At 47.0% G+C, this 71,191-nt stretch overlaps 1 protein-coding gene and 2 long non-coding RNA genes across 14 annotated transcripts; 1 reads left to right on the top strand and 2 right to left on the bottom strand.

Annotated features, from left to right (window-relative positions):
* Positions 1-24,460: 24,460 nt before the first annotated feature.
* On the bottom strand, positions 24,461-26,671 carry LOC118676965. The gene is made up of 2 exons (XR_004974272.1): positions 26,408-26,671; positions 24,461-24,935 (listed from the first exon to the last, which is right to left on the bottom strand). It is a non-coding gene; the product is annotated as an uncharacterized LOC118676965 (long non-coding RNA).
* Positions 26,672-40,421: 13,750 nt separating this feature from the next.
* On the bottom strand, positions 40,422-62,720 carry TFAP2A (transcription factor AP-2 alpha). Of its 12 annotated transcripts, none has more exons than XM_036347680.1 (8): positions 62,573-62,720; positions 53,670-53,727; positions 53,194-53,530; positions 50,161-50,212; positions 47,870-48,101; positions 45,906-46,024; positions 43,826-43,967; positions 40,422-42,131 (listed from the first exon to the last, which is right to left on the bottom strand). In XM_036347680.1, exons 1-8 carry the CDS (start codon positions 62,643-62,645, stop codon positions 41,843-41,845), a joined length of 1,302 nt encoding a protein of 433 aa, XP_036203573.1. In that variant the 5' UTR covers positions 62,646-62,720; the 3' UTR covers positions 40,422-41,842. The 12 variants fall into 12 exon arrangements, with proteins under 12 accessions (XP_036203573.1, XP_036203565.1, XP_036203563.1 ...); XM_036347672.1 differs by lacking the exon at positions 62,573-62,720 and adding an exon at positions 55,937-56,284; XM_036347670.1 differs by lacking the exon at positions 62,573-62,720 and adding an exon at positions 55,956-56,284 and having other exon boundaries at positions 40,422-41,748; positions 41,847-42,131; positions 53,194-53,727.
* Positions 56,383-59,172, top strand: LOC118675260. Its single transcript, XR_004973846.1, has 2 exons — positions 56,383-58,382; positions 58,572-59,172. It is a non-coding gene; the product is annotated as an uncharacterized LOC118675260 (long non-coding RNA).
* Positions 62,721-71,191: the final 8,471 nt, after the last annotated feature.

Raw genomic sequence — 71,191 nt, 5'->3', positions numbered from 1 at the left:
ACACTGAAGCAAATAAACATGGAATAAGTTACTGGAACAAGCAGCTAAAGCAAAGGACTTAAATGAGTTCAACAGCTATCTGCGTTGTTTCCTTAAAGAGGAAAAGGAAGAAACACACACACACACACACACACACACACACACACACACACACACACACACACACACAAAGAGAAGCTGAATGAGAAAGGAGCAAATAGGAGTGCTTCTCCTTCCTATGCTTCCTTAATTCAATAAAAATTTTGTTGAGCACCTACTAGAAACCAGACACTATGCTAGCTCCGTGCTCTTAAATTTATCACAGACTAGCGTTTTAATTGCCTGAAGTTTTCCTGGTTTTAGAGTCCTAATAAAGTTTCATCAGAATGAGTGTTTTGAGCATCTCAAAACAGATAATACTTTTGTAATAAAACTAATTTTCATCTCTTCATGCTTTGATACACTATTTCCAGACCAAGACTACTTCCACTCTAGGATGGAAGAGACCCAAAAAGCTAATAGTAATGGGAGTTCCATAGTCAGTCAAATGTAGTGGGAGTTAGCCCAAGCTTTGCAGCCAGGAAGAATCCACATTCAGCCATTTACTGACCATGAGACCTTCATCAAAGTATAATTTTTCAAATTTAAAAATTTGACTAGTAGGAAACAATTTTCTACATATCTTACAAGCAAAACACAAGCTGTCCTTCATCCCAGACTGTGATGCAAGGGCAATTCCACAGCAAACAGCCTTGGAAGATAGAGATAGTGTCTCCCTTTGGAGAAAAAGGAGGGCGGACTTACTGACATTATAAAAGGTTCAGGTTCCCCATGTTTAGTATAATGCATGCCATTTCTGTGGAACTTGGGGGCACTGGTAACTACTGGCACAAATATACTGATGCATGCCACTTTCTATAGCATAATCATAAAGTACATTTTTTTTCTGACCCAGGAATCTTGTATCTTCTGCTAGCACCCGTGAAACTGTGGCAAGCTAAGTTGTTTAGTTTGCAAGACAGGTGAAATCTTAGGCCTTTCATAGGTTCTACATTGACTCTCATGTAAACATACAGTGAGCACATTATCAAAGACTGATTTAACTCACTAATGAAGGAACCAATAAGATGTTAAAGGTAATTCTGAGAGCATCTAAAAATGGGCATTTATTTACTCCTTCAGGAAAGAAATGCTGCAAAAATTAGTTAAATTAGATACAAAATTGACCTACTGGTCAATAAAACCACAACCTTTGAGATTATCTTTTATAATAGAAAGAATTAATTTGTATCTCTACTGGACAAAAATTAGTTGTAATGATTTTACTTATATATGGAATCTTATAAATGAAACAAACAAAACAAAACAGAAACGACTCAAAGATCCAGAGAACAAACTGATGGGGGAAGGAGCTGGTGAAGGAACTAGGTAAAGGGGATTAAGAGGTACAAATTGCCAGCTATACAATAAATAAGCCATAAGGATGTAATATACAACATGGGGAGTATAGTTGATAATACTGTAATACCTTTGTATAGTGACAGATGGTAATTAGACTTATAATGGGGATTACTTTGTAATGTATGATTCACTATGATGTACATCTGAAACTAATAAGACATTGTAGTCAACTATACATCAACTAAAAAAAGTTGTAATTTAGCAATCTACAAATTAACAAATCAGACTCCGTAACTTTACCGAGTTGGGCCCTAATCCTATAAAATAGTCAATCAAAGTAAATCAAAGATACCTTTCTCTAAGAATTAAATAATCTTTAGGTGGGCTTGTTAGACAATGCTTCCAATGAAACTGAAAACACACAGGGATTCATTCTTTTGCTTATTTCTGAGTTTCAGATTATTTTTTCTTCCCACCTTGAAGAAGTTATCTGAGTGCTCTAGAGTGCAGTGTCTTCATCTGTAAAATCCTATATAATAAAGAGGTAATATGCAAATTGACCATCACACCCTCACACAAGATGGCCACCCCCATCTGATCACAAGATGGCCACCCCCATGTCATCACAATAAGGCCACCACAAGATGGCTGGCAGGGGATGGCAGTTGTGGGCAATCAGGGCAGCAGGGGAGGGCAGTTGGGGGCAACTGGACCTGCAGGGGAGGGAGGGAAGTTTGGGGTGACCTGGCCAGCAGGGGAGGGCAGTTAGGGGTGACCAGGCTGGCAGGCAGAAGCGGTTAGGGACAATCAGGCAGGCAGGCAGGCGAGCGGTTGGGAGCCAGCAGTCCCGGATTGTGAGAGGGATGTCCGACTGCCAGTTTAGGGCAGTCGGACATCCCCCGAGGGGTCCCAGATTGGAGAGGGTGCAGGCTGGGCTGAGGGATACCTCCCCCGATACACGAATTTCATGCACTGGGCCTCTAGTGGAAATAATAATACCCATAAGGGCAGTGATATGAGGAGAAATGGTACATTCAAAGTACCTGGCACAGAGTGGGTATGAAATTATAAGTAATCATTAGAAATAATAATCATAAATACTAGATTTTCCTAAATCTTTCTTCCCCAGCCTGCCACAAACAATTTATTACTTATGTTCTGAAGGGAGGTGGGGGGGGGAGGGAAGCATATGTGTCATAACTTTGAAAAGTTGACTGGCAATAAGGGGTTGGTGAGAAGTAGCAGATTCATTTATATAAAGACTAGAGGCCCATTGCATGAAGAGATTCGTGCAATAGGCCTTCCCTTCCCCTGGCTGCCGGCACTGGTCTTTCTCTGGCACCCGGGACCCAGGCCTTTGCTCCAGCTGGAGCCTTCAGTCTTCACTCCACCGCTTCGCCCCTACATATGCAAATTAACCGCCATCTTTGTTGGGTTAATTTGCATACTCTCCTGATTGGCTGGTGAGTGTAGCAGAGGGGTGGTTAATTTACATGTTTGTCTATTATTAGGTAAGATGTCATCTTTGCCCCGACCAGCGTGGCTCAATTGGTTGGAGCAACTTCCTGTACACCAAGAAGTGGCAATTTGATTCCTGGTCAGGGCACGAACCCTCACTGGGACATGTGTTGGAGGCAAACAATTGATGTTACTCGCTCACATTGAGTTTCTTTCTCTCTCTTTCTCTCCCTACCTCTCTCTAAAAAAACAATTTTAAAATGTTATTTTTAAAAAAAAAATGATGTCATCTTTAACCTCCAGGTTTCCTTTTCCTCATTCCACCACCCAGCAGCCTGCCATGATCCAGGTGGTAGCAAAAGAAGACCTCATAACTCCCAGTTCCCAGCAGAAAGTCCCCACCCACACAGGGAAAGCCAACCCCTAGTAGTAACCTAGTATTATTCCTTGCCTGGTGAGAAATGTTTGTTTTTCCATTACAGTTACATGCATAGTTCCCATGGGTACTAATGGGACTTCCCCACAGACACATAAAAGAGAATAGCACCTTGCATGTCGACAGATAGAACCTTCTACTGAATCAGACATTATCTCATTAACAGCCTTTACATTGCTTTGAGGTGATTAGAGGCCAACATTATTATGTTTAGTATCCAGATAAAGAAATTGAGAAGCTTGTCATTATGTGTGACATAAAACTCACCATTTTACAAAGGAAACTGAGTTAAAATCTCCTACTCTCCAAAAATTTGCAACTGTGCTGTCAACCTGGTTGTCACTGATCAAGTATGGTTATCACACACTGGACATGTGGTTTGTCCAAGTGAGATGTGCTGTAAGTGCAAAATACACATCAGATTTTGAAGACTTAGTATGAAAAAGGAAAGTATCTTCATTAATTATTTTATATTGATTACATGTTGAAATTTTGTATATACTGGTTTAAATAAAATAGATTATTAATTTTACCTTTTATAACTATTTTATATAGCCACTAAAAATAGCACATCTGTAGCTTGTCAGAGCTGACTTAGAATCCAGTGGACCCCTTTTTGACCTTTATAAATAATCCTTATTACATAAGAAAAATGTAATCAAGGGCCCCTCTACCACTAACTAGCAAGCTATGTGGCCTTGGTTAAACCACTCTCCTCATTTCTATGAGTTTTGATCTCCTTTTTGATAAAATTAAACTTTTGGGTGATTGATTTCCAATAATCCCTTCTAGATCTAAAAACTAATAAATTTAAAATTACTCTGGCTTCTGGATCCTGACCAAATTCCAGGCAAGTTCTCAGATTTTTACTTCTAAAACAAGATGAGGAGGTCTGCTCTTGTTTGGGGATCAGTATCTATTCTATTCTGCATAGACGAGAGGACAGCTGGATGTTTTTGGAGTGTGTTAGATTAGCTTTAAGGGATGCTGATCTAACAGGGGTAATGCAAGAAAGTTTGGTTGCATAACATTCTATGATTGTCATAGGTCATTGATCTATCCTTCAATCACTCACTGTGATCAGGCTTCTGTATCAATCAGGAGAGATTGGGTTATGCTGCATAACAAACAACTACAAAATCTTTATAAATGACTAAAAAAATGTAGTCCTTAATCATGGCATATGTCCATTTCTGGTCAGCAGGAGGGCTCTTTTTGTTGTGATCATTGGTTAATTCAGGCAAATAGTGCCAGTTGCTATTCCAGAGGAAACGCAAACACTGGAGGACATCACACGGATGATTATATGGTCCAGCTCACAAGTGGCTCAGGTCATTTTCACTCCATCTCATTGGCCAGAATTGGTCACATGGCCCCATCCAACTTAAAGGAGGCCAAGAGGTACAATCCTACTATGTGTCTAGAAGGTGAAGACCCAGAACTGTTTGACGCACAGACCTATTATCATCACTTGTCGCAAGATTGATCCTAACTGTACTAAGTCTCCATAAGTATGACCCAGGGTAATATGTGGCCACCAGGGCCATACAGACTGGAAGGAACCCCTTAAACCACAATCAGATACTTGAGTAGTGTCAGGCCAGCCTCTGGGCTATAAGGAGGTGGGAAACTGGAATATAAAGCAAACATCTAGTTGATTTATTTCCCCTTTTTCCATCAAAAAAGGATTTCCCACTAATTATCATTCAGTTTTTTTATTTACTGGGCATATATGCTTTTTAAGACATTTGGGAAAGAGAGCAAATAATTTGTATCTACACTTCTCATTTTTGCCAGGTTAATTTCTATTATGTAAAACCATCCTCCAAAAACTGTTGCCCCATCCATTCCCTTCCCAGGGATCAACAGCCTCACTGATTCTATACTCAGGCAACCTTAAACAAACATCACCACCATCAAAAACTACTACAAGCCCTTCCAGGGTTATGCTAATCACCCAGCACATACTCAGGGGCAGCACTGAGCTGCTTCCTTAGATGTCCCCCCTGAGGAAGGTTCTATTCCAACAAAATCTCTGACTCTGCACACATGCACACCTGGGGCCTGCCCAGAGGAGCGCCTCCCCCAGGAATGGCACAGCACTGCATATTATAGGCTGGACACTGGGCTTTTTCATTCAGCTAATTTACACCATACAGAACTTTCTGTGCACTCCAGACATATACACAAACAAATGCAGTAAGACTGCCAACTAAAAATGCTAAATGGCTCAACACAGCACATAATATAGATGGGTACCTCTGTAAAGCAGTTCATTTTTGCCAAGGAACCATTATTGGTGAGTGACCTTAATGTATTCTGAGCCTGGTGCTGTTCAGAGCACCACATCTTGCTTCCTGGGGTAGAATGTTTGTTTGTTTTTAATGTTTGGGACATACTTATGCTTCATTATAAGAATGTTTAGTCCCTTTTACTTTTTTAATATTATTGATTTCAGAGAAGAAGGGAGAGAGAGAGATAGAAACATTAATGATGAGAGAGAGTCATTGACTAGCTGCCTCCTGCACACTCCCTACTGGGGGTTGAGCCTGCAACCCAGGCATGTGTCTTGGCTAAGACTCGAACTGTGACCTCCTCATTCATAGGTCGATGCTCAACCACTGAGTTACATCCATTGGGTCCCTTTTTCTTTTTTTAATATATATTTTTATTGATTTGAGAGAGAGAGGAAAGGAAAGGGAGAGAGAAAAAAAATCTATCGACTACTTCCTGCATGCCCCCTACTGAGGGATCAAGCCCAAAACCCAGGCATGTGCATGACTGGGAATCAAACCGGTGACCTCTTGGTGTACGGGACGAAGCTCAACCAACTGAGCCACACTGATCAGGGCATGAGGTACAGTATTTTGATTCAAACAGAACCCAGTGTGTATCCTGAGTCCTGAATCACTGCAGTGATCTATCTGGGGTTACTGCTCCCCAGTGACTAGTGCAGTGATGGCGAACCTATGGCACGTGTGTCAGAGGTGACACGCGAACTCATTTTTTTGGTTGATTTTTCTTTGTTAAATGGCATTTAAGTATATAAAATAAATATAAAAATATAAGTCTTTGTTTTACTATGATTGCAAATATCAAAAAATTTCTATATGTGACATGGCACCAGAGTTAAGTTAGGGTTTTTCAAAATGCTGACACTTCAAGCTCAAAACGTTCGCCATCACTGGACTAGTGTCATGTCCAGACTCTGCTTCCCAGAATTATTTCCTTAGCCTATTTGGGGGTGACCCACTTTGCTGTTTAAGTAGCAGCTTCAGAACAATCCTCTGCCTGTTCATATGGAGGATAGAAAGCGCTGGGTCACACATACTTCTTTAAAAGCAAGCATGATGCTTTTCCCCCAGAAAATCTCAAACAAATTAACTTGAAGCAAAAAAAAAAAAAGTTTAAGACTAGAATGGGAAAATAAAAGACTGAGCCTTTAATTTATGCTAGGCACTTTGCTTTAGATCTATTCACTCATTTAATCCTCTCAACAACCCTATGAAGGAATTACTATCATTATCTCTTTGCATGTGTAGAGACTAATATGTTGGCAAGTCAAGTAATTTGTCTAAAGCCATACAGCTACAAAGTATGGGAGTTATAATTCAAACATAGGCTTCAACCCTGGTGTATCAGCCAGGGTTCTCCAGAGAAACGGGACCAATAAGATTAGATAGATGATGATAGGTAGGTAAGGAGATAGGTAGGTTATGATAGATAGATGATAGATAGATGATAGATAGATAGATAGATAGATAGATAGATAGATAGATAGATAGATGATAGATAGATTTTAAGGAATGGTGGGGGCTGACAAGTCTGAAATCTGGCTGGCAGGCTAGAAAGTCAGGCACCAGTTGATGCTACAGACTAGAGGCAGAATTTCTTCTTCCCTGGGAAACCCCAGTTTAAACCCCACCCACATTGCCCAGGGTAATCTCTTTTACTTCAAGTCAACCGATTATAGATGTTAACCACATCAGCAAAACACCTTCACAGCAGCACCCAGATTACTGTTTGATTACATAACTGGGCACCGTGGCCTAGCCAAGTTGACACATAAAACTAATCATCACAGTTGGTCATTAGACTAATAAACTGCATTCTTAACTCCTGTCCTATGCTGCCTAGTAATGGTACTGGTCTGCAAGATGGTGAAATTTACTATCTTTTCTGCATCTGGAAAAAAAATGCAAAAGATTGGTTGCTTCACACAAGTTGAATAATTTAATGTCTTCTATCACTGGCAAGCTACATTTAAACTTTCAAAACCCAATTCATTTCCTCCTTTTCTAGCCCCAGCAATAAGATAGGTTCAAAAAGAGAATCCAGAAATTAAATTAAGATGGATGTCCAATAAGGAAGAATGTTTTATCTTAAGCCATGGCAGTACTTGACTAGTGTTCCTATTGAAGCATTACAATGACACCCCTCCCAAACCATGATCTTGTCTCCCCACCATCCTTGTCTCTCATGTTTCTTGTCTCTCCATGATCCAGAAAAATGCTTAAAGTAGCATGTAATCATAAATGTATGCCAAGTCATTAAAAGGATGAATAAAAGCTCTAAAGTAGCAGGATTTCTGGCACAAAGTAAATGACAGACTTCCCAAATCAGAAATTTTTAGCCTTTGGTCCCTCTCTCTAATACAACTGGGCCCCTGGATTGGCTTTAGGGGGTCTCCATGAAACCTAAAACTTACATGCACAATATTGACAGTATGTGCATGTACCAGTATGAATTGCTATTTAGAGAAAGTTCAGAACTTTCAAATTTCATACTTTCTGGGACAGTCCCAGTTTGCTCCTATTGTAGTTCAATACATTTTTAAAAATTGTTTTTACCAGCTCCTTTCACTCTCAAAAGGATTCTGGTTTGTACAAGATTAAAAACCATTGTATAAAGCTTTATTCACCTGTGTACTTTCATGGCCAGGTGAATTCAAGACTTGTGAGGCAAGTAGAAAAGCTTTCCTGGCCTGTTCCTGCATTGTCATGTGCAGCCAGCATCTCTGCTTTGCACAGAGGCTGCTGCAAATTAGGTCAAAGTTACAGCTGGGTAGTAAAGACCTCACTTAGTTTCTCACCCAAAGCTTCAGACCCCACTCTTGGGCTGTACCCTTGATAATCGTGGGCCATTGATCATAAATGAAACCAGATCAGCAAAAGAACCAGCAACATTCCTGGGAACAACTGAAAATACATGTCTTGCTGACAGGGCATCAGTAAAAACCAATGCGGTATCACATTCTTTTAAGGGAGGTGACCTCAGGCTTTTCTTGATGGAAACTTACCTTGATAGATGATGATGATAATGCAATCTGCTGACTAGGAGAGGAGGGACCAGCATAACCATTGTGTATGCTTCTCCCATGGGAGCAGGTTATTAGCTATTACAACTGACTTGGAAATTGCTCAGTGATCAACCCCTTGATAAAGATTGATATATTGGAGAAATTACTATAATGAGGTACCATGCTCATATTTCCTGAATCAAAAACTAGGATTCATGTTCTAAGAAGCACTCATGGAAGGAAGCTGGGACTGATTCAGATCAACAAGAACCTAGAATTTCCAGGGATGCCACATAGAAAAATCAAACATCTATTTTCCATTCATTCATAATTTGTGAAAGGCACTAAAAGGAAAACAAAACAAGCAAAAATAAATTAAAACATAATCCCTACTACTAGATACTACTGGTGAACTGGCTAGGGGAGATAAGGCATAGAGAGAGACAAACTAAACAAATAGTGAAGGTAGAGAGTATTACAAGAATTAGTTTTAAAGACCAAATTATGGGAAGAGCAATGGATATTAAAATATTCAGAAAAGAAAGGATGCAATCGGGGGTACTTTAGAAATAAGCACAATTTGCACAAAGAGGGGCAAAAGGCACACCAGGCAGTGGCACTGTGGAGTTCCACCTTGGTGTACTTCGTATATAACAGCCATATCACAGCCCCCCATGTTATACAAGCAGCTAAAGATGCTATACGTGCACCTAAGTATCAGTGAAATGAGGAGGCGAGACATTTTCCCCATTGTCAGAACAAGCTGAAACAGCCCAACTGCCCCCTGCCTGAGGCGGGGAAATTGGGCTCATCGTCTATCTATGTTTCCCAAGGCTCTGAGTAGTTCATCCATCAAGATCCTAAACTCCTCCAACAGGTCTTGGGGCATGTGATTCATGTCATTTCTGATTCACCCAGGGATGACGTCTATCGTTTCCATTGCTCCTGTGGTATTGAGCCCCATACAACACATTGAAAAGCTTTCTTCTTTAGAGCCCAGAAGAGAGTGACACATCCCACCAATGAAGATTTAAGTTCAGCATAAATGTCTTTGTTGATTGCTGTGACCTGGCAATACTCTCAAGGCTTGTTGTTCAGAAATTCAGTGTTTTATTTTACTCTTCTGCATGTTAAAGACTTGATGTCTTTTACAACATAAGGGCATGATGCCAGAAAATGTCTGCTATTTCAGTAGCTCATATCCACACTAAAGAAAATTTGGTCCATTTTACTGGTTCCTCCATCCCATCTTTTTAGAGATTTTTAGGTCAAGGCTGTAGACTCTAAAGATAATGGTTTCTTGGAAGACCTTGAAACCTTCTTATCTGATGGTTTTCCAAAGTAGTTACTGCTGTCATACCCTAGAGAGTGACCTTTGTGATCAAAAGTGTTCTTTATATGAAAACATGGAGATCTGTTTTGTGTTAAAAAACAACAACAACAACAAAGAAATTCAACTTTGAGGATTGAAACAGTAATACAACAAATTTCCATGAGAAGATCAGTGGTGGCCTTTGAAGAGTGTTGAAATCAGATGAGACTCTGAAAATTCAGATCAAACATAGTTTAGGCTTTTACAAAAAAAAAAATGATGTTCTGCAAATTTTAGATCAGTGAATCCAATATGTTTTACTGGTAAACTCCAGAAAAGTATTCACAAGGAGAAGAAACTTGTGAACACAGGAAAAAGAAGGTAAGACCACAGCAAATCAGAAAGGGATCAGTAAGAACATCCAACAGAGTTCATTTCCTTTTCCTTATAAGATTAGCAATCTGGAGAATATTTTCAATAGTAATACTTCAACTTTTTAAAAGTTTTAGATAAAATGTCTTTTACCCCTGTGTTGTTGATGGAGAAATGTAAGCTAGATGCTAATATAGTTCTACTCAGTTGAACAACATTAGCCAAGAATACTTGCTTCCTGTGAGTGGATTGTCCTTAGATGCACTTGAAGCTGGGGGCTGCTGCCCAGACTCAATTTCTTCTGGGCTCAATATTATTGTCCGAGAGGAAGCTTCTTGGCTCAAGTCTTGTGCAGATTGTCTCTACTATCCCATTTATGGATGCTCTCACCTCATGAGATAAACTTGACATAAAAATTCCTCTATTACTATAAGGCTTAAGACTTAAGGTGTTGACTATGACCCTGTAATGGGACAGAAGCATATTATACTGAGACCATAAAATATTGATTAGCATAAAAGTATGCTTATTTTAATAATATATTATATAAATACATTATATTTATCAGAGATGTCAGTAGCTTTTCTCATATAGCTATCATTCTTGAGAGGTCTAGCACTGGTTGAATGAACAAACAAACGATGTTGCTCATTCTGCTATAGTTCTTTCCTTGAGTTGATTTTTCCAAATATGTGAAGTAAGCGGGCTCTTATCCTAAAAGACATTCAAGGAGAAGTTGTATAAGGATTTTTGAGGGTTTGAACTCCAATTACACTTAACTTTAATGGGGATTGTGCATTGAAACTCAAAGTGATGCTTTTGAAAATCTCTAAGGATACACATTGTGAATTCAATAGCTGCCAGTCACTTGGCTGGTGTGAGGTTAAAAGGCAGCATTTTTTTAAGCTTTGTTTTGTTTATTTGTTTAAAAAATATATATTTTTATTGATATCAGAGAGGAAGGGAGAGGGAGAGAGATAGAAACATCAATGATGAGAGAGAATCATTGATTGGCTGCCTCCTGTAATTCCCCCCACGGGGGATCGAGCCCACAACCCAGTATGTGCCCTGCAGGCTGACGCCCCATCCACTGAGCCAAACCAGCTAGGGCAACATTTTTATGAACCTATGAAATGCTACATTACCAGTTCTAGATAATAAGGAAGTTTGCAAAGATATGATCAAAGAATAAAATAAAGATAATCACTGCAATTGACAAAGCTATCAGTGGATGGTGGGTACAAAATGGATTGGAGGTGATGGGACATCAAAGATCAAGTGACCCAGCATAATGTAGATGCCATGGTTATAAAAGTGACAACAATCATGACAGAAAATAATTGGTACTTACTTGCATATGATTTCGTACATGTTTTATAAGTTAACTGAGGTCAAAATGAACACAAATTCCCTTTAGCCAATGTATTTTCACCTTATACATCCCCAGTTCCCTCCTGCCTCTGCTGACGGAAGTGAGGCTAACCCATTCAGATTTGAAAAAATAAAACCCTCTCATTGGTCCAACATAAGCCAGTGGCTCTCTCAGTTTTCATCCTGCAGCATTGTTAATATCTTGCTCCACCAGCTCTGGCCTCACTGTCATCTCCTCATCACCATTTTGACATTAAAGTATCAGGCAGAGTACTAACACTCAAGCCAATGAACACCTTTACTCCTCATAATAATATTCATTTTACAGATGATGAATCTGAAATAGATTTTAGTAATTAAGCCAAGTCACTCAGCTGGTAACAGAAATTCTAATGTAAGCATCTGATTCCAAAGTAAATGTTTTTAACTAACCCCCATACTTTATTGTCCTCTTCCTCCTCAAACCAAAAATCTGAAACCCACCATAATTGTATGGCAGAGATGTAGATGTCTGACTCCCTCTGAATATCCTACCTGACCATGAAGATTCCCAGGAGACAATAGAGACACAGAAGGCCAATTCATGCACCTGGAAGCTTGGGTCTCAAGCTACACTGATTTCCCTAAACCTAAAACTTGCAGTGTGAGGAGCAGTGCTCTAGGCATTCCAACTTTGACTGACATATCTCTTCTACAACTTAGGAGCCCAGAAGTGCAGACACTAGAAAGTCAGCCCAGTTTGGATGTTGAAATGGAAGGTGACCTTAATGAAGTCCATGCTTTCCCTCTCTCCTTAACCATGAAACAGTAACAATAATACCAGGGAAGGTTGGAGCAACTAAGATGGCGGCATAGGTAAACACCGGGAATTCGCCGCCTCTCACAACAATTGAAAATTACCGCGAAGGACTGAGCAAACATCACCCAGAACAACAGAAAGGCTGGCTGAGTGTAAATTCCACAACTAGAAGGAAAGAAAAGCACGCTGAGAGCCAGAGGCGCTGCGGAGGTGAAGTGCAGAGGTACGGCGGCTCGCGCACGCGGAAAGGGGGTGGCGCCTGAGGACGCGGCGGACTTTTTGAATCACCAACTCCCGACTGCTCTGAACTCCGGTTCCGGGAAGTCTCTGGGGACCCAGGTCTCATACGGGGAGAAGCTGGTCTGTCCGGCAGCGAGCGAACTTGAGGGAGGCTTTCACTCAGAGGTGCTTGCAGCCGTTACCGGAACACTGAGACGCGCGTCTCCGGGCGGAGAATCGGCCATGGCTGCTTTCTCCGCCCTCTGACTCCCTGAGACCCCGCCCCACCCAGGCTGCGGCAGAGGCTTTTGCATGTGAATGTACCTAACGGCAGCCGAACCAGGCAGACCAGGAACTTCCAAGAGAAGGCCCAAGGCCCTGCAGCGGCTTGCATTGCTTCACAGCTGAGCCTCTTCGTGGCTCCTGCTGTGTGGCCTCAGGCAGAGGCTGAATTAGCACCTCCTTAGAACCAGGAGCCACTGTACCCAGTGGTCAGAGGGGGACCATCCAGATTGCAATTCCTCAGATCCATAAGGGGCGCACTCAGGGAGCAGACTCAGTGAGCACCAAAGCCCCACTGAAGCAAGTCTTGCCCCAGAAGGGTGTCTTCAGCACAGAAGTTCCCCCACTTTAGACACAGCTGATTCTCACAGCCAATTGGCCTGGAGGTCAATTCCTCCCAGTGATTCTACAACAACCAAGGCACCAAGAGTGCACCAAGAGTGTCCACCCCAGGTAACTGGGGAGGCTAAGCTACTGGGCCCTACAGGACACCTGGCGCACAGGGCCACTCTATCAACACAGGGAAGCTGCCAAAATGCGGAGACAAAGAAACAGGTCACAAATGGCAGAAATGGAGGAAAGCAAACGATTGGATATAGAGTTTAAGGCCACGGTTATAAGGTTTTTCAAGAATTTTATGGAAACCGCCGATAAATTTAATGAATCCCTCAATAAGTATAGGGAGACCATGGAGGACATGAAAAAGGACCAACTAGAAATTAAGCATACACTGACTGAAATAAAGAATAATTTACAGAGATCCAGCAGCAGAAAAGAGGATCCCAAGAATCAAGTCAAAGATTTGAAATACAAAGAAACAAAAAATACCCAACCGAAAAAGAAAAAAGAAAAGAGATTCCAAAAATATGAAGATAGTGTAAGGAACCTCTGGGACAACTTCAAGCGTACCAACATCAGAATTATAGGGGTACCAGAAGGAGAGAGAGGGCAAGATATTGAAAACCTTTTTGAAGAAATAATGACAGAAAACTTCCCCCACCTGGTGAAAGAAATGGACTTACAAGTCCAGGAAGCGCAGAGAACCCCAAACAAAAGGAATCCAAGGAGGACCACACCAAGACACATCATAATTAAAATGCCAAGAGCAAAAGATAAAGAGAGAATCTTAAAAGCAGCAAGAGAAAGACAGTCAGTTACCTACAAGGGAGTACCCATACGACTGTCAGCTGATTTCTCAACAGAAACCATGCAGGCCAGAAGAGACTGGCAAGAAATATTCAAAGTGATGAATAGCAAGAACCTGCAACCAAGATTACTTTATCCAGCAAAGCTATCATTCAGAATAGAAGGTCAGATAAAGAGCTTCACGGATAAGAAAAAGCTAAAGGAGTTCATCACCACCAAACCAGCATTATATGAAATGCTGAAAGGTATTCTTTAAGAAGAGGAAGAAGAAAAAGGAACTCTTACCATTTGCCACAGCAGGGATGGAACTTGAGAGCGGATAAATACCACAGGATCTCACTCATTTGTGGAATATAATGAACAACATAAGCTGATGAACAAGGACTGATCCAGAGACGGAGAGGCATTGATTGGACTGTCGGGACTTGGAGGGAAGGTAGGGGAGGGTGGGGGGTAAGGGGGAAAGATCAACCAAAGGACTTATATGCAAGCATATAGGCCTAATCAATGGACATGGACAACGGGGGGGTGAGGGCATGAGCGGGGGTGGGGGGGTGGGGGGGTAGAGGGCAACGTGGGGACAAGGACACATATGTAATATCTTAATCAATAAAAAAAAAAAAAAAAAAAAAAAAATAATACCAGGGAAATTTTAATTGAAAAATGATTGGAAAGTACTTTTCTTTTTTTCTTTTCTTTTCTTTTTTTCTTTTTTAAATATTTTATTGATATTTTACAGAGAGGAAGGGAGAGAGATAGAGAGTTAGAAACATCGATGAGAGAGAAACATCGATCAGCCGCCTCCTGCACATCTCCTACTGGGGATGTGCCCGCAACCCAGGTACATGCCCTCGACCGGAATCGAACCTGGGACCCTTCAGTCCGCAGGCCGACGCTCTATCCACTGAGCCAAACCGGTTTCGGCGGAAAGTACTTTTCTTATCAGAAAAAAAGACAAAGTGAAGAACAATGGCATAATAGATTCCCATTATCTAAGGGGAAAATAAAAATCTATAATAGGTATGTGTATAAATTAACTAATAACATGAATGTGCATGGTGGATAGACAGGGTAAGCATGATGGGAAATGAGTAGATGAAGAATAGAATAAGAGAGAGACTTTCTTCACTTTATAACTTTCTGTGTATTTTTTGACCCAAGTGAATGTACTATCTATTCAAAAATCAAACACATTGATTTTTTTAATATCTTTATTGATTTCAGAGAAGAAGGGAGAGGGAAAGAGAGATAGAAACATCAATGATGAGAATCATTGATTGGCTGCCTCCTGCACGGCCCCCACTGGGGATCAAGCCCGCTGTAATCGAACCTGGGACCCTTCAGTCCACAGGCTGATGCTCTATCTACTGAGCCAAACCAGTTAGGGCCAAACACATTGATTTTTAAATTTAAATTAAACATTACCATCAGAAGTGTTAATATTGATCGCCTCTGGACAGAGAAACTAAAAGGCAGGAAAGTGGCATGTTGGTTTCCTAAGACTGCCATAACAAAGTATCACAAATTGAATGACTTAAAAACAACAAATTTATTCTCTTACAGTTCTGGAGGCCAGAGGTCAAAACCCAAGGTGTCAGCAGGTCCTTGCTCCCTCTAGAACTCAGGGTAGGTCCTTCCTTGCTTCTTCCTAGCTTCTAGTGGTAGCTGCCAATCATTGGTGTTCCTTGGTCTGCAGCTACATCACTCCAATCTCTGCCTCTGTCGTCACATGGCACTCCCCCTCCCTTTCTGCGTCCAAATTTTATTTCTTCTGTAAGGGCACCAATCAAATTGCATTGAGGTCCCACCCTACTCCAGTATCACCTCAGTTTAATCACATTTGCAATGACATTTCCAAATAAGAACATTGAGTACTGGGATTAAGACTTCAACATATCTTTTGGGGGACACCATATCACCCATAAAAACATAGGATGAAGAGAAATTTTCATAATGTTTCTTTTCTAATCCTCACTGGAGGATGTTTTTATTTATTGATTTTTAGAGAGTGAGGAAGGGGGAGAGAGAGAGAAAAAACATCAGTGTGAGAGAGAAACATCTATTGGCTGCCTCCTGCTCTGGCCCCAACCAGGGATGGAACCCACAACCTAGGCATACACTCCAACCTGTAATTGAACCCTCAACCTTTTTTGGTGTAGGGAATGATGCTCCAAGCAACTTAGCCACCCAGCCAGGGCTCATAGTGTCTCTTTTCACATTATTTTATTTTTTCATGTGCAAAAGAGAAATGTACAGCATTAAAAAAATTAAAAGAATAGTGTCCTACTGCTGGAAAAAAGGTGTTCTCCATTTGGGCTACATTCTGAAACCTCACTGTATGAGTTTTCCCTGCACTTGTGCTTGCTTGGGGGTTGGTTTGTTTTGAGGTGTTTTCCCTCAGTATGCTAAAAAAAATAAAGTTATTTTTTTTTAAAAAAAATACATACTAGGAAAGTGTGTGTGTGTGTGTGTGTGTGTGTGTGTGTGTGTGTTTATACAAAAGCCCTCCAAAGCCCCAATCTCTTCATTACCTTGGTGCAGTGTGTGTGTTTATACAAGCCCTCCAAAACCCCACTCTCTTCATTACCACTGGCCCAGACTCACTTTAGTGTAGTTGGCCCAAAGCATCCTTCTTTTTTGGTTTATGTTCCTCTCCTATAAATACAGAAAGAAGTGAATATGTATCACCAGTTTTCATATGCAAAAATAAAATCTGATTTTGTCCTGCCAGTGTTGCTCAGTGGTTGAGTGTTGACCTATGAACCAGGAGGTCATGATTTGATTCCTGGTCAGGGCACAGGCCCGGGTTTTGGCTCAATCCCCAGTAGGGAGCAAGCAGGAGGCAGCCTATGGATGACTCTCTCTCATCATTGATGTTTCTATTTCTCTCTCCCTCTCCCTTCCTCCCTGAAATCAATAAACGTATATAGTTTTCAAAAATCCAATTTAGTATTTTCAAAAACATGTCTTCTCTCAAAGTATACTCACTCATTTCTAAATCAGGTTTGATTTTTGCCCTTTGTTTAACATTTTTCACAGCAAAAGATCTAAACCTTCATAAACCTAACATTTTCTGTTACTAATACATGCAAGGCTCTTTGCCAACCACTATAAAGAACACAGTTATCAATAAATCGTAAGGCCTGCCCTCAATATACTTGTCATCTGGTGAAGAAAATAGACATAAAGACCTAACCAGGCCCTAACTGGTTTGGCTCAGTGGATAGAGCGTTGGTCTGCAGACTGAAGGGTCCCAGGTTCAATTCCAGTCAAGGGCATGTACCTTGGTTGCAGGCACATCTCCAGTACAGGGTGTGCAGGAGGCAGCTGATCAATATTTCCCTCTCATTGATGTTTCTAACTCTCTATCCCTCTCCCTTCTTCTCTGTAGAAAAATCAATAAAATATATTGAGAAAATAAAAGAACTAACCAGCCTGGCCAGCATAGCTCAGTGGTTGAGTGTCGACCTATGAACCGGTCGGGGCACATGCTCAGGTTGCAGGCTCAATCCCCAGCCAATCAATGATTCTCTCTCATCATTGATGTTTCTATCTCTCTCTCCCTCTTCCTTCCTCTCTGAAATCAATAAAAATATTTTTAAAAAAGAACTAACCAAACACAAAGTAGAGTGATTGTATTCCCATGCTTTACCAAAAGGGCCTCACTGCACCTGAAGCATGCACAGCATTACATTATAGACTTTACTGTAAAGATATAAGTGCTCAATAAGTAATGATGATCATAGATTCACAGCAAGGGGGTTTAAACAGAATTAAAACAGGGTCAAGTAAAGTTATAAGAATTATGCTATAAGAAATCAGGAGAAGAGACAATTGTTTCTGACTAGGGAGATTAAAGAAGCTTTATGAGGTGAATTTGTAATCTGGGATTTAAAGGATAAGATTGCTTCTTTTCTTTTTTTTCCTTTCTTTTTTTTTTTTTTTTTTTTTTTTTTTTTTTTTTTTTTTTTTTTTTTCTGAGTGAAAGGAATGACATTCTAGGCTGAGCAAAGGCCAGGAGGAGTCCTGTTAGTCCCTTGTGTAACCATGGCAAGGCAAGAAGATTGGAACAGAGTCACTTTAGTATAGTTCATGTTAGCAGGGGTGTTCACTTAGTGAACAAACGTCTGGAAAAGTAGTTTGGGGTTGGATCAAGGAAGACCTTACCTTCCAGGCTAAGAGTTTTAGAAGTTAATCTGTATGAAAAGGAAGCTGCTGCATTTTTGTGGAGAGGAGATTGATATCATTAGACCTAAATTTAGGAACATAAATCTAGGCTACAATAAGATACTCAACATTAATCCAGTGTGGCAGATGAACCAGGTTGGGGGGGGGGGGGGGGCGGCGGGGGAGCGCTGTATATGAGGATCTTGGGGAGAAAGTCTTGGGTCTAGCTCATTCCAAGAATTATAAAGCCACTTTACATTTTCAAAACACTATCATTTTTATAGTATCCATTATTTTATCTAATTCACCCAATATTCCTATGAGATATATATTATTGTGTCCATTCTGCAGATGAGGAAATGAAAATGCATCCATATTAAGTTATTTGCTCAGAGCTGAAAACTCTCCTTCCAATAAACCAAATTTGTCCATCTTTATTTTACAGTGAAGATTATTTTCTCAAATGTACTTATGTTGTATATAAAAAATGGGCATATTTGGGAATTTAAAAACTAGTTTTCTTCTTCGGTCATCCTTGTGTCTGAACACTATACACACACACACACACACTCCCCAAAACTTTAACACAAAGATTTAAAATGAAACAAATGTTAGCAGTCAACTTTTAAACTTTTGAAAATGGTGTCATTAAAGGAATAACAGCCACAATAACAGAGCTACAATAAAACAGTCAATACTAATATGGTGTGAATGAGAAGAATTGTTTGCTGCATTCCCTTAGGAATGTGGGTCAACCTTCTCATGCCTCCCCTTCAGCCTCGTCTGAAACATTAACAAGTGGCTTTTGTGTCCCTGTCTGTGTGACTATGGTATGTGACTGGACAAGCAGCTACTTCATACAAGAAGGGTTTATATATAAAGGTTTATATCTACAGTGGCCCCTCTGACCCACATGGATTGAAATGCTATTTGAGAGGCACTGTGCAGTCCCACCCCCCTCCCTGCTTGGCCTTGTTTAGGGAAGTCTCTAACTCCAGCTGATTGCTCCGTCCTTTGTGGACAATGAGTCCTAAGCCAGGTTTTCCACTGCATCCCCTCGTGTGCGCATTGACTCTAGGACTACCCAGAATGTTTGTAGGTGGTTAGGGCTTTTTATTTTTTAAACTTTGGTGGAAGGGGGAAGGGAAAGTTATTTTATTCTTTTTAAATGAGGTCACTTCAGGTAAAGCTATTTTGGTTACTGGTTTCATCCCTCTTTCCTCCTGCAAGCCATCATTTTTCCTCCCCTTTTACTAAAGTTGCTCAATGATTATCATCATTTCTCCTTTCTTGATTGTCCAGCTATTAGTACACTTCCCAACTTGTCTTATGTTCTACAACTTAAATGTCTTTATATAGTGGAAATTTTCTTCCAAAACTGTCTCCCAAAATCTCAGATACTGGGTTCAGCAAATTCTTAGGTTAAACTTTGGACAAGATATAAGAGAGGTAATTACAGTTAGTAAAAACTGCAAACCAAAAGAATAAATTATTTACAACCTTGCAAAGGGATTTTATTGCTTTCTCTATGTATTAAAAGTAGATATCTTAACCTCTGCATGAACAAGAGGAAACATGTCTACAAATTCAACAACCATCTTTATGTAATTAATGATATGGAATATCATCTTTCCAAACCCTCTTTCTTCTAGAGTGGTCAATATATTATCTAGGCAACTTCATTTTGCAGCAGGAGAATGGAGGCCAAAAGTTTGTTTTCTGTGCTTCTCCATAATTAACTAATTTTTGAGGTAACGAGGTATATTTGAGAATTCACTTTCTTATTTTATGGGAGGGGGGGTCCTCTCTATATCAAGCCATAAATCAGGAGTATTTTTATCAGTAAAATAATGACAATTTTTTGGACAAGTTAATCATATTAATGTTTGTTTATTAACTAACTGCACAAGGCCGCCACAAAAGCCAACCTGGTAGTCTTGCTATCAGTGGGAAGCTCTCCCTGTCCCCCACCTGTTGGGTTTCTTGCAATGTCAAGAGAAAAGGAATTTTCTAAGACTAGCATCAGAAAATTAGTGGTATTTATTTGAGTGAAATTAAATCCCAGAGTTTCCAAGGTCCCCTCTTCCTCTGTTCACCAAGGAAGAAGTCCAGCTGTGTCTTCAGTCGAGCTAGGATTAAAGCCGTTGCCCAGCCGAAACCGGTTTGGCTGAGTGGATAGAGCATCGGCCTGCAGACTGAAAGGTCCCAGGTTCGATTCCGGTCAAGGGCATGTACCTGGGTTGCGGGCACATCCCCAGTGGGAGATGTGCGGGAGGCAGCTGATCGATGTTTCTCTCTCATCGATGTTTCTAACTCTCTATCTCTCTCCCTTCCTCTCTGTAAAAAATCAATAAAATATATATTTTTAAAAAAAAAAAAAAGCCGTTGCCCAGAGTTTCCACTCCATGTTAGAGCACAGTGCAGCCCAGCATCAGGCCAGCTTAACTTATGTTCCAAGCTGTAGTTCATTCTGTGTTGGGTCAGCACGGCCATGGGCCACGCGACTTCTAGGACCACATAACTATGAGGGCATACAGGCAAGTGCAAGGAAGCAGGAGCAAAGCCAGAGGAACAGAGAGCAACCAGAGAGAGAGAAAATATTCCTTTGTTTGTGTATTCCCAAATTTTGCAGGCTTGCATTGGCTCCACCTCTCTAGCAAATATTAATCTTTGTTCTCAGATTTGATTGACAGGCAAGTGCCTTCCCAATTTTACTGCACATACATGCTCCATCTTCCCCTTCCCCCAGTGATCTGCAGAGAATGGACTGGTGGTTCCCTGGGGAGTGTAAAGTTGCAGCTTCCTGCCCAGCCTGTGTGGCTCAATGGTTAAACGTCTACCTATGAACCAGGAGGTCAAGGTTCAATTCCTGGTCATAGCACATGCCTGGATTGTGGGCTCAATCCCCAGTAGGCGGTGTGCAGGAAGCAGCTGAACAATTTTTCTCTCTCATTATTGATGTTTCTATCTCTCTCTCCCTCTCCCTTCCTCTCTGAAATCAATAAAAATATATATTATTAATAACTAGCTAATTAGAACAGTAACAGTCTGAGACCAACAGTCTGACTTACTAAGGCAAATTTATCTATCTAGCCTAGTGGTTATCAGCCTTTTTTTCATTATTACTCCCTCTAAGGAGAAAACTTAATTTAATTTAATGACTATCTAACCAGAAAAATTAAATACCAAGGAATAAGATTTTGTCAAATAGGGTTGAGCTTGGAGGGCCACAGACCATTGTCATGTCTAAGATAGGTTTGCCCTCCAAGAACCAATATTTGCCCCTTTCAGGGCAATATCACTCCAGGTAGACTACATGCTCTGACATGCCTGATTTCATATATCCAAATGATTAACTGATCCAACCTCAATGTATGCATAAATTTATATTAGAACTTACCTCCCTGTTCTGTAATTACATTTTTACTCATCTGCCTCCCCATCAGCTTGGAAGCTTCTCAAGAAAATTTTTGAAGTCCAAAAAAAAGAACTTAAAAGTGTTGACTAAATTAATGAACATCTGAATGAATGAATGAAATATAAAGCTGATTACTAAAACAATTATGGAGCCAGTGTTTCCTTAATAGCTCTGCCTTTTTATTACTTGACTCACTGACCCGAGTTTCAAACATGAAAGATATCTCCAGGTGCTACCCCAGACAAGGGACTAGTGTGAAAAAGTACTCAGGATTTTCAGATACACACAAGGTTTTGCCCACTTTTTTTGGAGGAGGACAGGTGCAGTAGGTGGTGACAGAGACTTGATGCTTGTTTGATGTCTTTGTGACCACTTCTCCACCAGACACAATATGGTATGGGAAGTAGTAATTATGTTGTCTCAAAGTGGCATTGCAAATTTACTTACAAAAATTAACACTTTAACCTTTCTCACTGTTGTGCCAGGCAGGACTTGTTGCTAATAGTGATGGCCAAAAGCAGGGCTAATGGCCCAGGCAAGGCAGAGCAAAGCTCTGTGCAATTAGAAGGGAGGATATCCCTAAGGAAACTGGGGGAAGGGGAGGAGAGGGGAGGCAGGAGGGCAGGGCGGGGGGGGGGGGGGGGGACTTCAGAAGGCCACTCCTGGCAGACCCTGAAATCCCACAGGATGCAGGGAGACTCAGCAGGAAGAACCCAATCATCTCCAATGATTCAACCATCACAGTCCCTCTACCTCATGCTCACCAGATCCATCACTACCCACATCCCAAAACAACCACTCAGCTAAACTTCAATCAATTTTAGTGATTACTGCTAGAGAGTTATTTAGTTATAGGAGGTACTAGTATGAATAAGAAACAGCATATTACAACAAAAACTGCCATATTCTTGCAGCATTTTAACATTCACGTGTTTTCATAAGTGGATCAAATTTTATCTTCACCACACTGTGAACAATATAGACTAGGCAGTTATTAGCTGCATTTTATAGATAAGAAAGCTGAGGGCAATGGCTTGCCCTTGATCACAATGGCTGAAAGTCCTAAGGCAGAGCATTCTCCATTCTAGTGTCCCATGTCCCAGATCAGGCATTGCCAGTTACTCACCAGTGACCTAACATATGTTAATTACCCTCTCTCAGCCTTGGTTCCTTTATTTAATAAATAAAGATACCAACAATGGCACCTGTCTCAAAGGATTGTTGTGAGTTTAAAGGGAGTAAAGTCCATAAGGCACTGAACATAGTAATTGACAAAAGATAAGAGCTAAAAAACGATAATTATTAGTATTAGGACCCAAATTTGGATATGAAATATTAAGCATTGTATGCAAAGCCAAAATGACATTACTTTAACAATTCTCAAGGGAACAGGACAATATTCTCCTTAGAGATAAAGTCATAAGACAAAATAATCCCATTAAAGAAATATAAAATATCTTCCTTTGAAACATTCTAATGGACTATTATTCAGCCTTAAAAAAAAAAAAAAGGTGGGGGGAATTTTGCCATTTGCAACAACATGGATGAACTGGAGAACATTATGCTAAGTGAAATAAGCTAGAGACAGAAAAACAAATGCTGCATGAGCTCACTCATATGTGCAATCTAATATAGTTGATTCACAGAAGCAAAAGGCAGAATGGTAGGTTGCCAGGGGCTGGAAGGAGGAGAAAATGGGGAAGTATTAGTCAAAAGCTACAAAGTTTCAGTTACACAAGATGAATTCGTTCTTGAGATCTAATGCACAGCATGGTGACTACAGTTAGCAATACTTTATTGCAGGGGTCCTCAAACTTCGGCCCACGGGCCACATGCGGCCCCCGAAGACATTTATCCAGACCGCCGTGTGTTTTTGCCGCCACTATGTGCATAGGAATTTGTTCATAGTTTTTTTTTAAGCTATAGTCCGGCCCTCCAATGGTCTGAGGGACAGTGAACTGGCCCCCTGTTTAAAAAGTTTGAGGACCCCTGCTGTATTGTATACTTGAAATTTGCTAAGAGGGTAGATCTTACCTATTGCCACAAAAAAAAAAAAAAAATCAAGGTGCCTGGCCAGCATGGCTCAGTGGTAAAGCATCAACCTATGAATCAGGAGGTCACAGTTTGATTCTCTGTCAGGTTACATGCCTGAGTTGCAGACTCAATCCCCAGTATGGGGTGTGCAGGAGGCAGCTGATCGGTGATTCTCTCTCATCGTTGATGTTTCTAGCTCTCTTTCCATCTCATTTACTCTCTGAAATCAATAAAAATATTTTTTTAAAATTAAGGTAACTATGTGAGGTGATGGATATGTTAATTAGCTTGAGTGTGCTAATTATTGCACTATATACATATATCTCAAAACATCAAGTCATACAACTTGAATATATGCAATTCCTATTTGTCAATTATCTCTCTATATAAAAGCCAAGCAACCGGAATGACCAGAACTACCGGTCACTATGAGGCACACTGCAGCCAGCCAACTGGCCCTATGGGGACAGGACCAGCCGGCCAACCTCCCACAACCCCTTGCCCCCTCCCCCTGCCCCAGCGGGCTGGACCCTACCCATGCACAAATTTGTGCTGGAAGAAGAAAAAAGCATATTCTTTATACAATGACTTTCACCAGTAGACCTCGCATCTCTTCTCCTAAACTCCATTAATAATGAAGAATCTGGAAGGTGAAAAATTAAAACATTTTCCAAAATTTGATAGGAAGCCATTTGCCCAGCCATGTAAAACAAGACATTTACACACATACACACACACACACACACACACACACACACACACACACATCAAGATGTAAGCTTCATTTTATCTGTTTTGTTTGTTTGCTTTGTCCCCATTGCCGAGAACAGTTACTGTACATAGCAAGTTCCCAAACAATATTTGTTGGATATTGAAAGTATGGAGGACATGGGCATCTCAGTCCATTTCCAGATGTGTTCAAGTAGATGGTCCATTGAGTTATTTAACTTTGTGTTATTGGCCATTTAATCGTTCACTTATTCAACACACACACCTATTAAGCACCTACTATGTGCCAGGCGCTAGGCTGGGTGCTGAGCATAGAAATGATGCTTGAAATAGAATACGCTCTCTTGCTTTAAGAGTTCACAGTCTGACGCATGGAGAGGAAGGAAAAAGCAATCACATCCTCCAGGTTGTGAAGGACAATGAACTTGCTGTCTCCCTTGTTCTTCTAGGCACTTTCATTGGGTTCCTTTCTCTGTATGAATTCTGAGGACATTGAAGTCAGTAACAAGCATTCTGTTGTGAAAGAAAAGAAGCAAGGGGGCATTTCGTTTTTATTTTCACTCTGATACACCCGTTTCTACACCTGTACGTTTTCTGGTTGGGCTGTTGCTGCTGTGGCTGAACTGTAGTTGTTCTGTCCGGTGAAACAGCCAGTAGCCAACCCGGATCGGACATAATGGTGCCACGCTGGACTGGGCCTCCAACCACATTAGCCATAGGCCGCATTGTTGCTGCCGCTGCTGTTATTTTAATTATGATTGTACCTTAACCACCACCTTCCTTCCTCTGCCTCCCTTCAGCTGCAGTGATGTATGTTACTTTTTGGTAACTGGATTTCATTAACATTTATGAACTCTCATAAAGTAGTAGAAAAAGCAATTTGTGTGGAAGAATTTTCCACCTCATTAAACAGTGTTCTTTTGGGGGTCAAGCTGATATTTTTTTGTTGGATTTTTTTATAGGTCCTTTGTCCTTCTCTGAGCCCTGGGGGATGAAAGGAGAGCGGTCCGCACTTGGCGGGGCTCGTGAGCCCTGTAGAGGGCGCTAGACCGAGCGCGGGCCTCTTGCTAGCTTCCCCCAGGCTTTATCCGCCAACTTTCAGACTCCCCAAGTCCCGGGTATCCGCTCTGAGTTGCTCGGGCCTTCTCCCTCCTTGACCAAGTCTGCCTTAGCACCTGCGGACAGTGTCTCCTGGCTAAGGAGAGGTGCGGCCGGTCCCCGGGTCTGCATGCAGCTCACACCTGGGGCCTACGCGGGTGCTCCGGGCCTTCTCCTAGGCGAGGGCACCCCCGCGCCTGGGGAGAGCGGTCCCTGGGTCGCCCTTCCACGCCCCCGTGGCGCGAGCGCACTGGCGCCCCCCACGAGCCTCGGCCTCTGAGGCAGACAGGCTCCAGCCCAGGGCGAAAGGCCTGGGGGAGGTGAGAGGAGAGACCTGAATGGCGAGGCCCGGCTCGGTCTTTTGAAGCTTAGTTGCATCTTCCAGCCACGTCTCCGGGCCCCAGCAGATAGGGATCGTTTTCACTTCGGGACTCAGCCACGGAGGCCTCCGTCTCGCTGAGGGCGACGCCTCTCCTCCTCCCCAGCCGCCTCCCAGATCCCGCATCCACCCTCCACCCTCCAGGCTTGGGCCCGGGACGAACCCGAGGACGCGCTGGAGCCCCTGACGGGGCCGAGGGGGAGCGACGCCGCAGAGCAGCCTCCCGGCTGTCCTAGGGCACTGGGGGGTGGGGGGGGAGGAGAAGGGGGCCGCGAGGGCGCTGGGCCCCGGTTAGAGACGCGCTCCGTCCCCAGCTGCCCAGCACTCCCTCCGGCTCCTGGGGAAGAAGGGAACGGGCCTGGGGGACTTGACACTTGGGGGAGTAAAGCGGAAACCCGAAGAGGCCACAGAAACCAGGTGGCAGGTGCTGGGGAACTAACATTAAGGACCGCCTTTCTCCATTCTGCATGTAAACCTGCAAAGCTAGAGCTCAGCCCCGAGAACCTACCTTGGTTAGAAAACTAAACTCGACTCTCCAAGAAACCGGTCATTCGGTCCCTGGGATACGTTTTTCTGCCAGACAACTCCCACGTCAGCAGCGTGTAAGGCAGGGACGCTAAGGCCTGCTAGCAGGTGGCCCGGCAGGAGCCGCGCCGTCCGGCCGCGGAGAGGCGGTTCCCCGCGGGTGCGCACGGTCCCGGGCGCTTCCGATGTGCTGAGTCAGCGCGGCTGCCGCGGGCTCGGCGGTTCCCGACACACTGCGCTTCGCTGGCTGGTGTGTCGACTGGGTGGTGTAATTATTGTTTTGTTTTCTAATATGTAATTACTCTTTGTCGTCGCTACTATGAATCCGCCGAGCCTGACTGGAGCAGCAAGACGGATGCAAGTTTGGGGTTAGGATTCCGCGCGTGGGAAACAGTCGCCCCGCGCGCAGGACAGCAGCCCGCGTGTCTGTCTCCTCGCGGCCTCGCCAGGAAGAGGGCCTGCGGCTCCCTCGCTGGCCAGAGGCCCTTGAGCCTGTTCCTTGCGGCAGACCCACCCTCAGCCATTGCTGGGGCTCGCTCTCCTCCTTAGCATATTTGTAAAGAGGGTGGACGACGGAGGGGGAGGGATAGAGTGGGGGAGAGATCCCCTCTTGTTTTCAAATGCTCCTTCTAGTATTTAAAAAGAGATACTGGAAGTTCCCTCCATTTCCCACTTGTTTTCCCTCTCCCTGCTTTCGCAAATCCCCCCACCCCACCCCAAGGGGCCGCCTAGTTCCCACACGAGCCCCCCCGCTCACAGCCGGGCTCTCACAGTAGGATCTGCCCCCGACGGAGCGACCCGTCGCGCCTCCCGGGCGGTGCCACACTTGGAGGCCCGGGCAGGGCCAGAACAAAGAACTGACGCCGCCAGCGGCTCAGGGGGTGGCGGAGCTCCCTGGGCCCCGCCCGCACAGTCCGACCCCTCCTCCGAGATATCCCACCCCCGCAGCCCCCCACCTTCGCGGGCGGAAGTTCAGGACTGGGATGGGCACCCCGGGACCCTCCCGGCTTCAGCTCGCCCCGGCCGGCCCGCCGCCCCCTGAGGCCTGCGGGCATTGGAGCGGTCTGCGGGGGGGACCGGCTGCCCGCGGCGGGGCGGTGGGGTCCCTGGCCGAGGAAAGCGATCCATTTTCTCTAACCATTTGCCCAAGAGCTGTCAGGTTAGCGCTGCCTCCTCGGCCGCCCAGAGAAGGACGCGTTAACATTCTCCGCACGGGAGTCTCCCCAGACCCAAGTACCGCCCCGTGGCGCTCACTGCGCCCACGGCCGGTCCCTAACCCCGGCCACCTTCTCCCACTGAAATATGCACATCGCTCTTCAATAATTTAGACACCTGGGAGACTGGACACGTATAATTTTTTTTCCAAACACGGGAGCATCCGGGTTGCCATCAATCATGCTTTTGTTTTATGTGAGATGGGCTTTGTGTGTTTAGCTGCCCGGCTCCCTCCTATTTGCATGCGGCTATTTAATGGGCATTTATTTTGGCTTTGAAGATCTGCTCAAAAATCTAAACCCAGAAAAGGGGGAGGGCGCCCCCCTCGTGGTTCGGACGGGTTTGTGGGGGAGGGTGGGGCTTCCTTTGAGGAGCTGGGCCCCGCGGGTCTCGATTACAGATGAATTTTGATTCCGAGGTGGGACCCGTCATGGAAAGGAAAGGATATGTTCTTTTTCCTAAATCTCAGGGTTTCTTTCTAGCAAACAATGCTCCAGTCAGTATTTGTGTATGTAATTGTGCTCCAAATGCTTAAATAAATCATTGATGGGTGAAATTACACATGCTCACTTAAAGTGTAATGTGATTAAGAGATTATGAGATTGAGGCTAATATCTTGTCTCCCAGCTCCTGGCCCCAAATCTTGACACCAGAAATTTATCAACTGCAACTGTCCTGAAATGTACAGATACAAAAGATTTCTATTGAAGACGAATCAAAGACAGCCTCTAAAAGACAAAAATGTGTATGTGTGTGTCTGTACTGTACTGGTCGCAATGTTATTATAAAAGAACATGAGAAGGGAAGAGAAAAAGACTGATACGATAAGGAGAGGGTATTGGTTTTATCTTTTATTTTTTAAAAAGTCAGTGGCAAGGGGCGGGGGACCGTGGCGGGAGCTACGTCTGCGAGCTGATTACTCCGCGTCTGCAACCCGCTCCATTCCCCGCACCGTGGGTAAATCCTTTATCGGGGGAAGCCCCGGCCTCGCCCGCAGCCATCCTTCGCCTCGAGGCGCGCGCTGGGCCGGGGCGCGGGAGCCGCTCGGCGGCTCGGTAATGACCCGGGTTCGCCGCAGCTGCGCCCTGACCCTTTGTGATGGCGCCGATAGCGCTCGGATGAAATTATGTCCTTCTCCGGGTGTGAAATTACCATGTTTATTAATTGAGCCAGACATTAGCTTTACCTTTTCTTTTTAAGCCGTGAAAATTTGTGATTCAGGGCAAATGATTCTCCGACAGACGCTTCGCTTCGCATCACCCCCCCCCTCCCCTCCAGGCCGCCCCCTCCCCTCCCCGAGCTCCCCTTCCCCCACGGCCCAGGCAGCTCTGGAAAGCTTTCTAGGTCTCGGTGCTGGAGAGCCCTCGGAGGGAGCAGAGCGAGCGGGCCTCTGAGGGTGCGAGCGCGCGTGTGTGCCAGTGCGCACGCGGGGTTTTCCTCCTCGGCAACTGTTGCCAGACAATGTAACAACCCCCGGCTCTGAATTACAGCATTTCCCCCAGAATTCTTGATCAGTAAACCCCAAATCGTTTTCAAGACAAAGAAGCACCCATCAGCGACAAAGACAGATTTAACGTATTAAATCTTTATTGAAGTGAAGTCATTCTTATTGAAATGATGTATTGGGTGTGCAGAAAGATTGGGGGGGTTTTGTTGTTGTGTTTTACGATGCTTAAGATAGAGATGGTGGCGGAGAACCCGCGCTGCGCCTCGCCCTTATTGTTCTGAGCAGGGGGTGGATTACTGGAGCTCTGCCCAGGCTCCCGGGTCAGGGAACACGCCTTGGACTTCGAAGAGAGGCTGACCCCCTCCCTCCTGATGGCCCCCACTTTGATTTCCCGAAGAACAAGCGTCCCGGGCCTTCTCAGCAACTTCCCGCCTTAGTCACTGCAGTAGGGAAACTGATGCGCAAGTAAGGCTACCCACCAAGTCTCGAAGTCAGCCACTCCGGGAGCCTAGAGAGAGAAAGGAACACCCAGGGTATCTCCTGGTCTTCAGGAACAACTTGAGTTCTCTTGATAGTTTAAAGAAAATCCTTGTGCCCCGGGTCTGAAGGAGAAGGGGAGCGTGTGTTTGCTCCCCGCCGTCTCCCCAGTCCGCCTTCCTCCTGGCAGGACTGGAGGCAGGAGCTGACCGCCTTCAGGCTTGGGATGGGCTTTCAATGAAATTGGCCCTTCGGACCTCGAGTCCTGTCAACTTCGGGGAACCAGGACCAGGGTGGGTTCAGAGACGAGTTCTCAGTCCCAGGGAGAGGCTGCCCAGAGTTTTCAGCATCGCGTCTTAAAAAGGCTCAAATTCTTATCTCCTCTGAAAGGGAGGGGCGGGGGTCTAAAACCCTCGGCTGCTTCCAAGAATGGCAGCCACACTTTAACAAGATGCATTTGTTTCTCCACCTTCAGACACACAGACATCCACACCGACTGAAAGTGAACTGTTGGAATCAATTTCCTTGGAATACTCAACTTTTTTTTTTTCTATCATATTTCAGCAATGGAACGCTCTAGCCAGTTGATTCAATTTAGTATTTGCATAACCAGGAGAAGAAGGTGGCTCTGCAGCCTCCATGAATAGGTCTCTTGTTTGTTGTGGGGTTGGACTTTTAAATTCGCAGTGGTGGAGGAGGGCAATGGGGAAGGCACCTCCAGGGCTGGGTTGCTGCCCCAGGAGTCAAAAACAGAGAAGTCGCTGCTGGATGGTGACAGGGTATTGTTCCCTCACTCCTCCAGTTTCTTGCATCCATCCATAGCCTCTACTTTGGAATATTCACTAATTGGATCCTTCTTTCATTTGTTCCAGGCAGTCCTGCTTCTAAAGATAAATTCCTTTGGTAGATGGTTTGAATTCGGTGTCAGGAGAGATGGCAATGTTGTTTTATAGTCTGTTCATAGGAAAGGAATGAGCTGATTTTGAGGGCAGTCTTCAGAAATAGAGCCAGTTTTAATAGGATCCCAACTAGTGCACTAATTAAATATTTCACAGCTCCCAAAGTTGACATGCTAACATTGGGATTTTTTTCCCCCCACCAAATCATACAAATTGGCCTTCTGTAACCCCATCCCCCACTTCAACCACCCCTTCCCAGACCCACCCACACACATACACACTCCCTGCCACAAACTCCTACCGACCATTTTCTGAATGGCATTACAAAGAATTTTGTTAAAGAAAAGTCAGACTAATTGCTGCCAGAAGACCCCGTCTCTCAGAGAAGTCTGGTTTTCATAAGTCAGATTCAGTAAGGGTTGTGGTTAAATCTAAGCCTAGTGGAAGGTTCTTAAGGTTTTTCTCGGCAAAGGAGGAAAGTACAAAGCAACACTAAGTTCAGCCAAAATACTCAGTGGGGAGGGAGGGGAAGAAGATGCAGTAGAAGGGAAATGCAAGAGAGTCCTCTGAACTCTTGTTTCCTTCTTGATTCCTTTCCTTGGATTCCTCGATTCCTTCTCCAAACTTACACTCACTGAGAGACTTTTCCTAAGCAGCTCTGGCTTCACAGAGTCCCAGACCAGTAATTTGATTCTCTTGACCTGGCACTAACTTCCAAGGGCTGGGACTTATACTAGAGGGTATAGCAAGAGATTTTTTTAGCCCCAAGATTCTCTGAGGCAACTCCCTGCTCCAGCATTCCTCTCAGACCTCCCGGTTGAGTTAGTGGCAAAAGTCCCCTTCACAAATGCACAGGTGGATTCGCCCCTTTCTAAGCCATGTCACTGCAGAACACAAGGCTTTCTGAGAGCTCGAAGGAGCAGTGCCAATGCAAGCTTCCCAGCCTTGTAACAGAGTTAGATATCAGTGGTCTGCGTTGAGTTTGGAGATATCAATATCTGTTTGAGTATTAATTTTGAAAAACCATCTAAGAATGGTCTCATTATTAATGGGCTAGTTTAATTTTAGGCTTTCCTCTTCAATGCTTTCCTCTATTCTGTTGTTCCTGGAATGCCAAGGATGGTTAGAAGTCCCCGGGAATTCATCAACTCCTCACAATGGGTCTCCCCACCCCCACCTTGTGTCAGGCAGCTCAAGAAGCTGAGCCACCTGCTTATGTCTCCTGATGCCAGAGGAGAAACCCACTCAGTTCCCAGCCTTCCAACTTCATGGGCATCTTCAAGACCATGTTGGCATGGTGCTATATCCTCAAGGTTAGAATTCACCACTCCCATGCTCCCTGCTATTCCAGAAAACATTTTCCCTAACTGGAACCCATCATCTTGAGTCCTTCCATTCAACTGGCTATCGAGAGTGTGGGTGAGAAATAAGAGAATATTCCAGACTATGTTTATTGAGTGTGGTCTTCCCCACTAGAGGGTTCTCACAGTCCTTGCCATCCTGGTGTGTAGTATTTAACTTCTTCCCAAGATGACTGAATTCTCACCCCCATCTTACTGCAAGGATGAAAAAAGGATCGGAGATTTTACTGCGTCTTTCTTTTGCTCTATAATTACAAGAAAAGATCATAATATAAGCAAATGAATACAATTTCAAAATCACTCTCTCTTTCCCTTGACAATCCCCTGATGAGGTTTAGGTTTTGGAGGATTTCATCCATTCTTTACTGTTTCATGATCATAACAAAGTAACTTCTTGTTCTCAAGCTATAAAGCTCATATGTGTCTCATTTTCCAGTTTCCAGGATGAGTCAAGGCAGCCTTCTTCCAAAATTCCTATCACTTCAGATCCCACCTCCCAAAATTCCTACCACTTCTGATCCCACCACCTGAACATTTTAGAAGACTAAGGCAGCCCATATCCAATCACCTGCTAAAACTGTGGTTGAAGAAAATCTGGCTTAAATACCTGGACCTCAACATTAACAGCAAATTTGGCTCATCTACTTGCTTAATCCAGGAGACCTCAACAATTTCATCTGACTCTGGTAGCGGACCAAGGATGGTGGGATTCGCATTGAAGGGCCCATGTGAGTTGGAGGAATTTATCAAGCACTTCTAATCTTCCTTAGCATGGACATCTAAAGGATAAGGGGGAATACCAAAATGCCCCATGGAGTTTTGTGCCATAAAGGCCTACTGTATTCTAAGGCTGTAGAACAAGTGCCATTTATGTTGACTTTCTCCTCCTTGATCATCATGAAATAAATGATTGCAGCAGGAAAACTACCTAAGTCCCTAAGATCAGTCTTAATCTGAGGTGATTTGAGATTTGAAGAAAACTCTGACGTTCTCATTTTATAAACAAGCAGCAAAGCTATGTTCCTATAATAGAACTATAATCTCTTCTGTTTGTATTTACATAATAATTGCTCCATCTTTTGCATTTGGCTTCACTACTTTTTTCTACAACATCAAAACATTTTTTACATCAGCTCCTAAGGGGTTTTCCAGAGTTTGTCTTTCACTCTGACAGTCCTCCTTTTCTTCTCCTCGTCAATAAAAGCCTTTTCTCCGGAAGCTGGGAATCCGGTCAAAATATTACATCGGGAGTGTGCAAGACTTCCATATTTACCAAGAGATTGTTATCATAAGGCAGAGATCTTCAGATTCAACTTTTATTTATGCCAGTCACAGGCATATGGGAATCAATGTTGGGGATTTTTCCATCAGAGCTTTTTGCTGGACTACCAATGCTCTCCTTTCCACAGGATCCTTCCCTGTTCTCTGCCCATTTCACTGAGCTTGTTTCTGCCTGCTTTTTTATCCCACCGGACTGCCCAAACACTCACAGAGGCAGTCGATTCTGTAATTTCAAAGAAAAAAAAATAATAACTGAGATGAAACATGTTTTCTCTTTAAGGGTGACCTTTGACCTTTCCTTTCCATACACCTGACCACCTGACACCAAAGGCTTTAAAGAAAGACTTGCCTGAGATGGGATGCCAATGTTGTTTCTCTCTCTTTCCTCTCTCTCTCTTCCCCCCCCCCCCGCCCCCACCCTTTCGCAGAGGCTGAACTGAATGAAAAGTTGTTGGAATAATCGCAGCTCCCTGCTCCGCCAGGGCTGAGGGAGGCGGGCGGCGGAACATGGAGGGTGTTTTGTTAAATGCTCCCGTCGTTTGCAAGGGCTGGGACTTGATAAAAGGAGGCCGTTTTCTGAAAAGATTTGATTGAAATGGCGTGTGCCTGGGCTGATGGGAGCCAGCAAGGGACAAAGCGCCGCGAATCCATGGACACTCGAGCAATTATGCCTCCACGCTGAAGGTGGATTAGCGCGCTGGAAAGAAGCATATGTTTGGCCCGGGGCGACACTTCCCCCCGGCTGAGCTTAGAGAAAGGGAGCGCGGAGAGCGGCTGGACCCGGAATACCAACTATCTGCGAAGCCCCCCTCCCCGCCCAGCCCAGCCCAGCGTCTCCCCGCCCCCGCCGCAAAGTCGGAGCGCAGTTTTACAAAAGGAGGGGCGGCGGGGGAGGGGAAGCCCCCGAGGTGCAAATGGGCCTGGGATTGGTCAGGGAACTACCCAAGGCTTGCAGCTCCTGTCATCCTAATGGGGATCCCTGCTTGGGTCACATAAATCCCCCACCCCACCCCACCCCACCCCAGACTTGCCCACTGCTAAGGTAGTTCAGTCCTGGATGCTTGCTCACACGGGAAAGGTCAACCAAATTGTTGCAGTAAAACAAGGTGTTAATGACTTTTCAAAGACTCTGATGGTCAATGTTGCGGTGAGCAGGCGGAGCTGGGCAGCTGCGCGGGTTCCCGCCGCGCCTGGGGTCTAGCTGAGGGGCAGGCTCGGCCTGGGGAGAGGTGTCCCGCGGCCAGACTCTGGGTGAAATGGGTGAGGGTGAAAGCTCAGGGAGGCCTGGTGGGACTGAATGGGTGCGCGTCCGGACTGAAGCCGGGTGCGGCTCTATCTACTTAGACCCCCGGGCCAGGGATGCTGAAACTTCGTGCAGCATCGGGAGCCTTGGAGCCAGGGAGGTTCACGGATCCTGCCTCTCCAGTTGTTAATTAAAGCGCCATTTCCGTGAAAAGGGCCCTTAAAACTCTGACCTGGAGCCCGCCGGCTCCCGCTCGCTGCACCGGCAAGCGCGCAGGGAGGTTGCAGGGCAGGCAAGTCCCAAACCTCTTTCTCAGGGATTTACTGCAGTTTAATTGGGTCAGACCCGGACGCGAGCGTCGATGGCCGCTGCCCAGGCCTCCCACACCTTCCCCGGCTGCCCTCTGGGCTCCTACACCCCCCACACCCCGCCCCACGCCCGCCTCCATCCAACCCCAAGCTCAAACCTCCTGTCCCCTTTCCCCTTCAGCGCGCCGCCTCCCACCTCCCACGCCAGGCCGTGAGGATCACGTTGCGAATTGCTTCTAATCCAAAGGGTTGCGCGGGAGATTTTTTTCTGAGAATTTAGCTGGGGCCGTGCCTGTCTGGCCCCGGGCTGGGGGTGGGCCGAACCCCACGCAGTGAGGGGTGTGGACCGCGCCGCCGCCTCCCAGGCGGGGGTCCTGGTTCCCCGAGCTGAGATCAGGCGCTGGGACCGAGTCCATGCTGTGGACAAAGGCTCAGAGCAGACTTGGGGACTCCAGAAAAGACAGGGGGACCCTGAAATGGGATTTGGTAGCTGACAAAGCAGAATTTGATCCTAGCATGAACTCATTGCCTCAGGAAAAGAAATAATCTTTTAAGCTATATTAGCTAAATTTAGTTTAACCAAACATTTCAAATATAAATATACACGCATATATGTGTATATTTCCCCGGGGTAGGCTGGATTTTAAAAGGGTGATGAGTGGTAACAACTCAAGAGAGCTCAGAGAGACGTGTGCCCAGGCCTAACAGGGACTCTCCTTTTTCACTTATAAAAGCCGAACGCTGTGATGGAGGACAATCACCGAACAGTGGTTAGACCATGAGACTAGACCATGAGCGAGACTCTACCTTCAGTTTAAGGGCTTTTGTTTGGGGTTGTTATTGGAAGTTAGTGGCTATAATATTTATTTCCTCAGTAAAATCACGTGTGGTGAAAACTAGAATGAAACTGGGCCAGTTTTTAAAAATCCATGCCTTGCTGTTGAAAATATTCCTACCCCTAAATGGACCTTAGTATAGAAAGTCAAAATAGTCGTAGGAAGTTTGCTCTAAGATGTCAGACCTATTCTTGTGTTAAAAAGGAGACTGAGAGGAAAGGAAGGTCTGATGGGGAGAGAGTAGGGAAGGAGGAGGGAGGGAGGACAGAAGGAAAGAAAGAAGAGAAATTCCTCCTCTATGTTTTCTCAGTTATCCACTAAAAGGTCATCCCCCTGAGCTTCATTTGGCTCTAACAGATTTCTCCAGCAATATGCTCTGTTGCTCTTTCGTTGAGAAAGAAATCTCTCTGTGAAATCAAAGTTAGTGCGGCACTTTTTGGGGCACCGAAAACGAAAAAGAAATACCGTTTACACATGAACAATACTTAACAGTTATAAGGCCCCAGGTTCAGCCTAAAATCTCTTGTATCTCCTCTTTTCCTTTTTTCTATCATTATCCTAAAGAACAGAATCTTATTTTTCAAAACACAAAAACTCCCATAAACGTGTATTCCACAGTTTCCCATCTCAACATTCTCTTCCCACTCTGATGGCAGCCATGCTGCCCTCCGTGGGAAACACCAGCTACTTCTTTAGATGGAGACTTCACTTATGTTCATGTTTTGATTGAGAATGTTTTTTGTTGTTGTTTTGTTTTGTTTTGTTTTGTTTTTATCTATGTCCACATGGGCAAACATGAGTTTGGGCTACTCCTTTCATAGATGGAAATCAATGTCTTGTCCAATCACATAACTGCTCTCTGTTTATACCTACTCCACCTTGGACTAATTCATCCCTGCCTTCAGGAAAACAGTTGAGTAAACTCTGATCATTAATGGGGTCTTTAGTTCTAACTCCTGGTTAACTTGCAAATAATGTTTTTAAAGACAAGCTGCTGAGAGGAACCCATAATAAGTCAAAGTTCTTCAGTTTCTCTCCCACGGTGTATCACAAAGACAGTATCATTAAGAGTAGTAAGAACAACAGGAAGCTGAGAATGGCATACCTGTGCAGCAACCAACATAAAAAAAGAATTGTTCATTGAAATCACAAGGAAAAATATCCCTAAGCATCCTACGAGGTGATGCAGAGGTGTGAGAACTGCAGTTACCTGCTGTGTTCTGTGGTTTTATTCTTCTGAGATGGGTGGTTGAGTGATATTTGGAGTTGACTTCAGTTTGTCTGTGGTGTGTGAGGTTTTTTGCCTTCTTCTTCCGCTTCTCTTCTTGCATTTTAGGTATCTTTTTTACCACATAGCACAAAGCAATAGGGAAAGACGGATGTGTTTCTTCAAATGCCCAACTTGGATCATCAAGCCAATTAAAGGACAAATGTTAGTACTCTTGCCTCAGGATCGGTGCCATCTCTGCACCTGTAACTCAGAGAATGAAAATACTGTTATTTATGTTGTACTTTCTGCCTCTTGAATCTCTAGTGAGTTGACCTGATTTTTATAGCCCTTTTACCCAAGCAATGACGATTCTTCCCCTCACTTCATCTCCCCCACCCCTTCCACCCCATAACTGAGTGGCTTAGGAGGAGATCTGTAACTGGGATGAAGCAGCTGTTGGCTTCATGCCGTCCTCTAACTTGATTATTCTTTGGACACGTTAGGCAAGCATTAGTGATTGATAATGACGCTAATTAACCCCTTTCCTTTCCAAACAGTAAACTGCTGCCAGCAGGATGCTACAAACAATAAATATAAAACACTGCATACATCAATATCTGTTTAAAGCACAACTTCATTTGGGCACATTTAACCATACTGCTTTCAGTTAACAATTCACTATTTATTCAAGCACTTCTCCAAAAGCCAGAGGGGCGCGGGGGAGACAGAGGAAGAGAGGGGGTTAAGAAAAGGGGCCTGCGGCTTTAAAATGTTGTCATACCTGTCAGCTGCAGCCAAGTTAAGCTCTAATGGAAACCATGCGTAATTTTTTTTTTAAATTTCAGGTCAATACTTTTTAAAAACTTAATTAATCCAGCTCTGTTCTTAACCTATTTAAAGTTAACGCAAGGATGATGACCACATGATTTTCTTCTTTGTGGGGGAAAACAGCTCTCCTGCCTGGCATGGAATTATTATGAATTTACTTTTGATCGAGAAAGGAATGGCAAGCATCGTTTCATAAAGAGTGGTGAAATTTAGATTTTAAGCAGGAGTTGGGGGAAACCAGGGCAAATTTGATCTGATTGTGCAGTCTAACATAATCTGAGGTGTAAAGAAATGTACATTAAATTTGGAATTTTGATAAATGAATATTCCTAGCAAGTGAATAAAATGTATTCAATTAACTAAAACCCTGTGCACTTCTGAACTGAAGTGGAATCGACTGTAATTGATTTATTTGAAACCAGAGGTTAAGGACTGAATTAGCTAAGTACAACTGGGTATTTCAAGCCACTGACTTCTCAAATGTCAAATCCCTTCTATTTTAAATATTATTTCAGCTGCGGGGCATTGCAGTCCTGATGGTAGTTCCATCAAGAACTCAAATTATATTAATATTCGATTTTGGGGAGGAATGGGTTGGATAGTGATTTTCAAAGGCTGTTGGAGAATAGAAGGGGTAATGAAGGAGCATTGTGTTTCCATAAAAATTGGGTGTGGTAATTAGCATAGCCTAGCAAGCATTTTTATAATTCAACTAGGTATCCTCATTTGACTTAATTCAAAGATAATCGCTGCTGTTAGTATATAAATATGTGACCTGTTCAATAATCACCATGTGTTTTAGAAAATACACATTGGTTACAACAGAGAAAGCCAAAATCCATATAGCCTTTGGTTAGTCCCATAAAAATTATTTTTAATAACAACCCTCTAATCTTCCCACCCCTTAAAAATATATATAACTTCTTTTTAATGTTTGTTAAAGAAAAAGAAGTGACAATATCATGATCCTCAAAATGTCCAATTACAGAATAAAAGTAACTAATTCTGTGCCTTTAGAAACCATTGTTTATTATGACCTTGTAATGTTCTAACCCACTATTTCCTTTCTGTCTTTCTCAGGATGCAAGGATTATATTGGGTTCAGGTTTTTCCAACATAACAAGCATCTGTAAATCCAGATATGAATGAATGGTATTTAATAAGATTGTTTTCGTTTTAAAATGAGTATTTATGTGTCGTTGGAGAAAGAGCAGCAATGTATGGCTGTTTATGAATGCTATTGTGCCTGAGGTTAGGATCCCCCCACACAATCTGAGATGCAGCCAAGAAAAACAGCCCTGATAGACAATGCTTCACTTCACCTGCTATGATGCTGTGTGCATTTCATTTCTGTCAAGAGTATGTACAGTTAGGGTTCATTCGCCTCATTATTTTGTTACATCTACGTTACAGTTAACCAGTCTCTCTAGGAAATAATAAATAACCGCTTTAAAAAACAATTGCCGCCTTGTGTTCTGAGGATACACTCTCCATTTGAATAATAAAAAAAAAAAACTCCACCATTATTATGAATTCTCTTGCTTTGGGAAATAGAATTTAGACTCCACCAACTCTCATTCGTCTGTCAGGATTGATTTTACACTGCCTTCCATAAGGAGATTAGAAAGCAAAAGGCTGCAAAATGGACACTGCCTAATGCTTTGCTTCCCTAGTCCTTCGGAATGCCAAACCAGATGAACAAATGCTAAATCTCCTCCAGTGTGTAGGAGATTAAACCTACACCTAGATACTTTTTCTGACTTTTCCTATAAAACTTCCCGCTATCTATCTCCATTTTCTTCTGAAAAATCATTAAAAACCCTCCTCACTTCCACAGCAGACTTTCCAAATCAGTTTTAGAAGCTCTGGATTCACCATTTTTATGCACAGGAAGTCCTTCCTCTGTAAGAGCTGAGCACAGAGAGTCCTGTTATTGTAGAAGACAGACAGGAGAAGGCTGCAGAGGCCCTCCCCCCTCCCCCCCCCCCCCCGCCCCCGCCTCTGAGAACATTTTCTATTTCGAAAAGGTTCTAGGAGGAGCCCTGTGGTGATAGATAGGGGTGGGTCGGCTTTTAGGGGCAGGCAGAAATGATTCTGGAAATCAACATAATTTCCCACTCCCCTCTGCTCCCACAAGAGCTACTAAGAACAGCATAGGAGGAAATTCATCTCTAAATAAAATATTAAACTAAATGGGAGACAGTTTGCCATCTCTTTCTCTGCCCCATGTTCATGTCTGCCACTATTCCTTTCTCCTCCCAGAAAACTAGAGCTAGTTTTAGCTCATTTACATGTCTTAGCCTCTGAGAAGCCTGAGCTAGGAAGTGAAGGCTGAAGTGATAGTTCCTTTGTGCTACTGAACTAACAATTTAAATTTCAGTAATTTTTGAGACAGACTCCAAAGTAGTTAGGGGTGTGGGGGGTGGGAGGGCAGGTGTCTTCTATTCTCCATCTTCCTTGCCATCCTTAATGTTTGGTTCTGAAGATTTTATATTTTGGTTTCCAAAACACAAATAAAAACCTAAAGGATCAACATAAATAAAACTTTATTTTTAATAATAAAATTAATGTTTCTAGTAAGGAGAAGATAGTGTGTCATTCCTTTAGCAGTACAAACAATCTTTTATCCAAAAGAATACATTGAGTTTTATTGTGTCATTTGTCTGGATACAGACTCAGTGGAATATCTAAATGATACCCTGCTCTGAACTCCAAGTTGAAAGTAAGTTTTTATTATACTTGAGGGAAACAATGGGTTCAGCTGCTTATTGCAAGGAGCAATTGCCAAGGGAGAGTTAAACTCAATTACTGTAACCATACTGAATAAAAAATACTGCCAAGAACAAAAATACGCCTGGGTAAAGACAGCCACTGAATAAAAAAAAATCGACATAAAGCGTATCAAATATTTATTTATCTGGGCAACAAAGGACTATGATACATTGACAGGCATGGAAACTACTGCCGGCACAACTCAATACAATACAACTAGAACTGTTTCCAAAATGGCCAGTGAAAATACAGAATGCCAGGTGGTCCCACATGTTTGAAGTTCTCTGAACAAAAAGAGAGAAAGAGAGGAAAAAATATCCCTAACCCTTGGTTTAAAGACAATACTCATTTATTGCTCAAATGATGCTTTTAAGGGAGGATGGTGGAATAAAATTAACTTTTTCCCCTCCCCATAATACATAGAAGGGTTATGAAACCACTCAAGTTTAAAAATCTTTCCCAGGTCCAATATCAATTTTTCTTTCCGTTCAATGAAAAGCTAAATGTAATTCTAATTGTATGTAAAATTTTACTTTACTTGCTTTTTATTTGTTCAGCTGTTTCATTGTCACCTTTAACATGCTAAATTCATGAATCCCAGAGGAAAAAGGAATCCCCCCAAACCTAGAATTTCTAAATAAGTACCATGAACCACATGAAGAACTAATAGGGAAGATTCAAAACCCACTAAACAAGAGGTAAACGAGATCACCAGATAAATAAAAAAAAAAAAAAAGGCTTAAAACAGACTCACCATATTTACACTTCCCATTAAATTACACATAAATAAATATATACAGAGACATGAACACTGATTCCCTTATATAACTGAATCGTGTTGCCAGAGAAAGTTCAAGTTGGTCGCTTTACCTTGAAGAGGAAAAACTTCTACAACTGAGACATGACATGGAACTTCGTGTATTTGTGTTCAAGTTTATTCACAATACTGATAAAAATGTCATTATCCTTTTGCCTTTTTTAAGTATGGCTACAATCTGAACCGATGTATGTAAGAGAAGGTGGTGATTCAGTCCCATGAAGCTCATATAATTTTTTTAAAATTTTTGCGTTCTTTTTTTAGAAAAAAAAAAAATTTTAAGTTTTTGTTGTTGTTGCCATTGTTGCTGTGTGGGGTTTTTTATTTATTTAAAAAAAAAAAAAAGTTCACAAACTCCGACAGAACTTTTCTTTGCTGGCTTCACGGCCTGTTCTGTTCTTAGGCTCCACATGAGGGCAGTGGGTCGATGCTGACAGGGGAAGTCGAGGCAGGGCCTGAGTCAGCAGGGGCTGCCCCGCTGACAGTGCAGAGCAGTCCCCAGGCTCCCAGACCGGAGGACTGAAGGCGGCAGCGGCGGCGGCGGCGGCGGCGGCGGCGGCGGCGGCGGCGGCGGCAGCAGCAGCAGCAGCAGTAGCAGCAGTAGGGGGTTGCTGATCCCGGAGCTGTCACCTGCCGGGGGAGGTTGGTGCGGGGAAGACAGAGTGGGTGGGCGCTTGGGGGAGGGGCTGGCGAGGCATGGGAGGGGCTGGGCGGGAGGAGAGCCTCACTTTCTGTGTTTCTCCTCTTTGTCACTGCTTTTGGCGCTGTTGTCCGTGTGGCTGTTGGGGTTGTTGCTGAGGTACATTTTGTCCATGGCCTTGAGGGCCTCGGTGAGATAGTTCTGCAGGGCCGTGACCGCGGCGCACACCGCCGGGCTGCCGAAGCCGTGGGAGATGAGGTTGAAGTGGGTCAAGCAGCTCTGGATGCCGGGCTCCAGGATGGGGTTGGGCCGCGAGTTCCCCAGAGGAGATCGGTCCTGAGCCAGCAGGTCGGTGAACTCTTTGCAGATCTGTCTGCAGCACAAGTGAAGCAGAGAGAGAGGGAGACATGAAACTCCTCTGGGGCAGCACCAGCAGCAAAGATAACCTTTCTCCCTACGCTTAGCTCTGCCAGGATCTAGCAGACACTGACCTGACCCAAGACCCCAGCCCTAGAGACAGACCTGCAGGGGCCACATGCTGGAAGACCCAGCAGTGTCCACTAACACAGCGCTGCTCCTTCTTTAAATATTTCACTAATGTGTTCAGTCTCTGCCTCTGTCTCTCCCCCTCCTCCCCCAGCCGCCTCCCAGCTATACCAAACTTCTAACCCCTCCTCTCTTGCTCACACCAAACATCCTAGTCACTGGAAAACATTTCACACATGAGAAGAGAACAAAGGACAGTAAGAGGGACAAGGAGTCAAACACAAGTCTCTCTTCAATAGCCAACAGCATGCGGCCATCAGCTGTCCTGTTGAAAATATTATAGAGACCCTCTTCTCTGATCTTCTAGCGAGACCTCAGCAGCAGTTTGTGGGATGAAGTCTCCACTCATTCACCTTCTAATCAGTTGCATGTGAACAGAAAGGCAAAACTTTTCTTGGGATTATTCTGCCTTTTTAAAAAAAAAAAAGGCATAAAAACCCCATGACTTGGGGATATTCAGAGTGGTTTGGAGAAGAAGAAAGGGTCATTTCAGTTTCCCATTCCATGTCTTTCCCCATACATCAAAATAAAATAAAACGCTCTAGGGAAATTGTGAACATGGGCATGCTTCGAACCTCAGGAAAGAGGAGAAGTTGAAATATAGGAAGATGAGGCCTGCACACTGGAAGCCCTGTCTCTGAATGTGGGAAACAAGGATGAGCTGGGCCTTGGGGGTGGAGGTAGGGTGTGGGTAGGGAGAAGGGAAAAGTGGGAGTGCTAGCAGGCTGCCTTCCCCAAGACTGATGATGTCCCCAGGCCAAACACTGTGCTGCCTGAGGCCGCAGCCTCTGCCCTCTGGTTCCATGCCTTCCTGTGACGTGGACTTTGATAATTAAAGGCTTCCAAACAAGCCTTTTAATGTCCAGAAAACATACCAAGACAGTCATTTTCTTTTCACATACCACCTGGAGAAGCCTATTCAACCCAAGCACCCATGGGAATATAACTAGGGGCCATTTTGAAACCTACTTGATATCTTGCCTGTGGGCTAAAACTTGTGGTGTGTGTGTCACTTTCCAGGAGAAAGGAAGCAAGAAATGGGATAGGGATTAGGGTTGAAACTAGGACAACTTCTGGTTTGCACATTTTGCAGGCCACCACTTAATCCTTGCCTTTGGATTAACAACTAAGGGTTTACATTGATAGAAGACAAAAACTGACTTGGGCAAGAAAAAGAAACCAATATAGACAAGCCTGTTTACTCCTTTGATGACTTGATTCTGGTCATTCTGAAACAACATAGTCACAAACCCACGCTCAACTTCTATCAAATCCCTACAATCCCCCACCCCCACACACACATTAATTGTTTGTGATGGGAAGGTGAGGCAGAAGAGATGGAAATACACAGAACAACTCTACTTGTACCTCCCCTTTAAAATAGATTATGATTTATCAGATTGTGTTTATCAATATTTACAACAACAAAGCTGACTAACACAAAAGGAAAAGAGAAAAGTGAGAGCAAATTTGATTTTTGTTTCTCTTCACAATGAAACCCTGAAGAGGTAAGCGCCTTACTTTGTAGCCAGGAGCATGTTTTTTCTTGTCACTTGCTCATTGGGATCGGAATGTTGTCGGTTGAGAAATTCAGCTACTGCTTTGGCAGGAAATTCGGTTTCACACACGTACCCAAAGTCCCTGGCTAGGTGGACGGCTTCTCCTGGCAAGAGGTGAGAGGAGGGAGGCGAGTGCAAGAGAATGTAGAGTTGGGATCAAAACTTCCTCCCAACTCCCTTATTTTCTTAAACCAGATGTTGAAGGAAACACAAAATACTTGTTTTCTCATTTCAGGCATTTTATTTCCTTCTCGGTAGATTCTGGTGGATGTAGTTATCAGGAAAAATGGCCACTTACCCTAGAAGGCCAAGATGATTTGAAAATGTAAATCTCATCCACTACCCCCATTCTCATCCCCACCCTGATAACATTGTCCCAACTTCTCTTTTAAAATGTTTCTTGTCTTCCAACCTCACACCTATCAACGCATTCATAAATGGTATGCATAATTACTCCTTGAGCTTTTCTGCAAGGTAACAACTAAGGGTTTACATTTTAACTTGATCGCATATAATTATCTGTTCATTCAAACCGATTAACCAAGAGGATTTGAGGGTCACTCCACTGAGTCTGTCTGTGTTGTTGATTTTCGAATCTTTGGTTTTAATTTCCTGAACCAGTTGGTTTTTACTGCAGGGCTTCCTGCCATTAGCTCCAGCTCCGGAAGAACGCATGCGCCAATTAGAGCATCAAAGCCCTCTCCGCAGAGCTTGTTTCCATAAAATGGAGCGGATCACAAACAATAACAGTTCTCCAGAAACTGCCTCCCTGCTACAGGGCTCAACCCCAAAACCCACACATACTCTCACACTACACCCGAACTCATAACTACTTTTTTTTTTGCATATAGGTCTCTTGGAGTATGGATAGAGCATTTTCTATGTATTGGTATTATTTTTAATATAATGAATATAATGCTACTATAGATAGTTTCTGGCACTGAACAAATGCTTATTATTTAACAGTTAATATTATTGTCATCTTTGACACCATTATCAAATGGTACATAAGGTTCCTCCTCAAATTTACCGTTTTAAACATTTTTAGTTATTTACAAAGCTAGAAGTTGAATTCAACTGTATTACACCTCCTCAAATAGAAAATGTAAATAAGATAAAATGCCTTCTGTAAATATAAATGGCAGTTTTGAAATCTGCCTGATAATTTAAGTGCCTTTTTCCCTATAGCCATAAGGCATTTCCAGCAGAACACAAAGGAAAATGCAAGAGAGCTATATATTTATTCCAACACACTCAACTTAAGCCAATTTAGTATCAGAAAAACTTAACAGGAATCTAGAGGAAGCAGGAATCTGAGAAGATTCTGGTGACGGTGCATCTAGAGCAGGGAGTGAGGACAGAGTTGGCTTTTGTTTTTGAGGGGTTTGGAAGCATGCATGTGTGTTGTGTGTGTGTGTGTGTGCATGCATGCGTGCGTGTGTGTGTTTAAAACTGCCAGGAGAAACTTTTTGCAATGCTCATCTTTCTTTTTTCTTTTTATATCCAAACAATTCAAAGTCTAAAATCACTCACTTTTCTTCCCCTCCAAGTAAAGAAGCACAATTAAAGGAGAGATAAGGGAGCATATGTTTGGAAAACAAAAACTGAAAGGGTATATAACCCTGAGCTTTCAGGATGGTCTTAAATCAGGATGCAGGTCAAAGATTCCCAAATTAATTCAGGAAGTAATGGTCACGCATTTCTCAAATGCAGATGTCAGAATACCTTAAGTGATTTACTGCTGAGCTCTATAAGGGAGACAGGAACTTGGAGAATATGCAGTTCTTACATTTTCACATTGTTTAGGTCAGAATTGGGCTAGGGAGGTGTAATTTTGTGGCAGAGGGGAAGAGGAAAGGAGGGTAGGAATAAATGCAAATAGTTTTTTGACATGCAAGAATTTCATTCACTTCCTGCTTCGTTCTCTGGAAAAAAAATGAAACTGCCCAATTGACACAAAATACAACCAAACATCTGGCCACTAAGTACTACCCATTTCCCCAGAAGAAACTTCCCTCTTGTTAGCAAGTAGACTCGCTTACCCTCCACTAGTGATGTGAGCAGGGTGACATTGGCAGCTTTGCGTCTCCCTGCTGGCAGATTTAATCCTATTTTGTCCAGCTTTTCTCTTAAAGATCTTCCTCCATTTTTAGACTTCGCCCTGTTTCGAAAATATAGGAAAGGGATTTAGAAAACATTGGGTTGCTCTGCATCATATTATAGTAATTTTGACAGCCTCCTAAAATTAAGAATCACAGCCCCGAGACATTTAATGGAGGGAAATCTAGGGAGACATGGTACAGAAACATCATAGGAGACAAATGCTTGTTAAACTGTAAAGCATCGTCTGTCTTCAGTTATTATTGCAATTATTGTGGCAGGTTGGAAGGTTTTGAGTTCCCAACTCTCTAAAGAACCACAAACAAAAACAGCTCTCACCTCTAGGGTGTAAGGTACTTTTTAGTTCAACTGGTCACTGTATATTTTCCCTGTTGTTACAATGACATACATCCCAGTGGGGTCTTTAAATTGTCTTTGTAAGATCTGCTGTTAGGTTGTTCAGAGTAACCAAAGTTATCATCACTCTCACGTTTCTTGCTCTGGCTTTAGCCCCAACGGGGAATTCATTTCACCAACTGTTTACATGCCATGTCACCAGCCTAACAGGAAATGTCAAAAGCTGCTATCGGCCTTTAAAAATTTCACTGATTTTGAGACAATGGAGGCGGTTCTAAATAGATGTCTAAATAGACTTCCATAATCAGAAAGTGGTTAAGATAAATTGTTTAAATAAAACAGCAAATTAATTAATTTCAGATTTTATTCCCTACTCAAGTGCTCTTTAATTGTGTGGATTAGATTATACTCCCCTAGGTAAACAGTCTCCAATATTGGGGGTGGGGGAAGGGGAGGAAAAGGCAGAGGGCGGACTCAGATCTGTGACAGTGAGAGATTACAAAGGGACAGCCAAGTGACTGTGAAGGAGGAAGAAAAGATTAAAATAGCTGATGTTAAAACCTTCCAAGAATGGTTTGATAGGCTTTGTATGGGATATACCTATCAGAGCAGAACCAAAAGTCTCATAGGTAGGTAAATGAATATCAAAAGGATAAAGTTTTGGTCTACTTTCTTATTTTAAAAAAAGGGGATGGGGGGAGAAAGTATTTGTCTGGGAAAGCTCAACACAAGACCCTCGGTTGGGTGGAACCCTAGGAGGAAGAAGCCCACAGGAGGGAGAAACCTGCCCTGAGGGAAGATGCTCCACCTCGCTGCCGCTTATAAAATCTTATCTACGAAATGAATCATTCCGACCTCGCGGGGGTGAGGCCACGTATGTAACATGTATTCGTCGGCAGTGACTGCACCCTATGCATTTAAACTTGCCTTGCATGCTGCCTGGCACACATCGGGGCCGCCAGACATCGCGACCATGAATGCAAGTGCCTTGGGCACGGGGAGTCACCTTCTGTCCGAGGTGGTAATGACCGGCGGGCATGGCGAGCTGACTCAAGAGAAAGCAACTGTCTTCCACTTAAAACTCTATTCTAGGAACGACGGGTTACCCGTCGGAGACCCTACACCGAGGTAAAGAAAAGCGAGGCGCCCGAGAGGAAGTTTTCCAGGGCCAGCAAGGTGTGCGCAAGGAGGTAAAAGGCAGCTGCACGGCGCCCCGCGGCTGCCGCAGCCGGGACTGAGCTCACGGCGGAGCGAGCTGCGCGTGCGCGCCGGGCGGGGCGGGAGGAGCCGGAGGGCCCAGCGAGCGCGCGGCCGCCACCACCCGGGCGCGCGTCAGGCCCCACCCCCGCGCGGGGAGGGGCGGAGAAGGCGGGCGCGCGCCGCCTAGCCCCGCCCCCAGCTCCACCCACTCCGTCCCACGCCTTCTCCCCGCCCCTTTCCTGTCCCGCAAAGGGAGGGCCGCGGCGCGAGGTCTGTCGGCGTCGCGGCCCGGCGCAGGCGCAGTGCCACCCGGGCCGCGGGCGGGGAGGTCGGGCCGCGCAGGCCTCACCTCCGCAGCACTCCGCCCAGCAGCGAAGCGTTGAGACACTCGGGCGGTGAGAGGCGCCGCTGTACTTCCGCCACCGTGACCTTGTACTTCGAGGTGGAGCTGAGGAGCGAGAGGCGACCCGGAACTGAACAGAAGACTTCGTTGGGGTTCACGACGCCACCGAAGAGGTTGTCCTTGTTAATGGGGATGGCGGAGACGGCGTTGCTGTTGGACTTGGACAGGGACACGGGGCCTGCGGAGACAGACCGGAGGCCGTGTGTGGGAGCCGAGGATCCCGCCCAAGAGCTGCCGGGCACGCCTCTCCTCCCGGCCAGGGCAGGCGCCCCGGCTTGCGCGGCAGCCCCCCTTTTCTTCCAGCCCTGAAAACTGCATGGCTCTTTCCCACCTCCTGCCCTCCTCCGTCCTGGGATCAAGACTTCTCCTCGGCGCGCCTCCCCCCCGGCCTGGAGGTGCCCCCACAGCCCACCGGCCAGGCCTGTGCTTCTGCCCAGACCCTGTCCTGTTAGTCAGGGTGCTGTCTGGAGCTGGTGGTGCCACTGCGAGCCGCTGAGCGCCAGCGTCCGAGGACGGGGGGCCCTAGACAAGGTGCTCCAGAGCGGGCTTGGGGTGCAGGGGTGGGGATGACGTTTGCAAACCAAGAGCAAGCCAACTACGCGTCCTTTGGAGTTTGGTGGAATGAGGGGTTGAGTGTTGGGGGGAAATGACTTCATAAACCTGTCATTAAAATCAGCCCAGCATTTAGATGGCAAATCAGCCTGTAAATGAGCATTTTCAGTTTTAAGGCAGCACCAAGCTGGGTAGTGGTCTGTTGACACACACAACACGTGCCCCATCCTTTGGAGAAATAGGCCCTTTCCTAGGTTTAGTTTTGAGAACGACTCGAGTTTTGAAGAGCCACCCCAAGCCCGGTTTTGTACTAGAAGGAAGGCTACACAGGCCCACCACGGAATACTTTGGTTGAGCAAATAGTTAATGGTCCTCTGCTCACGCGTCCTCATTGGGGAGGCAGGGAGGATACCTCACTAGCTAAATTCATTAGCTCTTCATTGTCGGACCCATCATAGTTAGAAAAAAATCTCAAGACCAGCAAAAAGTGTACTAACGTTACATTTCTCGACACCAATATGATTCAGATGCATTCATAACCATTTAAGTACCGTATGCGTTTGTATTTTTAAAATCCCACATGGAGACATATATAATAATGTGTAAACATTCTCAGTGCCTTACTCCTCCCTCTTTAATGGGATATTCTAGATGTATGGGGAGGTGGGGGGGGGGGCTCTAGTTTTGGATGGATCACTTGTGACATTAATAGCTCTGGGGAGGCTAATAGAGACAATAGGAGTTAAACGAACTCTTGAGAGATTACTAATAAAAGAGCCAATTATCATGTCGACTTGGAAAGAGCATCTCTTAAGATTTATCCCTTGCACATCTAATTTGATGTGACAAAGACTTCACAGATGCAAAAATGAAACTCTAAACTCGCTAACAAACTGATTGGGGTTAGAAATGAAATGAGAACAGTTTTATATAGCACCGTCCTCTGGTGGTGCCTAGAATCCTGAAATGTAACATTGCCACCATAACAACAACAACAACAACAAAGCTGCTGTGAATAGCATTTAATCCAGTAAACTTTATTTCTACTCACTAAATACAATACAAATTACAGATCCATCCAAATCACTGGACACTTAAAACAACTTTTGCTATGAACAATTATGCTAACAATACTGACATCTTCAAGATGCTAATTTTAACCAAAAGCCAAATTTTTGTTAACCTAATTCACAAAGTTTAAAAACCCTTAAAGAGCTAATGAGAAATTAAGTGGAAAATCATGGAAGGTTTTTTTTTTTTTTTTTTCACTCTGCTAAGGAATGCTATGTCTCTTTATCATCTGCCCTTATATCAATAGTAAATTATTTGCACTGTTTTAGCATATCACTTCTTAACACTCCTGGCCAGTCACGCAAGCTATTAAAACGTTTCAAAATTGAAATGCCACTTCCAAATCGGTTAAACTATTACACATTTTATGTGTTTGTCCAGATATCATTAAACTAAATTAAATAATCAAATCATGAATCAGAACAAAGCTAGCCTGTTGCCATTGCTAACCTACTGAAAGCCGATCATTCAAGCATTGCTGTTCTATGCCTGTTTGCTAATTCTGAGCCTTTAGGAAAATCGTATTTGAAAAAAATAAATACAGCTCTGCAAGTTCTTTTAAATAGCACTATGCCTGTAAGGACATGCTTGGAATGCAAAAGGAAATGGCTTACCTTTCTTAATTACAGTTTGATCTGGGATGTTAATACCCGGGTCTTCTACATGCTGCAACAAAAGGATACACATGGATGTAAGTGTATAATCAAAACAAAAGGAAATGAATATTCCGTGCAAGATGGGGGGAGGGGAAGGTGTAGAATCAAAATTCCCCCCTTATAGTGACATTTATATATAAACATCTCATCTTGGCTTATTGGAATCTGGGGCTTTGCAACTCAAGAGGTTTCACTGCACACCCACGGCCAATTTCTCCTCCTCCAGCAAATAATTTGAGTTTGAAAGAAGTGGGGGTTGGGAATAAAACTTTCTTTGGAAATTAAAATCGAGTTCTGGAGCACCTAATCTTTTCCACAATCAGCTCAACCTTTTAAAATGCACCTAGCATTACTTTGGCGCCTCAGTGGCTTCGGACTTTTAGTGATTCAAGGGCTCAGCAGCAAAAGCCAGGGAAACACAATAGAAATGACAGGCAGGACAGGGGTGCGCTGGAAACGCTTTAGGTAGTGTGATAAATAGCAAATGCAGACACACATCTTCACTTATGGGAAAATAATCATTTGTGTGATCTTTTTGAAAAAAAGGACTACTGCCTAAATTGGATATCAGAGAGGGATATAAATGATTTTTAAAAACAAACACAAAAACGTTTGAGGTTGTTTCTGTTGTCCAACAGCAGATTTGTTGGGGTGGGGTTTTCTTTTTTTGCGGATGGATGGGTATATGTGTGTGCCAGAGTCGAAACGTGATTAGAAAGTAAAATGAAATCATGTTTTCTAATGCAGAAACTGACAGGCAATATAATGTCTGGCTGTGTTTACAAATTAGCACCAGGGCTGCTGAGATAGACGATTTCGCAATCGCTACCAAACACAGGCATTACCATTTAAAAAACTATTCCTTCCTTCTCTAGTCTTTGTCCAACAATAATACTGATTCAAACATTTTCCATTCTGTCTTGGATTTATGCTCCTGTTAATTGTGCCTGATCGCAATGATTCCGGGTGGATGGTACTAAGTTGCTTTATTACAGGTTTTATTATACTCAATGCTCTCATTTGTAACTTGCCTAAAGTGCTTCTGGATTTAAGTATAATTAAATTGAGAAATGTTCAGAAATGAGTACTGCTGCAGTTCTTGTGTTTTAACTATATGGGGAAATATGATCCCTTTATGCATGCACCCTAAACTCATAAAGTAAATGTAGTGTGGCATAATACTTTTATTTGTGTTATTTCTAGACCTTGTCCATACAGGGAAGACTGTTAAGTTTAAAACCCCACTGAGATATTAATGATTAAATAATTTTCACCATCGATTTGATTTTCTTAAATATTTAGCAGTCATTCTTATTAAAGGTTAACTGTTGCAGCAATGGGAAAATTGAAAACAACCCTTTTCCTGACCCAAATTCCTTTGAAAGAATTTTTTTCTTAAAAGGTGGGGAAGGGAGGGGGAGAGCAGCAACTGGGTTTCCTTGTTTTCATTTGATCTTTAGGTTAATTTCTCCTACTGACCAATTTCACCACAAAGAGTGACTATACAGGTGTTAAGAATTCACACCAACCACTTTCGAATTTTTGCAAAGTAGAGCAATTCTAATCCACAGTCGTCTCAAAAGCTTGCAACATTATTTTGCAATTCAAATATTTCCAAAGACCAGGCTAGGAAAAGGATTCAGAGAATCTTTGGGAAGAAGTAAAATGATCACAACTTCCAGGCTTGTTTTTTAATTGCGCTTTTCTCAACTATTGCTCCTGTCGTTTTCCTTCCCAAGAACTGCACAGTTTAGTATCAGCCTCTAAATACATGTTCGAACACACATACACATACAACACACACACACACACACACACACACACACACACACACAATGCTTACTAAACCCCACATTGGATCAAGTTCCTACTTTTCTGCTTTCCATGCAAGGCTGCTAAACACAACCAACAAATTTCAGTGATTAACTGAGCTAAATGAGAGATGTAATAAATTTTCTATTTTCCTATGTAACTTACAGTTTTAAATTCACCAAGCAAGCAGGTAAGTTCATCTGACCATTTTCTTTGCAATCTAATGCAGTAATCATTAAACTGTCAACGGACATATTGCTGCAATATTTGATGCAGTAATTTGAAATAGCATTTCAGCAAAAATCACATCCAGATACATTTCCTCTCCAAAGAAAAGCAGCATTAATAGAGCCTTTACAGCTTTAATAAAATTATTGGCTTGTTCTAATTCCATTTCAGGAAGGTTGTGAGGAAACCATAAATATGTAGAATTGAAGCAGAGATGCTGGTTTAAATTTAATTTTAGAAAGTATTTTCAAATTATCAATAGCTGGTTTACATTGTAAAGAGTAAATGTGCTAATATCATGCTTATTAAGAGATCATTTTAAACTACATTTATTGATAACTGAATTAAAACAAGTAATGTTGCTCAATAGTTTCAGAACATTTAATTTAATATGGGGTGTAGCAGGTTCTGATAGGCGTTTGGAACCCAGCTAATGATTTATGAGGTCAGCACTTAGCACCCCTAGGAAGAGAAGAAGGCTGCATTTTAATGTCCCTCTGCTCAGATTTGCTACTTAACTCTTCGGTAATCAGGGTAGGGGATACACACAACTTTCAGATATCACTAATGCTTGTGAAATCCGGTAAAATTAATTTTTCAGTATGTCTTTTACACTTTCTTTAGAGTTGCCAGAGCATTTAATGAGCTCTTTCGGTTGAATTTAACATCTTTTTCAGGACAGGGGGAAATCCCAGCGCCAGACTCAGAGGTGGAATTAGATCCTCTCCCAATCGAAACAGTTTACTGTCTTGGCGAGGGGGAGATATTGTGACATTCATCTGATTTATTTGCGTCGGTGGAAATGGTAATGCTGGCATTGTCTGGAGGATTTCCAGGAACCATTGTTCTAGGGGCAGAACTCATTTTTAATTTTTTAAATTCGGTTGTCTATGTGGGTCCTGAAAGCGCCCGCCCCAAAAATAAAATGAGATTTTGAAAAAGTGAACACACTGAAGAAAACCCGGGCCCACCGGCTGTGCATCCCCGGCATCTTCTCTGGGAGGGGGGACGGGCTGCACTCCCTCTCGCGCCGTCCGCGCGGCCTCTTACCGGGACGTCCTCGATGGCGTGAGGTAAGGAGTGGATCGGGAGGTCTCCGAGTCCGGAGCCCAGCCCGTGCGGGCCGTGCAGGAGGTCCTCGTGCCGTCGGTAGTCCCTGCGAGGATCCAGGCCAGACAGCTGGTGGGGCAGCCCCCGGTGCGTGTGCAGGAGCCCGGCCTCCTGGCTCTGCCTCTGGCCGGGCCAGCCCGGGTGCTGCGGCTGCGGCTGGGCGTGCAGGGGGTTCAGGCTGTAGGGGTCGTTGACGTGGGAGTAAGGATCTTGCGACTGGGAGTAGATAGGCTGGTAGGGCGGGGGGAAGTAGGGGGGCTGGAAGTCGGCATTGGGGGTGTGGGACAGCGGCGGGGCGCTCGTGTAGGGAGATTGACCTACAGTGCCCAGCTGGGGCAACCGTGCTGTCCCGTTGCTGGTGCCGTCGTGACGGTCCTAGAAGAGAGCGAGAGGAAAGCGAAGAACAAGCAGTCAGGCGTCGGGCTCCGGCTGTCCAGGCTGAACCCACTCCGCAGGGCCGCGTGGGAAAGCGCCCCTGCCCGGCGGCAGGCCGCAGAAACGAGCTCCCAGGTGCTCCTTTTGGAAAATACCCCAGAAGTGAAACGGGCCCTTCCAAAAACGCGGGGAATGAGACTGGGCAAGTGTGGGGCGTAAGAGACTCTCCTTAGCTATTTCTTTCCACGGTCGGGCCAGATAGAAAAGGGCCTCCCAGAATGGAACCACGATAAGCTGCGGCGAGAAACCTCCCTTCAGCAAAATTAAAATTCCTACTAAATATTAAACAGCAGAAGCGCCACACACACACACACACACACACACACACACACACACACACCATTTGAACTGCGTTGTTTACCTCGTTCCATTTATTTGGAGGGAAAAATCATACCCGTTCAAAGACTATTAGCATTTCATGACTATTTAAATAGAAACATTTCGTAGTGGGGCTATAACGAAGCACGTTTAAATGACCAGCTTAAAGAAGGTTTTAACTGCAGGTTGGGGTGGGGGGGAGACTCTGCCTTTTCCGTTCCCTCAGTTAAAAGCCCCTTTCTCCCCGGCGTTCGATTTACCACATGGATGGGGACGTCTAGTCCAGGTTTAAAATAGACGCAGCCCTCTTGGGTTTAATGAGAGAGGTGCACCCCGGGGAAGGGGCCCCCATCCCTCCCAGCCGCAAAAGGCAGAAGAAACGCCTGACTTTCTGTTCCTCTATTGAAATTCGCTTGCAAAACAAGTGAACAGAGTTGATTCCGGGGAATGCGAACCCTTGGAGGTGCAGCCCCGGCCCCTAGGGTAAGGGGCACATGGGGCTACGTTTTTTTTGGGGTGCAAACGGATTTAGCATCAAACGTTGAGCACATCCCAGGAACAAGTGAAGACGCAAGGAAATAAAGATGAACATGGCGAGAAACACGCCTCGGGGAGTAGCGGCGAGGTAGGTCTGCGCGCCGGGAGATGTGGAGCAGAGACGGGGGAGTTGAGGATGGAAAAGAGCAAAGAGGGAAATGCAGATGGAAGGGGCGCCCCGCTGGAAACCTGGTGGCGAAACCCGAGGTCTCGCGCAGCTCCGCCGCACCAGGTTTCCAGCTTAGAATTCCGAAGGAAACGGGGGTGGGGGTGGGGGTGGGACTCACCATAGCTGAAAAACTGTGAACTAACATCTGCGAAGAGTCTGGGGTACCGAGTCAGGGTGGAAAAAAACAAGCAAGCCCGGAGAGCCCGGCTGCCCCGCAGCCCGAGGACGCCCCACACAAAAGGCGCCGGGAGTGCGGCGCCACCCTCGACTCCGGTCACCGCGCCGCCGCTCCCGCTAGCGCCGGAGCCCCGCTCTGGTCCATCCGAACTTGAACCACCGATTCGAGCGGCGCCTTCGGCAGGTCGAACCCCTCGGTCTCTATCTTGCCGTGATCGGTTGTGATTCAAAGTTCCTTAGAAAACGAAAAGCCCCCCCAAAAGAAAAAGTGTGTGTCTGTGTGTGTATGCGTGCGCGCGTGTTCCTTAATCCGTGTCTCCCCTCTTTTCTTAGTGGCGGCTCCGCTTGAGCTTCTAATAACCGCGCTGGGCAGCGTTCCTGGAGCCTCCTAATAGCAGATATTCATGACTATTAATGTTACACGAATACTTAATAAGGGAAGAATGCCTGGAAATCGAGCGTGAAGCGGAGAGGCAACTCGCGCTGGAGCCGGCTCTCAATGCAGTCCATTGACGGGAGCCTCAGTGTAGCAAATCGGAGGCGGGGAGCGGGAGCGCGAGAGACAAAAAGCGGGCGAGAGAGGGAGCGGGCGAGCGCGCGGGGGGCAGCGGCGCAGCGTCTGGCGAATCACAGGGAAGGGGCCACATTTTAAAAGGTTGCAGGGCATGCAAAAGTGAAAGAGAAAGAGGGAGCGAGGGAGACAGAGGGAGAGAGTGCAGAGAGGGAGGATGTGTCTGCGTGCGTGTGTGAGAAAGAAAGTGTGGGCGAGGGAGAGAAGCCCGGACTGGGAAGAGGGGAGGGCGGAAAGGAGGGAGAGCCCGGCTGGAGGGAGGGAGGGAAAGAGGGAGGGAGGGGGGACGAGAGGGAGGGGGCTGAGTCGGAGCGCGCGGAGGGGGAGGCCGCGGGGAAGGGGGAGGGGGGAGAGGAAGCGAGCGAGGACAATCGGACCTAAAAGGCTGGAGCAGACCTCGGGAGAGCGTGGGGGCCGCGCGTCGCCGGCTGGAGCTACCGGGGACCGTGTCCGGGCGTTCCACCGGCTCTCGGCACCGGAGGCGCCTCCCCGCCCTCTCCGGCCGCGAGCTCCTCCGCTCCGCAGCCGGGCCTGGGACTCGGGATTCGGCCGCGCTCCGCCTCGCCGCTCCTCCATGTCCCGGGGCCCCACCCGGGCCTGACCCTCGCCTCGGCTGCCGCTGGAGCCTCCCTCGAACCCCCGGGGCTGTGCGCTCTGCCGCCCCGCCCTCGGCTCTCCAGGGCAGGGGCTCCGGGAGGGGAGCCGGGACGCGGCCCCGGGCGCGCAGAGACGCGAGGCTGCCCAGCCTGGACGCCGCTGGCGCGGACTCCCGGCTCAAACCCGTCAGACTGGCTGGGCCACTCCCGCCCGTGCCCCCCCCGCCCCCCTCCCCCCCGGGATGACACGGCTCGTTCTCTCCCTGAGCGGCTAGGCTGCCGCCGCTGCCAGCCTGCCCGCCGGGTTGTCAGAACAAGCGGCACCTCGCCTCCTGCGTGTCCCTGCAGAGCCCCGACATAATTAGACAGCCCCGAGCCGGCTCGGAAACCCGAAATCCCTGCTCCGGCACTCGCCCGCCGCGGCCAAAGTTGTTGAAACAGCCTTCACTCTGTTTTCTTCCCCGTCTCGTTTCTCATCATTTTTTCCCTCTTTTTCGCCTCACTCACACACACACACGCACACGCGCCCCCACAGGGTCTCTCTCTGGGGGTGCAAGTTCCTCGCCTCCCTCCCAGGTCCCACAGGCGCCCAGCGCCGCGCGGAGGCCCGGACGCCGCCAACCCAGCGTGCAGCGCCGGGAGCCGGGCTTCGGCCTCGGAGAAAGTGAGCGCCCCAGCCTCCGGCCACAGCCCAGCCGGGACAACCCGCCTAAGACTTAAGGGCTGAGTTTCACCCCGATTCGCTCGCCAAGGGCACCCCCGCTCTGAAAACAAAGCAGCTGGTCTGACGTGGGGTGTCTGCCCCCCGCGCCGCGCACAACAGGAGCCCCGGAGAAGCGCCCGTCTCCGAGGGACGTCACCCCGCGCCCCAGGGGGGTGGGGAGAGCGGAGAGAAAGGGCCCGGGAAAGGAGCGAGATTTAAAATCGTCTGCGAATAGGAGGGGAAGGGAGACGGGCGGCACCACGTTCACAGAAACCCAGGTTCCGATTTCGGGGCAGACAGGCCCCCTGCCGCTGCGCCCGCGCAGACCTCCCTGCCTGGCGCTCCCAGCTCCAGATGCCAACGAGAAAGAAAGGAAAGGGGGGAAAGAGCAAAAGCCGGGACTGCCGCCTCTTTATTTAGGTAATCTCCGGCCGCGGCCCCCTCCCCCTCTCGTGACTCATCGACTCCTCTCGGCCCGGGCGGTACGGGCGGCAGGAGCGGCGGCCGCCTGGCCGGGTCTCAGGGCCTCCCGCGCGCGGACCGGTAGTGCCGGGGCTTCCCCGGCTCCGGGAACCCGAGCTCCCGGGACCCTGGGTTTTTTAACGGCTCCATTGGCCCCGCTGGCTCCTCGCACCGGAGGTCGCGTGTAGCCCCGCCGGGATTCCCACGGTGACGCCGCCGACTGCCGGGCGGCCGCCGGGGCAGAGGCGTGGGGACCCGGGAGCCGGGAAACTCCGAGCCGCGCCGCCCCCCCACCCCCACCCCGTGGAGGCGCCAACCGAGTGCTCAGAGAGAAGCGGCGCGGAACTTCCTGAGCAGCGGGAGCACCTGGAGCGGCCCGCGGCAGTTGGGGAGAGGAGTGATCGCACCCTGAACCCGCTGAAAGGGAGATGCGGCCCCCTCTCCACAGAGAAATGAGCCTTTTTTTAAAAAAAGGTTGGGGGAGGAATAAATAAGCCAGTAAATAAACAAGCAAACAAACATGAAGGATCAGAGAGGAAGTTAAAAAAGGTAAAGGGTTTTCTCTTTCCTTTCTCTTCCTGGTGACTTGGGCTCCCAGAACCTCGCCAGAGAGGCACGCGGAGCGCACGGGCGCGTGCCCCAAGGCCAGCAATCGCTTCCAAAACCCATGCTGGTCTCTCCTCTCCCTCGTCTCGGGCACAGGCAATGTTGCTCAGAAAAGGGGGGAAAGTGGGGCACAGGCTTCGAAGGGGCGACATGAGAAGGGGAGCGCCCGCTGGCTCGCTGTCCGACCTCTCCCCGGCATCCTTCGGGCGAATCGGAGAGGCGGGCGCGGCGCGGGGCGAAGTTTGTCCACCCGCGCTTCTCAGCGGGCTGCGAGGAGCGGAGGTGCGGAGGGGAGAGCTCGGATCCTGAGGCCGCGAGGAGAACTGAGCCGGCGCCGCGCTTACCTCGCAGTCCTCGTACTTGATATTATCCGTCAGTTTCCAAAGCATTTTCATGGATCGGCGTGAACTGATTGGCCCCCTCTCTGCCTCGCAACCAAGTGCAGCTACTCGCGGGGTAAGCGCAAAGTGCCGGCTGTGACGGTGAGCGGAGGAGGAGGAGGAGGGAGAAGAGGAGGAGGAGGGCAGAAAGGGGGAGGAGGAGGTCGAGGAGGAGGAGGGTGAGGAGGAGGAGGCGAGAAGGGAAAGAGCTCCCGTGTGCGCTCGGAGATCTCCCTCTAATGGTAGAAACTTTTCCCTTTTCCAGCTCTTTACCCACAGCCTAATCGCCTCATTAGCATATCAACAATAATCCAATTGCTCGCCAGCTCGACTATCTGCCTCCGAACCAGGTATAAAGGCCTCTTGGAGCCGCCAACTTGCTCCCGGAGTGCACGCCCGGCCGGTGAGCCCTGGAAAGCTCCCGAGCCCCGCCTCGCGCCCCTGCCCGTCCCCCCACCCCCAGTCCGCCCCAGTCCCCCACTCCGTCCCCTCCTAGAGGGAGCAGCCCGGCGCAGAGGCCAGGCTCTCAGCGCCGCTCCCCCACCTCTGCTGCTAAGAACGGGGCTGTCCTTCCGGCCCCCTCCCATTTTATTAGAAATTATCCTTTTGGCAATTAAACATAACCACCACACCAAGATCAGCGAAGTCACGCCAGGATTTTTGCCCAAGAAAAGATCGCCTCCGCCGGGCAGCCACCACCGCGGGCCGGAGCGTTGGGAGTTTTATTGGCTTTGTGCTTCACCCCCAGGTCGGAGGTTTTGCCAAACGGCCTCCGTCGCTCGGCTGGGGTTTGCGATTCTTTAATTGCAGCGTGTAAAATAAAAATTGTACCCTGAAGAGGTTACTTGACAGCTCCAGGAGTTAAATGATTTTCCTCCCGTTTGTATGGAGCCAGGGCCGAGTGATAACTCTACGTGGTGTTTGGACTGAGGGCTTCCTGGGCGGGCTGTGGACAAGGACACGGAACTCCTAAAGAGGCTCCAGTCGCTTCTGGAGTTGAGCCGGAATACTGACATGTGTGCACTTGCATGCATCCAAATAAGTCGCTGGGAACCAACTCTTCGCTGTGCTAATCTGCTCCAGTTTTCCCAAGATTCTCCTTTTTAATTAAAGCAGGGAGAGTTCCTTCATGATTTGGTGATGTTGCCCACGCGGGCGGGCGCGCTCGGGGCGCAGTGCCCGGCTGCCCCCAAACCGAAGACCGAAGACCGGCCAGCCATTCCCTCGGCCAACCGGTCTAGGCTCTCCCCCTCTACACAGGGGCCTGCTCACCCCAGGGCTGTATTTTTTCTTCAGTTTTAGAAAAATTTTTAAAGAGGAAAGAAAAAACAAAGACTGATACTCAAAAGACAGAGTAGTCCGTTTCTCTGGCTGAGCTTGCTAATAGCCCTCCACAAAAAAGTTTCTTTCTCCCGCTTGAATACCGAAAACTCCCCAACAACAGAAGGTCTCTCCTCAGAGCTGCTCGACCAGCGACCTCAGATCCCCTCTGGCCCTGTTTCTTGACAACCTCTAAGCCTCCCGGATTTCCACAGTGTCCTCAAAGCAGGGTAGAGGCTGTTGAAAATCGGAGCTTTCTCTAACAGGTGGAAGAAGGCGGAGGAGAGGGGACCCCTCCCCGCAAGCCTTGCGGAAGGACAATTCTCCCCCCGGGGGACCGCAACAAATTTCCCAAGCCAGGCAGAGTGGGCCAGAGGCCCCCAAAAAGTTAGAAGGAAGACTAGAGCTACAGGGGAGATTTAGACCCGGAGCGACTCCCTCCCCACATCTGAGCGCTCCCCTGCCCTTGCTCCCTGCCCCCCGCCTCAGAAGACCAGCATAGTCTCTGGGCTGAGCCCAGCTTGTGGCTCCCCAGGCACCTTACTCAGGAAAGGGTCAGCTCTAGTGCGGGCACACTCGCCCCCTGGGGCTGCCCCGGGGTTCACTTTAAGTGGGGAGATGGGCCGCTGGCAGGACTGACACCTCCCCGGCCGGGGCAGCAGACGCAGAGCGTGATCTGTAGGCCAAACCCCAGGCCTGGGAGCATGGATTTTCCACCCCTACACTGCGCTACCGCGCGTTTAGAGGAACTGTTGTTTCGCTTTCTTTCTTTCAGTGTGCGGCCTGGGGAAGGCAAAGGCCCTTCATCTTTTCACCCAGCCCCTCTCGCTGCTCCGCACCCCGCCGACCTCCGGCTCCGCACCAGCCAGAGCTGCTAAACTGTTGTTGTATTCCCGCCGAGGGCGCCTTTGAGGTGCAGATTGGGGCCTGCGGGCTCAGCGCCTCCGCCAGAGTTCTGGGCACCAAAGAAAGGCCGGGGCAAGCACCCCGTCACCCCTGGAGCCAGCGGAGGGGCCTGAGAGTGCGCGCCATTACCACCACAAGTGGCTTGTTTGCATGTCAATGGTCCCGCCTAGCCGGCACCCCGGGACGGCAGCGCCAGGCCTAGGGTTAGGGGGTCCAGGCCAGATTTGGGGCCGTGGACAAACTAAGAGCGAGTATCTGTGTGAGAGACAGAGATACGGAGAGAAACAAAGAGACAGCAGAGGCCAGAATGACTCTATTTTCTCCCCTTGTCACTACCCAGTAGGACCCAGCAGCCCAACAGGACAACCCCAGAGCATCCCCCTCCTCCGGACCCCAAATCCTCAGCGCGGCACTCAAGATCCAGGCTTCCCACCGCTTGCCAAACAGTGAGCCCACAGGAGCCAGGCCCTGGGCTCACTCCTTTCCCCTTCAGGCTGTAAGCTTACTGCTTCGGGACCTGGGCTGGGCCTACTGGAGGCCTAGACCCAGGCCCAGCCTTCACTCCCAGCGCCTTCTCGCCACCGAGGAATTCAGAATTCTGCAACAAAGTTCTTCGGGCTTGAGGAGAAAACCTAAACACCTCTGCCAAAGAACTTCCCTAATCTTCACCCCCCAGAGAAGAGAATGAAGAAGAGCCCTGAGGCCCACAGGGACAAGGGAAAGAAAGGTGTGCTACCCCAGGATTTGTATTTGGTGTGAGATTTGCATCTCTAAACCACAAAGTTAGTCTAACTTTGGGGATGACATTTTATTTAGTGAGATTTACCAGGTGGGGAGAGGCATAAGAGCTCACGGTTGATTTTTTTAAAAAGTGTATGGAAATAAATTAGTATTGAGAGATGACTTCCTTTCCCCAAACTCCAATGAATGCAGTGAAGACAGGACTTCTCTGAACTTTTATTGGCCCAAATGTGAAACAAGTGAAAGAACTCCACCCGCAAGGAGTAGGCCTCGCCTTTTCTTTGGGACGATCAGGGCGTTTGGTTCCAATGGACCCGCAAACTTTTAGGCACATGGAGCCTCGCCCTAACCAGGCCTTGCTTTGCAGGGGCAGAAAAAAGGGCCCTGGGGTTCCCATTATGAAATCGGAGACAGCAGAGAGGCTGCAGCCCTCACCATTCTGGCCAGAGCCGCCCTGGTTCCCACAGGGAACACGCCTGGAAGTCAGGACAGCTCTGGACGAATGCTCCGGACGTCGGGTCAGGTCGTGGCTCGAGGCGGGCAGGAGCCGGAGCCTAGCTGGCCTTGCGGCGCCGGAGGCGTTGATTTCGGAAAATTTTAGATCTTCTGCCTCATCGCCCACCATTCACACACACCCGCATCCAGTCTCCCCATCAGGAGCCCAAGAAGCGAAAACTGGCTTCAGGAGGCGGACTGAGTGAGAAGCTAAACTTAGCGCAAACTCTTTGAAGTATTTCCCCAAAGAACACGCTCGCCCCGCGACCCTTCTTCCACCTGGACCCCTTTCCCTTTGCTACATCCCCTAGGTCCCCACGACGTGGAGACACGCGGAGAGACAGGTGCACCAGGACCCCTCTTCACGCGCAACCCTGGGGTCTGGGACAAGATCGAAGGCGTAGCGAGCAGGGAAGCCTCCTCATGGCGCTCCACAACCCCCGCCCTGCACCCTCCCTCCTCCTGAATTAGTCATCCAGCCCCGTTTCTACTGAGGGGGGTGGGGAGGGTGGCTGCATTACTAACTACAAGTGACCCCTCCCCCAGGGGCCACCGTGGGAGCGTGCCGGACCTTCCCCAGCGCCCAGCCCGCGGGCAGCGCGTAGCCCCCAGCGCCTCGGCCGCCGCCGGCGCGTCCTCCTGTCCTCTCTCTCTCCACGGAGCTCTTCGGGGCGCAGCCGGGCGCGCCTCACCTACGACTCTCCTGCCCTGGGCCAAGGCTCTTCCTCTCCGCCTCCCCCTCCCGGCACCCTCCCCTGTCCCACCCCCGCCCACCTCGGCCCCAGCCCCGGCAAACCCCCGTACCTGCCAGTCCCCCATTTTGGCAAGTATGGACATCGCGTCTCGGCGCTCCTGGCGACGGGTCCCCGCCGGGCATGGGCTGTAGGGCTCGACTGGGCCCGCTCCCTGGAATCGCTTAGGCAAATCCTCCTTTTTTACCTGCTCACCAACATCTCACCTGGTCATAAAGAGCTGGGTTGCTACCTGCCGACGCATGCGCGCTCGCCCAGGAATTCACTCCGCCAGCCCCAGTCCCTGCGCCTCGCGGAGCTGAACTGGGAAGTGATGGATTTATAGCCACGGCAATCTCGTCATCAACTCCAGCTTTTCCCAACAGCCCCAACCCGCTTTCCCGTTCAGTCTCTGACCTGGGAACCGAGGTAGACGGCCTGCCAGGGTGCACCAGGCGCACTGCAAGTGCGAGAGGCTGTTTTCACACTCAAGCACTGGGGGCATCTACAGAGTCTTCCCATGGCTCTCCTCCCCCTCGAAACTTTGTTGCCGGGAGTCTCCACCGGAGATGGGTGGGAGGAGGAGTGCAAGGCCCGATGATAGGGCCAGTCTGGATAGGTCCCGCGCACCTGGATGCCCGCGGTGGGGACAGGTCCCCCTCCTGCCCTTCCCGCCGGCCCACGAGATTCAAGGCAGTCCCGGGCCTCGCGGATCCGAGTCAGCAACCCCCAGGGCTGCTTCAGCGTCGGATCCCAGATCAAAGTTGTTTTTTCAGTAGGTGAAGAGGTTCACTTCTGGCTTCTCGGTTTGGTCTTCCACCGCAGAGAGCCCAACACACGCACACAATTGCACACTCTTACACGCATACTTCCATTTAAGGTTCACCCTCTTTTCCTACTGTCACCATTCCCGCCCCTCCCCCACTCCTCTGTTGCTTTCCAGCTCTTTATCTTTTCCACTAAAAACTTTTTACCCGAAGAAGAACGGGGGCGTTGATGGTTCTGGGATGGGTAACTGAGGTTTGGGCTGGGGTTTGCTTTCCCATGACAGATAAAATCGCTCAAGTGATTTCACCGCTGCTTCTAATTAGAAGGGAGCTTTAAAAGAAGCCACAGGATTGGGGCTCCCCGGCAGGAACCACACCTGGCTGGGAGGGAGGCGAGGGCGAGGAGCTTAGCCTCAGGCTGCGCTCGCTGCCCAACAGTGGCAGCTACCTCCCGACAGCCAAGAGATCCAGTTGTCCAGGGATGGGGCCTGGGCCGACTGGAAGCCACCCAGTTACCCTCCCAGCTGCCATCGCAGGGATGGAGAGGTGAACAAAGAACCGGTGTCGAATCATCTTCTCGGACATGTCAGACAAATGTGTGTAAAAGGTCAGCTCCGCTCTGAGAAGTGGAGGTTTGTCCCCACCCCGAGACCTTCTCTTTCCAACCCTGCGTTCCTGCCTACCCAGATGGTCTTGCACCCTCTTGGCGATGCCAGGGGTGGTGTGGCGGTGTCTCTCCAAGGAGTCACCGAGTCGCCGAGGCATTTTAATCATCTCTGGGCTGAGAGACTTTCTTGCTGCTGCAAGATTTGAAACTATCTTGAACCTCCCTAGGACATTGCTCAACAAGTTTGGCCTTTGTTTGTTTATGTGTGTGTGTGTTTGTGAGATTTTTAAGTAATTAAAATCACAGCGTTTTTAACTCATAAGCGTCTATACTTCACTTCCCCGACTTTCCCCAGACGGTCGAAATAGGTTGGTAAAATCCAAATGCTTCCCAGTCCAAGACTGTTCCGGGGATGCGCCCGTTGTTCTTCCAGATTCCGGCTGGAGGCGCTGTGCTCTCTTAAAAATGAGCACGGTTTCCAGGCTTTTCTCACCCATGGTGGAACAAAAGCTGAAGGGACCTGGGACCCAGATGGCTGGGTCAGGCTGAGCCTGGGAAAGACCGGAGGGTTGTGCCAGGGCCGGGTGGAGCGTTTAGAGTGCCATCTCCAACTCTGGTACTTTTCAGAGGGAGTGGGGAGGACATGGAGTGCGGGAAAGAAGAGGCAAAGCTGTTATTGCAGTTAAGTGCGAAGCCAAGCCGCCGCTCAGGTTGGATGGCAGTGGACAGGAAGATTTGGAAGGAAGCAGCCCAGGCCTTGGGCTTCAGAGCCCTTGGTGTCTGCTCAGGTGCTAATGCAGGGCCCGGTTGGGGTGGGGGCGCGGGAGAGAACGGAGGAGGGACTCCGGGACTCTGAGACCGGTGGGGAGCTAGAACTGAGTTTTGGAATAGGACCACTGAGGTTCAAACTCAGCTCTGTCACGCTATAGTCTGAGTGATCTAGGGCAAATTATTGAACTTGTCTGAACCTTCACTTACTCATTTGTAAAATGGGTAATTTGTGGTGAGAATTCACGAGGAGAATGTGCACAAAGTGCTTAGCACAGCACCCGGCCCACCTTGTGCTCTCAAGAAAGGCTGCTGCGTGATCAAGAACAGGCTACTCCACCCATCCCCACCCTCACCCAAGACCCGTCCAGGTCCAGACAAGGTCAATGCCACTGCTACTTCCTTGGGCACACTGCAACCAGACATTGGGTCAACTGCACCTCCCACTATTGCCCCCTCAGGACCCTCATCTTCCCAGGTGTGTGCCCTCCCCCTTGCTCTCCAAACCCCACTTCACCCTTAAGGGCCTTTCCCCACCTTCCTTCATACTGCCTGACTCTATCACCTGGGGGCGGGGGTGCCATGGAAGGGGGAGCAGAGGGGAAGGAGACACTTTCCAACTTAATCCCGCGCCCAGGCACCTGTCCACCACTTTAGCTAGCCGCCGCACCCGGCTTCCCAGGCAGGCCCAAGACTACTTGATGACCTGCCTCAGCACCTAAGCAGTCTCCAGAACTTCAACATCTGGCCTCTTTTGAATCAGAGAAAACTTCAGCTTTTTTTTTTTTTTAAAGCTGGGTTAGGAGAAGAAGAGCAGAAGGAGGTCCCCCCCTCCACACACACACACATTCAAAGCAGGTTGCACAGCTAACAGGTCCTGAGACTCTTGACCCAATAGCAAACTTTTTTGTGCATCCTCAGTGCAGGTGACCTGAACTTCCTTAGGAGCTGGATGACTTGGTGTCAGATTGCGCAGAGTTTCCAGCTTCTGGTAATGCTGAGCTCAGACTCTCTGAGCCCCTGGTGTCCAGGGATATCGGGATCCATCTGCTCCTGTCACAGTAACACACACACACACACACACACACACACACACACACACACACACTTCTGGCTCCAACAGCCCCCAAGTTGCACTGGGAACAATCTTTCCTTTAGGGGGAAGCTGTACTTGAACCACATTCCCTGCGCTCCAGAACCTCCAGGACTCTTCCCCACCTTTTCATTCATCAAGTGCCAACTGCCTAGCGACCCCTTCAAGGCTCCTTAAGGCACTTGGAAGTCTAGACCAGAGCCCGAGCAATGGGTTAATGTGGAAGTTCATTATCATGGTGACCTAGACTTCACTTTCCCCTTAAAGGAGTCAGGGGTGATTGGACAGATAGAGTGACCACTCACTGAGCCCCAGCCTCTTCTCCTGCTCAAACACATCTTCCCACCCTTGGGCCTGAGAGAGCCTCAGTCAACTTTGGGTCTTCCTTGGGCCCCTCGGAGGAGTGAACTGGCCCCCACACTGGGAGCAGGGAAGGGAGAAGGTTGGACCACTTAGGGGAAAAGATGAGGGAAGTTGAGCCATGTCTTGGCACACCAGGAGCTGAAGCTCTCACCGAGAGAGCGATTCCTCCAGAGCACAAAAGCCTGATGACGCTCCAATTGGATTAGGGCAAAGGAATAGGGTTACAGTTAGCACAGAAGAAAAAAGCCAAACCTTGAACCAAGGGGGCCCAAGGAGAGTGCAGAAGGGAGACCCAAGACCCTGACGTGTGTTCACTAGTGCCTCCCAGGCATGTTCGTTCAAACTGGGAGTTCTGGATCACAGAGGACAGAAGGCCCGAGGAGGCCGGGAGGACCAAGGGTCGAAAACCTAGCGATGCCCTGGAGGCGGGAGAACCAAGATCCCGCTCGCTCCGTGCGACCCCTCATGGGCAGCCCGGGTCTGTCCCGGCCCCAGGCGACAGGTGCAGCCACAGCCTCAGCCGCCCGCTGTGCCAGGGCGGGCGGCCGGCCGTGCACTGGTGCGGAACCACTATCGGAACGAGTTTGCGCTTCTGTTTACAAAGCAATCCTGCCATCAAAAGAGGAACAAAATCACCACTTATCACACCCTGTCATAAAGTAATCTGCCCGGAGGGAAACCCTAGCGAAGAACCGCGCGGAGTTGGGGGAGGAGTGGCAGAAGAGGAAAGGGGAACTCTCCCAGCTGCTTTTCAGAGTAAATGGCTTGAACACGCTGCGCGTACCTCCAGGCCCGGGAAGGGCAGGGGACAGCCCCAGCGCTGCTGGCGCGGGGTGTGACCCGGGAGCCCAGCCTGACACTGCGCGGGACAGGACGAGGAATTGCTCTCTTGGCCCTATGAGATCCACCCATCTTCAGCTCCCACTGCAATGTTTCTTTTCTAGTGTTTTCAAAGACGCTCCTCTCCCTCTCCCCCCAATAAATGCGCAGAAGGGGGAGAGGAATGAGGTCTTGGAAACAAAGTTTCCTTTTGAACCTGCCAGAGCACTGCAGGGCCCAAAGGACAGTCTCGGGAGTTCCTAACCAGTAGGGGAGGGTTTTGCTCCCCTTAATCCCCATGTATTCCCCACGCAATTGTTCTTGGGGAAGAGGGTAGTAAACAGGTGGGCCAGGAAATGAGGGAAAGGCAGAAGTCCTTGGAAATTATAAGCAGTCTCCGTGGGGACCCAGTCCCTTTGGGTTATCTCCATCCCAGTCCTGGCTTGTCTAGAGTGAGGTTCTAAACCCTTAAGGCAGCCAAAGCCACACACGGGGGGCAGGGGAGGGGGCCTTCTGTGAGTTCCTTTAGGTGCAGATGGCTCTGTCCCTCATTGTTCTGGGGAAGAAGGAAGAGATCTTTCCCATCCTCATCCCTTTCTCCTCCCACCATTTCTGTAAAGACCTTTCTAGCCTTGGTATCAGCAATCCACCACCTCATATAACCAGAGTTTGGGTTTATGCAAGAGCCATCCTGGACATCCAATACTGTTTCCCCTGCCCCACTCTTTTAACCAAGGGCAAGATTTCCCCTGAAGTATACATTAATGTGCTTGGCAAGTTTGGATGCAAGTGCCTGCCATCCAGTCTGGATTTAGGACTCTCGGTCTCCATAACTCCAGCATGAATAAGCTGCAATCACTAACCCTGAGCGATTACTTTGGTTTCTAATTGACAGACTGAGCTGGGATGTTTGAAGAGGCATCCATACATGGGAAGCAGAATTATTAATATTGCATCATCATTTGTGTTTTTCCAGGCCTTGGGGGAATTGTTTCATCCTTTATAATTCCTGTATAGTTGATGAAAGCAAAGAGTCCAACTTCTGTCTGTGTCGCTGTGCAAAACATATGTAAAGTGAGGGTCTTTCTTTTATAAAAACTGGGGAGCTAGATCCAAAGCTGTCAGAATAGCCAAGAGCAGGATGGGAAAGATCCTGGTCCCCCCTCCTCTTACAAAAGCTGTCTTGGGGCAATGCATGACTTGGGGCAGTGACATTCAAACATTGCTGTATATCAGAATCCCTAAAGAGTTTTAAAATGCTAATGCCCAAGTGGACCCAAACATAACTTTTTTTTTTTAAGTATCCCAAGTAAGTGCACTGTGCAGCCATATTTGAGAACCAATGGCTTAGGGCAGTGGTTCTCAAAGTGTGGTCCAGGGACCAGCAAGATCAACATCACCTGGGCATTTATTAGAAATGCAAATTCTCACGGCCCACACTAGCACTCCCGAAAGCTCCGAGGGTGGGGCCCAGAGATCAATATTTTAATCAGCCCTCCCAGAGAGGTGGGTGCAAGCTCAAATTTGAGCACCACAGACCTGGGGACATGCGAGCCTCTATCTGAGGTAGAGTTTGGGGGTTGGCTTTCTAATCTGCAGCTCTTCTTCACCTTTAGCCGCGTGAAAAGCGTGAGACCTCAGCTTTACCTGCGCATCCTTTGGGAAAGCAGAGCGTGTCTCGGTCCTCGGTATGAAGAGGTGTAAATCTCTCCCGCAAGTGCCCCGCATTAGAATCAACCAACTTGACAAGTTCAACGTCACTGCCAAGCCAGAGCCCACACACTCAGCGCTTGCCCTCCTCTCTGCGGCGGTGGCGTTTTCACGGGATACAGCTTTAGAACCACTTGCGGCCAGACAGAACTTGTACTCAGCCTCTGAGCTACGGCCTTCTTCCACCCCCCACCCCCACCCCCCAGGCCCTCCCGCCCTCTCCCCCCGCTCCCAACTCCTCGAACCCTACGAGGCGTCTCAGCTCGCTCGTTCAGGCCACGTCCTTGGAACTTGTCCTCTGAATCTGAAGTCCGAAAACAGAACCATCCAGCTGTGGACTCTCCCCGCCCGGGAAGAGGGCCATCCCCGCCCTCCGCTGCATCCTCCCCCAACTGGTGGAGTTAAGTGTGCGGACCAGGTGCGCACCCGGCCGCAGCGCCCTCTCCATCGCCGTCGCCCCCCACCCGCCGCCCCAGGGCCACTCTGCCGCCCCGGGGAGACGGGGCGCGGGGTGGGCGGTGGAGCAGCTCCGGGGCAGCGAGGGTGCCTTTCCCTGGAGCGGCCGGGCGGTGCCGTCCCGGCTGCAGACTCGCGGCCCTGGGGCTGCACACGCAGTGGCCCCTCGGGCGGGTAATGCCTCGGGGGTGGGCCCCGGGTGGGGCCGGGTCACCTTTCGGGCCGCACGTGTCGTTCCCTGGAAACGGCGTCGCCCGGCTAACAGGTGGGCGTCGCTCCCGGGGCGGGGAGGGGCGCGCGGGCTCCGGCGTGGCCGCCGCTTTGCGCGGCTCGCTCGGTCGGCTCTGGTGGCGGAGCCGGGGCCTCGCGTTGCGACCGGAGGGAGGGCGCCCGGGCCGGGCGGACCGTCCCCGCTGCGCGCAGGCCCTGGGCGGGAGGGAGCTCTGGCGCCAAACCGGGCGGTGGGGGCGGGGGTGCCGACGGGGCTCATTCGCATTCAGCACAGAGGCTGGCGGAGACAGAGCGTCTCCGAAAGGGATGCAAGTCTCCAGAAAGTCTGGAAGGGAAGCCTCACAGCTCGCTGCTCTGCAGAGCCCGCGCGGCGGCGGCGGCCGGTCCCGTGCCCTCTGCGCCGGCCTGGAATGTCGCCCCGTCTCCCGCGGCCCCGCGGGCGGTGGATCGACTCCCGCCGGCTCCGTGCACTTTCGGTTTGCCTGGGTCGGCAGCGCGGGACGGGCTGGGCGCGTGCTCGGAGACTTTCTCGAGGAGCAGGCGCCTTGGTTTAGAAATCGGAGGGGAGGCCCTATTCTAAACGTGGAGCTCGCTTTGCCTTCCTGCCTCCCCCACGGAAGCTCGCGAGGATGCTCCTCCGGACCCTCCGGCTCCGGGTTCCCCTGCTTCCCACCCGACCGCAGGGCAACCCCGGTTGCCAGTAAAACCCGTGGGACGTCCATGTTTTAATACCTTATACTTCCTTAATAACGTAGCCTTACTGCGTTTGCACGTGATGCTGAAAGGCTCGCTCTACACTGAGGGGGCTCCGGTTAAATACATATTTTCAAAACCGCTTAAATACATCTTTTCTCTTTGCATTTTTTTTTTTTGAGCAGTTAAGCAACCATGATACAAAGTTCAGGTTAAGTCACACGTGCATATTGTGGGGCTGTGCAAGATTATTTGATCAAAGACCTCAAAATGACAGGCCAGCTACCTCTGGATTTCCCAGTACATATTCAAAAATAAAAAATGCGTGAATCATGTTTCTCAAGTCTAGAGAGTTTTCATTTTTAAGTCATTAACCTACCCCCCCCCCCCCAATAAAACAATACTTAACATGGGTCTGGGACCTCGGGGAGGTATTATTCAAAGGGCATTGTGTGTTTCCGTATTTATTTCAACATAACAAGTTGCATTCAAAATTTAAGTCGACAACTTAACAAGGTTACATCAAGTACATGAGGTTTTAAAAAAATTGACATGGCACATGTCACTTCATCTGTTTCCAAACTCAAAATGTATTCATGCTGAATATTACAATGTAAATTGTACAGCCTTTCTAATTAGAAAATTTTAGCCCTAATGTTGTGGACATAAGCATCACACAATTTTCCTTTGAAGAGTGGTGCCGAGAAGAATGAAAAGGAAGTTTTTTCTTGGGAAGTGATTAAAAACAAACACCAGAACTTGACAATTTATACACACAGTTCCCTTTTTTACTTGACTCTCCTCTTTGGAGAATTACTACTCAAAACACCAAAGTTACAGGATACTAAGTTAACTGTGGTCTTCAGTTTAAATATTTTATTTCTACTTCTGAAAAACTGGCTTTCATTTGTCTCAGGAACTTTTAGAGACAAAGTCAGCTAAGACACTTAGTTGAATAAATAATGAGACAAAAGCATTTGACTACTTTCAATTTCCATTTAACTTACAATTTTTAAATTTTTAAACTATAGTTTGAGTGAACCTCTCAAGTGTACTGAATAGAGGGAACATACCTAAAAACCGCTTAAATACATATTTTCTTTTTGCATTTTTCTGAGCACTTAAGCAACCATTATGTAAAGTTCTGGTTAAGTAAAACATGAAAAATACACACCCAGTTTACAT

Source organism: Myotis myotis, unplaced genomic scaffold, assembly GCF_014108235.1.
Source record: "Myotis myotis isolate mMyoMyo1 unplaced genomic scaffold, mMyoMyo1.p scaffold_m19_p_2, whole genome shotgun sequence".
Classification (NCBI taxonomy): Eukaryota; Metazoa; Chordata; class Mammalia; order Chiroptera; family Vespertilionidae; genus Myotis; species Myotis myotis.
Note: the sequence above shows the minus strand (reverse complement) of the source record. Positions and strands in the feature narration are given on the sequence as shown.

Coding starts and splice junctions, on each gene's coding strand:
- TFAP2A (XM_036347670.1), bottom strand. CDS start 56,135: ATGGAGGAGCGGCGAGGCGGAGCGCGGCCGAATCCCGAGTCCCAGGCC. Junction 48,102..50,160: donor TCAAACTGTAATTAAGAAAG/GTAAGCCATTTC, acceptor CTGTCTCCGCAG/GCCCCGTGTCCCTGTCCAAG. Junction 42,132..43,825: donor AACATGCTCCTGGCTACAAA/GTAAGGCGCTTA, acceptor CTTGTGCTGCAG/ACAGATCTGCAAAGAGTTCA.